Raw genomic sequence first — 72,089 nt, 5'->3', positions numbered from 1 at the left:
TTAACGTAGTTGTGTGATTGAAAAGTATTTTTTTAATTAAAGCTTTATTAATGAAGGGTCAATTTTTTATCAAAACATTATGATTGAAGGGAAAAATTTTAAACACAACGTTCCTTGACGGGTAACATAAAGAACCAAAACATAAAAAAAAAAAAAAATTGTTTGATGGGTAATGAAGAATCCAAATTCCAACCCTGGCGGCAAGGCTTCCAACGAAGGGTCATCTATAGAAAGAATTTCCAAATTGCTCAGATCTCCAATCGCGCTAGGCAATTCGTTTAACTCTGTACCTTCCAAAATTAGTTCTTCCAGTGACAGCTGATGTGTGACTTGGGGAGGCAATACTTCAATTCTGCGACACCCGGAAAGAATTAACGTTTCAAGAGTGCTAATATTCCCAAGTGTTTTGGGAGAGAGCCTCAAGTTGCGGCAGCCGCTTAAATCGAGACGTTTGAGTCGAATCAAGTTCATGAATGAGTCTGGCAGCATCTTCAACTTCACACAATCAGCCAGCTTAACCTGTCGGAGCCTACTTAAATTTCCAAAGGCAGGCGGCAGAGTTTTCAAATCCTTGCACCCAGACAAGTCAATATGTTGGAGATTTGTGAAGTTCCCCAAAGAGTCTGGCAACGACTTCATGCATGCAGTGAGTCTCAAGTGCTTCAATGAGCGGAGAAGAAAGAATTCTTCCGGCAATGTTCCTTTGAAGTTGTGCAGTTCAATCTCTTCCAGGTACTTCAACTGCCCTATGGACTTTGGTAAGTTCAAAAGGTCAAAATGAATATTCAACTCCCTCAACTGGAGAGGTGCCTGCATAATAAGTAAGAGATTAAAATTTTAATATGATTATTTAAAAGCTATACCATTACCTGATAGGACCAAATTTTTCTTTTTAAATTGGAAAAAAAACTTTACATATACCTCCACTGTCAATGTTCCACAAAGCTCCCAAGGTCGGAATCGGTTCTGGCGGGAAGGATTGTTGTACGAATAAGTGAAATAATGAAGAAAAAACAAAGAGACTCAACAGAATAACCAAGACAAGAAACTGAATTGGATTGGAATTTTGTTATTCAACAATGATTCTCTGCTCATTACATTTCATGGGTATTTGTTAGTTTTATATTGACCGTCGTTACATAACTAATATTTCGGTATAAAACTGTATAAAACTGTCTAGTTACATTTTACCCAAAGTTACTAATTCGTTGTCAAACTAACAAACTCCACTGTGACAACAATTTTCCTAATCTCTTGCCCATGCCCATTCATCATCTTTTCTGCAAATCAAGAGAAGCTAAACACCACCGCAGCTTCTCTATTGTAACTGGCTTTGTGAACATGTTTGCACAATTCTCTCGAGTATGGACCTTTTTAAGAGCTACTTTTCCGCCATCGATCACATGTGTCAGAAAATGATACCTTACATCAATGTGCTTGGTTCTGCTGTGATAAGCAGGATTTGTAGCCAAGTGAATAGCACTTTGACTGTCACAAAGTACATTCACTTTCTCTTGCGACCTTCCAATCTCATCGAGCAGACCCTTTAACCAGATTGCTTCTTTACTGGCATCTGAAGCAGCTATATATTCAGCTTCGGTAGTGGACAACGCAACTGTTTCTTGAAGCTTTGACATCCAACTAATTGCTCCACCTACAAGAGTAAATACATAACCTGTAGTAGATCTTCTTTTGTCCAAATCACCTGCATAGTCAGCATCTACATATACGCAGACTTCTCCTTCACTACCATTAAAGACGATGCAATGGTCACTTGTGCCTCTTAGATATCGAAGCACCCATTTCACTGCTTGCCAATGTTCTTTACCTGGATTTGCCATGAATCTGCTGACAACTCCAACTACATGTGAAATGTCAGGTCTTGTAGATACCATCGCATACATTAAGTTGCCTACAGGCATATGGTACATGAGACATATACTGCTTTTCTTCATCAGCTCTAGGACTAAAAACTGAAGAAAGCTTAAAATGGGAAGCTAGAGGAACATTAACAGTTTTCACATTATTCATAGAGAACTTTTCAAGTACCTTCTCCACATACTTCTGTTGTGATAACCAAAGCTTACATTTTTCCTGTCTCTGTGTATCTCCATGCCCAAGATATGTTTTGCTACTCCAAGATCCTTCATATCAAAACGTCCTAGAGAGTTGAGCCTTTAACCTGTTGATCTCTTCCATGCTTTTGCTTGCAATAAGCATATTGTCAACATACAAAGCTAAGATAATGAATATGCCATTGAAACTTTTGAAGTACACACAATGATCATACTCACTTCTTATAGAGTTCTGGCTCACCATGAAGTAATCAAACTTCTTGTACCATTGTCTGGGAGACTGCCTCAGACCATACAATGATTTCCTGAGCTTGCAAACTAATCTTCTGCTGCGACTTCGTACAAAACCTTCTGGTTGTTCCATATATATCTCTTCGTTCAAATCACCATGTAGAAAAGCTGTTTTAACATCTAACTGTTCTAACTCAATATTAAGCAACGCAGTTAGTGCCAACACAGTACGTATAGAAACAAGTTTTACAACTGGAGAAAAAATCTCATGAAAGTCTATACCTTCAACCTGAGAATACCCTTTTGCTACCAGTCGCGCCTTATACCTTTCGATACTTCCATCAACTTTCCGTTTCAGCTTGAAGACCCATTTACATCCAACACTTCTCCCTTCAGGAAGCTCTACAAGATCCCAGGTATTGTTCTTGGCTAAGGAGTCCATTTCTTCTTCCATAGCCATTTTCCATTTCTCGCTATCTGTATTATCTACTGCTTCCTGATAACAAGAAGGTTCCCCATCTTCAGTAATCAAAGCAAAAGATGAAGCAGAATCTTCATACCTTTTGGGAGTTTTCCTTTCCCTCGTAGACCTTCTCAGAGCAACTGGTTGCTGAACTGGTTCAGAAACTTGCACTGGTTCAGAAGCTTCAACGGCTTCCTTTGTGTCTTCAACGCCTTTTTCTCCAGAAGTCTCTCCTTCCTTTCGACTGTCACCGAAAGGTCTAGCCTCCAACTGAACTTGTTGATTCGGCGATACCTGTTCCTGTTCAATTCTTTCAACATTTGATTTTAACAAAGAGGATTCATCAAATGTTACATCTCTACTAATGACTATCTTCCGCAACGTAGGATCCCACAACCTATATCCTTTCACTGCATAGTCATACCCAACAAAGACATAACATTTCGAATTTGGATATAATTTTGAACGCTGATTTTTCGGAATAAGAGAATAAGCATCACAGCCAAATATCCTCAAATGTGAATAGTCACAAGACTGACCTGTCCAAACTTCTTCAGGAATTTTACAATCAATTGCTACTGAAGGTGATCTGTTAACTAAATAACAAGCAGTAGAAACTGTTTCTGCCCACAACTCCTTTTGCAAGTTAGCATTGTTGATCATGCTTCTGGCTCTTTCCATAAGAGTCTGATTCATACGCTAAGCAACACCATTTTGCTGAGGAGTATAAACAACAGTTTTGTGTCTAACAATGCCCTCATCCTTATAGTATTGTTCAAATTCAACAAAAGTGAACTCACCACCATTGTCAGTTCTTAGACATTTAATAGATTTGCCTGTTCTTTTCTCTACCATTACTTTAAATTGTTTAAAGACATTTAATACATCAGCTTTCCTTTTTAGCATATAGACCCAAACTTTACGGGAGTAATCATCAATGAACGTTAAAAAATACAATGCACCTCCATATGACACAACAGGGGAAGGCCCCCACAGATCAGAATGAATGTAGTCTAAAACATCTTTACTATTATGATTTCCAACTTTAAATCTCTGTTTACACTGTTTTCCATACACACAATGTTTACAGAAATCTAAATTCAAGGATTTCAGACCGGGAAGAGATTTATGTTTCATCAATATCTGAAGACCTTTCTCGCTCATATGACCCAATCGCTGATGCCATAGACGAGTACCTGCTTCTTCCTTTTCTGATGCAACCGCTGCTTCACTGACCTGAGTACTTCCTTTTAACCTGTAAAGATTTCCGACCTTTTCTGCCTTCATAACCACAAGGGCTCCTTTAAAGACTTATAACCATCTGAATCCAACACTCCCAAAGAAATCAAAATTTTCTTCAAATCAGGTACATGTCTAACACTGGTTAATGTCCTAACTATGTTATCATACATCTTAATCCTGATATCTCCCATCCCAACAGTCTGACATGACACATTGTTACGCATAAACACAGAACTACCTTTTACATTTTTATATGAAGTAAACCAATTTCTATGTGGGCACATGTGATGCGAAGCGCCAGAGTCTAACAGCCAGTTATCAAAAATCTGAGAGACATTACATTCAGGTGAAGTTTCATCTATCATACATAATTCTTCAGCAGATAAAACTTCGTCTATCATACCTAAATCGACCTGATTCGCTTTGTTCTTCGGGTTTTCGGATTCCTTTCGTTTCCAACAGTCCTTCTTCAAGTGTCCAACTTTACCGCAGTTCCAACATTTTGCCTTACACTTCTTTCCCTTCGATTTCGATCTGGAAGACCCCCTTGGTTTTTCTCCTCTTTCCTTTGAGCGTCCTCTAGCGACCATGGCTTCTGATGCAACTGTTTCAGTGCTGGATTTCCTTCGTACTTCTTCAGACAGGAGAGCTCCCACGACTGATTCAAACTTCAAAGAATCAACAAAGCTGAAGCTGATTGAAGTTACGAAGTGATCCCACGATTCAGGCAGAGAACACAACAAGGTTATGGCTTTATTTTCTTCCTGTATTTTGACTTCCATATCTATTAATTGACATATTAGTGTATTAAAAACATTCAAATGTTTTGCAACGTTTGAACCTTCTTTCATTCGAAGACTGTATAACTGCATTTTCAGATAAATTTTGTTGGTTAATGACTTTGTCATATAGAGATTTTCAAGTTTTTCCCACAATCGTGACGTCGTAGTCTCTTCAACAATATTGAAGAGAACTTCATCCGCTAGGCATAACCGGATGGTACTGAGAGCTCGGGCATCCAAGTCCTCCCAGTCTGAAGTAGTCATGGTTGCAGGTTTCTTAGTTGTCCCATCCAATGCCTTGTGCAACCCTTGTTGCACAAGCAGATCCCTAACCTTCAGTTTCCAAAGAGAAAAATTGCTCTTTCTGGTGAATTTCTCCACCTCGAATTTCGCATTCGACATCTTGGCCATTTTTCCCTTTCCTAGGGTTTTAGTCTTTCTAGGGTTTATATATATATTTTTGTTTGTCTTTCTAAAAAAAAAAATTCCCCAATTCAATTATTTCAAACCCTTTGTTTGTTTTTCTTCAAACTACATGAAATCTTTCCTTCAATTCACATAAAAAAAACCACCTTTTACAAATTTCTGGAAAACTTCTGAAAAACCACCACTTTACTCGTAATACTTCAGCATCCTTGCAGCAGATGGCTGATGGCAGATAACTCTACACGCAGGCAACAGGTCCACGGCTTCTTCCTCGGGCTGCAGTCAACGCTTCACGCTCTGCTCATGCAGTGGCCTTCCTACTCACACTGCCGCCAGACTCTTCACGCTCTGACCTCTGCATGCAGATGGCTCCTCCTCACGCTGTCACCGCAGAGAAGAAAGAACAGCAATCTGCGTGTTGTCACGCTCTGATCCAACGCAGGTGGCAAATTCACTTCCGCCAGACTCGGCTCCTCCTCACGCTGTCACCGCAGAGAAGAAAGAACAACAATCTGCGTGCTGTCACGCGCTGATCTAACGCAGGTGGAAAATTCACGCTTTGATCCAAATGCTCTAATCTCAGGCAGATTCACGCAGGTCTCAGCAGAAGTTTGAAACGCCTCACGCAAATACAGCTTCCACCACTCGCTCGGCCCTTTTTTTAATATGCAAGAATCTGGCTCTTCTGACTCTTCACGTAGGGCAGTCTCGCTCTTCTGGCTCTTCACGCAGGGTTTTGGTCACGCAGGGACAACACCAGCACTGGAACGACAACACTGGAACGGTATGAATAACTTGATGCAGAGCACATAGCCTTTCACGCCTCGCTCATCTTCACACAACAAAGAACAAGTCTTGGACTCACACCTTCAACGCACAACCGCTTTCTTTCACGCCCAGGCTCACCGCCCTCGGAGCTCTGATACCACTTGTTGTACGAATAACGGAAATAATGAAGAAAAACAAAGAAACTCAACAGAATAACCAAGACAAGAAACTGAATTGGATTGGAATTTGTTATTCAACAATGATTCTCCGCTCATTACATTTCATGGGCATTTGTTAGTTTTATATCATCGACCGTCGTTACATAACTAATATTTCGATATAAAACTGTATAAAACTGTCTAGTTACATTTTACCCAAAGTTACTAATTCGTTGTCAAACTAACAAGGATCTCCGCCGAACATGGTTTCCTAGTTCTACCAGTTCTAAGACTCTTAGATTCTTTAATGGAATCAACGAAGATAGAGAGTTGTTTGAATCCTGTATTGAAATCCACGAAGCTAAGGAGTCGTCATGTATCTCACAGCGAAGCCAGAGAAGTTCTGGATGTGTCATCACCTTGAATAAGCTTTCAAAACAATTATCTGGAGCTCTCAGTAGCTGCAACGTGCTCATGTCAACTATACGATTGGTAAACTCCGCAGGACTTTGAAACGATTCGCTGGGTGTTTGTTGAACGATGTTAATTCCTTGCACCTAAATTGTTACAGGAAAGTCGTTGGAAACAACATTGACATCTTTGCAAAGTAGTTGGAACGATACAATGTGTAGAGTTCAATCACTCACCGTGGATTGAGTAGGCACATTACGAAAAAGGTTGTCATTTGAGCGTCAAAGACGACGTGGACATCCACCAGGTTCTTTCTCCGCCAAATCTCTGCCCAAGTCACGGAGGTGATCAGGCATTCTTATACAGTTCTCACTGTCAATTGTTACAAGACACTTACTTTCTAGAGTCCTAAGACCAAGCGATCCTTCCCAATCAAATCCGTCCCATACTCTCGTGGCTGTATCCTTTTTTATTCCTATGAAGAAACAAGCGATATCTAAAAATATCTGTTTCTCATGTTCCTCGAGACTGTCGTAGCTAATTCTCAGCCTGTTTTTTATATCAGCCGGAACTACATTCTGTAGTTTACGTAACTGGGCTTCCCAATACTCCAGGTCAGGCCTTACCATGTAAAGCAACGCCCCAATCACTATGAGAAACAAGGGCAATCCTTGGCACGCATTTAAAAACTCTTCAACAAATCCTTCAAACCCTGTAGCATGATAAGGCTGGTGGAAGGCATGCGAGCAAAAGAGGTGTTCAGAATGTTCAAGATTCAGGCCTGTCATCTTGTAAATGGATGACTCCTCTAATCCTCCAGATATTCTAAGGTCCTTATTACGAGATGTAAGCAAAATTAAACTACCAGAAGGGAGGACGTCCTTCACGGGTGAAAATAATGCATCCAGTTGCTCAACATCATCCACGTCATCCAATATTATTAAAGCCTGAGAGTTGGAGAGATGTTTGAGCATGGGTATACCTTCATCAATGCTATGTATCAAATGATCTGATCCAGTCAAATATTTGTAAAGCTTACACTACCAGGAAGGTAAGAGGTGCCTAGCTGCAGCGTCTCTGACGTCAGGCAAAAAACAGGACCGCTCGTAATCTGATCCCTTCGTGTTGAAGAATAATTTTGCCAGGGTGGTTTTCCCCATACCACCCGGACCCACTACCCCCACAAGGTTGGGTCCTCCTCTGTTGTGCTGCTGCTTCGGTAACAACGTTGTTTCAAAGTCTAGCAGCTTTTCATCCAATCCAGTTGGATGCTTGGCCACATGAAATGCTGATCTTCTAACCTTTTTCTGCACCTGTCGTGATATGTCATTGACGAGCTCGCCTTCATCACTGGCAAAAGAATAGCACTGCATAACTATTTAAAGCTTTGTTTATCAATACAGTTAAGCTAATGCAGAGGAGGAGAGAATAGTACTAACCCACTACAGGCGTCCAGCTTGAAACCGCTTATATGTGAAACTTCATACAGTGCTTTTCTCCAAGCCGCGAGTTTTTCTTGGGTGTATCTTCCTTTCTTTTCAAGATTTAGAAGGGCTTCAACATACACTCTATCTCTGCCTATCCACCGGAGAAATCTTAGGGCTTGAGCATACACTCTAAACCTGCCCGTTGACCGCAAAAACCTCAGGGCTTGAGCATACACTCTAACCCTGCCCATCTAACGGAGAATTGCCAAGCCTTGCGCATACACTCCATCCGCGTCTTTGGGCTTGTCCGTCCATCGTAAATGAGAGGGCTTAACTTTGTAAAATACCGGAATAACAGTGGCACCCGACTTCAACATCAAGACCAGCTCGTCCAGACACCATCTTGATTCGGCGTATCCAGGTGAAAAAATAGCCACGTGAATGGAAGCGGTGGCTATAACTCCTTGAATTTTAGGGTCTATCCTTTCTCCGCGCTGCAATTCGGGCTGGTCGAGAAATACTTGTAGTCCATAGTAAAGAAGACGGCGGTACAGATGGCTTGCGAAAGTCTTTTTAACATCTGTCCCGCGATGATTTAAAAATACGTCGTACCTGTAATTGCTATGCGCAGATGCAGAAGTGGAGGTGGAGGCGGAGGCAGGAGCTGCTGTGAGAGCCATTGTTATGAATGCAGTGTAGTGATCCACAGAGAAATAATAAGATGATGATAAAGATCAAATGTCGGCGCAGATAAACAGATAACCTATGTTTCCCTCTCGTTGATATGATGAGCGATTACCTCCCAGTTTAGCAGTAACAGCTCTTCGACTGTTACATCTCTTTTGTATGTCTCTTTGTCTCGCCTGTTTTAAAGTGGGCACACCGCCGAGAGCTGTAACGAAGCCGGTAAGTGGGTAAGGAGTAGTCTAACCAGGCGGAGGAATTGTCCGGATAGTCTGCCGGCCGGCAAATTTCCGACTCTGGCTACCCGCCATTCCTCCGCCCCCTTCGAGGTCAATCTCTCCGTACTCAGATTTTGGCGATCCGATGTCTACTCACAACATATGCATCCTGTCACTGTAGTTCTACTTGATGCCCATCACATAAGCCATCCATCCATGGAACATCTCGCCGTGCATTCCCGCAAATTTGAATTTTGAATTTAAAATTTTGAAGTCACCAGATCGCGCCCATCGCGCCCTCCAGCAGGAGACCTCCTTAAGCCTGTAGTTGCCAGGAAGCACCTCTTCAAGCGAGGACAACAACGGTGGAAAATGCAGCTACACAAAACAGAGATCTCATCGCAAACGCTCATTTGATGACAGTGGAAACGTGGAAGAGGGGATGCCAAGGACTGCAATGGAAAGCAGAAAACCCATCCACAAGAGAATCAACTGAACAAGAAGTTACGACTTTCAGCAACTCCAACTCACTACACGGATCGATTCACATCAGCAACTCCAACTCACTACACGGATCGATTCAAATCATCAACTCTGATTTTGCTACAAATTATTGCCGCCACCTGCAATTTAACCTGTAAAACAAATAACTAAAGGCGTAATAGATTATCTTTTTCTGGTTTTACTACAAGCTATTGGGCCTTCTCTGATTTATCAATGAAATTTGCAAACTCTTGCAAGGAGTTTTGTGATTTGTCAGTAAATTAGATCATTTAGATTTACTGCAAAATATTGGTTCATTTGCACATTTCAATGTGATTTACCTGCGAAGAAGATATTGTCATCTTAAAAGGATTTTTATCTTGGATGGTTACATGTTTTCCATATAATTTATTCTTAAAATTATCTAAATGAAAATTAAAAGAAAACTTTACTATTTAAATTGTGATTTATTTGTAAATCGCTGATCTAAACCAGATCAAGGAAACCTTTGATATCCATACGCAAGTGTTTTCTCTGAATTTTCTCCGTGATTGGATCTCACCTTAATAAAACTTTGCTCGCTGCATTGATGCGAAATCGTTAAGAGAATGACTAATTCGGCGGGAAATTAGTGTGGTAAACTATTTTAGTCTGTGAAAGAAATATCGCTTTCATTTTATCCAGAGATATGTAAGTTATTGTAAATTAATGTGAGAAATATCAAAAGAATAATCTTCAGAATCTAGAATGTTGTAAGTTATTGTTTGAGAGTGAAATTATTTATAACTGGTTTCTACGTCAAATTTTTTATAACTTCTTGTCTTCTTTAATGAGCTTTAAAAAAATTTGAGTTTGCAGAAGTTTTCTCAATAATTATGTGAAAGATAAGCCCTAATTAGCTAAGACTATTAAGGAATGGTGAGCAAATATATCTCACTATTTTAGTAAATGGGTTTGAGGGAGAGGATGCATTTAATGCTTAGAACATGATGGAATCTAGATATGTGTGGGGTTGTAGAAATTAGTTGGTAGTAAAGTAAAGTTTATGATGTATAAGTGACTCCACCAAGGATATAAGCAATTGTGGGTAGTGAAGCAACACCATGAGGTTGAAAATTTTATAAGAGAATAAAAATAATGCATCTCCAAATACATGATATCTTAGTTATGATTGGATATTAGCCTAAGGAAAGCTAGTTCCAATAAAATAAATATAATAATTTGGCAAACTTTTCCTTTTGTTCACTGAGTATTCATATTTTAAAGTGAAAAAATAAATAAAGTGTTAACATAACACTTTTCTTGCCTAAGCATTACATTTGTTCGCTGAGTATTCATATTTTAAAGTGAAAAATTAAATAAAGTGTTAACAGAACACTTTTCTTGCCTAAGCATTACACTAACCTAATGTTGTAAGTAAGAAAAAAGAACTATCTATTGTAATATTATGCAGAAAGAAGCAATGATCTATCAAGAGAGTCACCAATGTTGACGTCTTAACAAATCTTAGAAAATTGATTGGAGTTACAAAGGTTGTGGGCACCACTTGAACAAATTTTTTCTTTGTTCTAAAGTTTACCTAGGATGTTAGTTGCTCATGAAGTAAAATTTCTTGAGGCCCTAACATTGATAATCCACTCATTTCACCTCAACAACCATTGTCTCACATGTTTACCATATGTTTCTCTTTTGAATATCTTTTCTCAGTCTATTAGAGATTCATTTTATTTCATTTGAACGGTCATTCATTTTGATAACCTATACCTTGATAAATCCAAAGTAAAAATAAATCTATACTAATATTTTTTTAGCTTATATAAACATATTAAAAATTATTTTATTAAATATAACATCACAGATATATATAAAATATGATTTTTTTAATAATATTATTTAAATCAAAATCAAATAAAATATATTTTCAAATAAAATATTGATTCATATTTTTATTTAATTATTTTAATCAATATTTTAAAAATTGTAAATTTAAAGATCTCAATTTTTCACAAATTAAACACGTGCAAATTTTTAAAATTAAATAAAATAAAAAAATAAAGATTTTCCAATTTAAAAATTATTAATATTCAAATTTCTTTTTGCAAATTTTTAAAATCAAATAAAATATAAATCCAAAATAAAATAAAATAAAATAAATAAAAAAATTTCAATTTAAAGATTAATAATATTCATTTCCATATTTGATTTTTTGATTAATATTTTTATTTAATTATTTTAGTCAATATTTTTAGTTACATATTTTAAAATTTCTGTATTCAATCTCAAATTTATACAATACATCTAGAAATCAATAATATGTAAAACATAAGACTTATCTATTTGTTAATAAGACTGAGCATGGTAGATTTAAAGATGTTTACCTAATTTAAGGAAGATCTGTTATCATAAAAATTTACTCTTTATATAACCGTTTCTTTGTTGCATAGCGATTTCAAATTTTCCCAGGAAATGGATCCGGATAAAATGCCCACTCCCTTTCACCAGAAGCTGTGGAGAAAATCAGTTAGAGGTCCAGTCTCACAGTGGCCGAACGTTTTAAACAATTATATATTGCAGGATCTGTATATATTGTAGGATTTATTAAATATTGGATGTTGGGAACTAAGATAAATAGTATAACTTTATGGTTTTGCGATTAACTAGTTCTGTTGATCTTCACTCTGAACCGGAAATATAATTATAATCTTATAATAATGAAAATTAATGATTTGATTCTTATATTCTATTAAGACTTTGTTGTTTAAAGATTATATTTGAGTTTTGGTTAAGAAATATACCAGAAAGATATATTGTTTTTTATTTTAGTAAAAAAAATTTGATTTTAAAATGTTTAAATAGACTTTATAGAGTTGTTTTGAAAAAATTAAATATTAAATTAATATTTTAAAAATAGAAAATAAATTTTGAAATTTTTTAAATTTGAATTTTTATTTTATGATTGGTTCATTTATATGAAATGACTAATTTCATGGTGTTCAAAATTGAATTGTCAAAAATATCTATATAAAAAATAAAAAATAAAACCTTATTATAGTTTATGAAAATGAAGTGACATTGTATAAAGTACCAAACCAAACCAAGTGTCATAACATTTTAATAAGGAATATACTTGTCAAATCTAAAATATTTATGCTCTCACTTTTTAAATATTTATTTGTACTATATATTTTACTAATAAAAATGTGCAAGAACCACATATTTTTTAGTTACAATATTCATTTAAATTAATTTATTTGCATAAACTATTTAAATTTCTTTTTTAAATATAATTTATTTAGACAATGTTTAACTTACGTATTTTTTTATATGAAAAATATTGATGTTGCATTTCAAAATTTAGATATTTTTATTTTTTAACACAATTTTTTACATAATAATAATTTAATTTTAAGAGATATGAATATGATATTATATGTAAGGCTAACTAAGTGTTTGCTGGAGTGAAAATGTTACTATCTTGAGGAGCAGCAGAACAAGAGGCTAGGGTTGGAGTTGAAGATAGGGTTTTGGACTTAGGGTACCATGGCGGGGAGCGCAGGGGGGAGTGTTGCTCCCTCCTACAGTCAAGCAGTCACAGAAGGAAGTAAGGACCCGAGAAAGAAGAATTTCAAAAAACCTCTGGAGAAGATTTTAGCAGCACGAAGCAAGGGGACATCTGGAAGAAACAGACATCAGGATCAGGAAGGGAATCAACAAGAAACAAGTAAAAAAAAGGAGAATGGAGGCAGTAGTGAAAGACCAGCTTCCATAAGGACAACTGGGGTTTGCAAACCCAAGTCAAGCATTATTCCCCAGGTCATATTGAGCGACCCAACGATACAAGCACATAGGGATCATATGGCAGAACATGCAATCAAATGCAAGCTCATGGGGTTATGACCGACGGAGAGGGCGTTACACGTCTGGATAAGGAGCCATTGGAAGCCAAAGGGAGAAATACATTTACATCTGGGTTCTAAGGGCTTTTTCACAGTAGTGTTCACAAGCCTAGAGGACAAAGACAGAGTGTCTGAACGGGGGCCTTATTTCTATGCTGCTGCAGGACTCTACATGCGGCCATGGATGATGAACTTTGTCCCAGAACGTGAAACATTCACATCAGTACTGGTTTGGATCAGACTATACTCCCTTCCTATAGATTATTGGCTACTAGAATCTTTGAAAACCATAGGCAACAAGCTGGGGCATTTTCTAAAGATCTCAGAGGCAACTCTGAAAGGAAAATACACCTCCTTTGCCCGAATATGTGTGGAAATGGATCTATCTGGAGCCCTTCCGGAAGCGATAATTTTAGAAGTATATGATGAAGAATGGGTGCAGACTACGGACTATGAGAACATACCATTTATGTGTCGCAAATTCCATGAACATGGGCATCTATATAGAGACTACCCCACAATCAATATGGAAGGTAACCAGAAAACCACTGTGGAGAGAGATCACGAGGGTTTCACCAAGGTCGGGAGCAAAGGGAAAGGGGGAAAACATCCACACAAGAAGATAAATGAGGACATACATACAAGACACAACAGCTTCAAGATCCTGGAGGAAGAAGAGGGGAACAAGGAGACAGTCCAGGACATGGAGAACATAACAAAGGAGCAGGATAAGGTAGCTGACATGGAGGATATCACAGTAAACAACCAGCAAAAGGATGATCTACCAAGCTTGATGGAGATCAGTAGGGACCAGGAGATGACTCCAAGTGAAGTGGGAACAAAGGACCATGAGCTACAGGAGATTCTGGATAGGGAAAATCTAGATCTAGAGAAATTTCTGGAACAAGGAAAAAACATAGGAGTGGACTCCCTGCCAAAAGAGGATTATGACAGAGTACAACAGCTCTTTCTATGGAGGTCACAAGCGAAGGGAGCTGGAGTCAAAAGAAATCATGAAAGCCAGGAGCCAAGTGGGGTCAAGATGATGGAGAATTCACAGGCACAATCTCCAAAGAACTCAGGTAGGAAAAGAGGAAGAAAAAGACAGAATGAGCTGTTGAACGAATGTGGAAAACTATTGATTAACTCAGGTAAGATGAAATATCTTACCAGTTATTCCTTTACTAACCTTTCTTAATGAAGCTCACAACTTGGAACATTAGAGGCATAGGGAATAGAAGGAAACAAAGAAATCTTAGTAACAGAATGAAAGAAGAAAAACTAGACATGGTTTTTATTCAGGAGACAAAATGTTCGATGGATAAGATAAGAGATATTCATAATAAGTGGTTAATCAAGTATGAGTATTTAGAGGTTAAGGCAAATAACTCGACGGGGGGGATTCTCACGTTGTGGGATCCACAGAAATTTGGAATCTTGGATGCTGAAGCATCCAGGAACTATCTCTCCTTGATATGTCAACCTATAGGGGATAAGGAGATATACATGATTACAAATGTTTATGGACCTCAAAAGCAAGCAGACAAACTCAAGCTTCTCACCTCCCTGGAGGATCTATGCAGGAGATTTCAATATGATAAGATCTCTTTTAGAAAAAAAGGAGGCACTAGAAAGCTAGGTAGAGACTCCATGGCCTTCCAAAACTTCATTATGAACATGGGACTAGTGGACACTGAAACAATTAATGGAACCTTCACTTGGAACAACAAAAGGGGAGGGGCTTCTCAAGTTGCTTCCAAACTTGATAGATTTATTATTTCAGAGGACCTCCTTCTCACAGGACCCGCCATGACAGCCTCCATTCTGCCCTTTGGAGGATCAGATCACTGGCCTGTACAGCTGGAAGCCACCTTTATGGGCACACTGAGAAACAGACCTTTCAGGTTTGAAAATGCCTGGCTCTCACACCCTAAATTCACTAGTAACATTGATAAATGGTGGAGAGAGGAGTTGAATATTCAGGGCACAAAAATGTTCATGCTCCAGCAGAAACTTAAACATATCAAATCCCATCTTAAAGCTTGGAACAAAAAGGAATTTGGAGATATCTTCAAAGCCAAAAGAGAAACTGAGCAGAAGCTCCAGGAGATCAATCAGATCAACATCACAGATGGCTTCACCGAAGAGTGGCAAAAACTAACTGACTCTCTGCAGGAAGAATGGGAGGATCGATGCTTACAAGAGGAAATTTTCTGGAGGCAGAAATCAAGGATACAATGGATTAGAGAGGGAGAAAGAAATACAAAATTCTTCCATAAATCCACTATGGCTCACAGGGCACACAATAGAATCACAAAGATCAAAGATTCTCAAGGTATTGAGCTTGTATCTCACAATGATATGGAATCGGTCCTTGTACAACACTTCTGCAATATTGCAAAGGAGCCACTGGAGGACAGATCCAGGTTCATTGACCATTTCACTCAGTATATCCCTCAGCTGGTTACCAGAGAGGACAACCACAATCTCAACAGGCCAGTATCGAAAGAGGAGGTCAGTGAAGTGATTAATGAAATGCAGAATGGAAAAGCACCAGGCCCAGATGGATTCAATGTAGACTTCTTCAAAGCCTGCTGGGAAACTATCAAACATGATATCCTCAAGGTTGTGGAAGACTCAAGAAGATCCAAAAAGGTATTGAAGGCTCTGAATGCATCCTTCATAGCTCTTATCCCAAAGCAGGAAAATGCCATGACTCCGGATGGTTTTCGGCCCATAGCCTTATGTAATGTGGTGTATAAAATTATTTCCAAAGTAATAACCAATCGACTCAAACCCCTTCTACCCTCTCTCATCTCGGAGGAGCAAACAGGCTATGTGGAGGGAAGACAAATACTCAACAATATCATCCAAGCTCATGAGGTGGTACACTCTCTCAAAAGCAAAAAACAAGCTAGTATGATCATTCAATTGGACCTAGCGAAAGCCTATGACAAACTAAGCTTGTCTTACATAAGAGCAATTCTAAAAGCCTATGGTTTTGACCATAATCGGATAAGATGGGTTATGGCATTAGTTACCACGACCAATTTTTCCATATTGCTTAATGGAGCTCCATCAACAACCTTCACACCCTCCAGAGGGCTCAGACAAGGAGATCCGCCCTCACCGTTCCTCTTCGTCCTCATGATGGAAGGGCTAGGTAGAGCGATCAAAATGGAAAATGCTAAAGGACGAATTCAGGGTATCAAACTCACCGCGGATGGAGAGGCAAACACTCATCAACAATTTGTGGATGATACAATGTTGCAGGGCATACACACAGTTAGGGAAGCTAGAGCTATCAAAAACATCTTAAATGACTTTGCTATGGCAACATGCATAGAGGTAAGCCTCAACAAGTCCAAAGTTTTTTTCTTTAACACTAATATTGCTATTCAAAGAAACATTACCAGAATTCTTGGATTTCAAAGGGAACAACTACCTTCCAAATATCTTGGCATTCCTCTTACTGACAAACCTCTAATCAAGAAAGTGTGGGAGCCAATATTAAATAAACTTCAGGACAAGGTCATAAAATGGACATGCAGGTCACTAAATTTGGCAGGGCGCCTTGTGCTCACACAAGCGGTCTTGCAGGCCATTCCTATTTTCATGTTTTCAGCTCTTCCTTCTCCTCAAGGTATTAAGCAACAGATAAGAAGCATACAAAGGGACTTTCTGTGGGGAAAAGGGGAAGATAAAAAGAAGTGGGCTTTAGTAGCCTGGGAAAAGCTCTGTAAGCCCAAGAGCCATGGTGGCTTGGGGCTTCATGATCCTGAGACCCTCAATAGAGTTTCGGGAGCTAAGCTTTGGTGGAGATGGATTAAGGAACCAAATGCCCCCTGGGCTAAGCTTTGGAAACAAAAGTATGCCAAGTATTGGCAGGAGAAGGATCACATTAGAATGTCAGGGAAAATCAGGGGCTCCCATATTTGGAACCTTGCCTGGGATAATAAAAGTATTGTTCAGCAACATTGTTTTTTGGAAATTCGAGTAGGGGACCTTGCTTGATTTTGGGAGGACAACTGGAAACAGGAACCCAACCTTTATAGGGATGAACTTGCAGCTCTCAAAAGTGACATAGATAGCAAAGGTATGGTTTTGGTAAAAGACTTCTGGGACCAAGGAAGGAATAATGGAAAATGGAGGAAGTGGAAGGATCTAGGATACAGTGATGAAAACCCGCTGAAGACCAAGGCAAAAGCTCTCACCCAGGATCTAGAGCATAGAAGGATTCTGGTTTCTTCCTCACCGGACCAATTAAGATGGGGAAAGAACATTGAAGGTAACTTTAACCTCAAAGAGGCTAAACAGGAAGTCACAGGATTTAACTTTGTGAATCCTGATCAAGTCTGGAAGAAACTTTGGCAAAGTCCACATTGGATGAAAATAAAGTTATTCATTTGGCTAGTGCATCAAAGGAAGATCTTAACTTGGGAGAATCTCCTTAAGAAAGGCTTCATTGGTCCTTCCAAATGTTACCTATGTGGCGCTCATGAGGAGACGATTGAACACCTTCTCAACCTCTGTCCTTTCACTTCAAAGGTGTGGGACTGGGTGGCCTCCATTTTTAGACAAACTGATAGGGATAGTCTCAACATATCCAACACTCTGAAGAATTGGAGGAAAAACTTCTCAGGGAATGAGATTGTTAATAAAGCCTGGATTCTGGTTCCAAGCTTTGTCATTTGGAATGTTTGGAAAGAGCGCAATAGTCAGATCTTCAAAAACAAAACAAGCATGCCCCAACACATAATTGATCAAATGCTAAGGTAGCCCAAAGACACAGTAAGAAGCTTGTTGAGGACCCTTCCTAAAGATCCTCCTCTGCCCCAAGAGGAGAGAATTATACTTCACTTGGGTCTCCAGTCTATCAGTCCTCTGGGAATAATAAAGGAAGTGAGCCTAATAAATAAAGGTGTTAACATTTGGAAGCCCCCTCCTTATGGTTTCTTAAAGGTTAATATTGATGGAGCAGCTAAGGGCAACCCAAGATTAGCGGGCTTTGGGGGTGCCATAAGAGATGATCAGGGACAAATACAGAAAATCTTCCATGGCCACTTGGGGAAGGCCACTAATAACATGGCTGAGCTCATGGCATTAGACCAATGCTTGGAAATCTTGGTGAATTCACGTTCACACAGTGTTATAATTGAAGTGGATTCAGAATTAATTATTATAGAAGCTAAGAAAATTTGCAATGGAACCTCTCCAAATAAAGTGTCGAAGCACTGGAAGCTTTTGCAGGTTTTTCACCGCATCTACTCTCACCTGCAAACCCTTAAAATTGTTAGATTTTTTCATGTGAAAAGGAAAGCTAATATGTTAGCGGATCGATTGGCGAATGAAGGAGTCACCAATAGGGACAGGGATTCTAGGTATGCTTGGGATTCATTACCTCCAGGAAAATTGTGGGAGGACTGTCTCTGTCAGGCAACCCAGGATATGGAACTATGGACTAACAGGATGGATCAAAGGGACTCAGAAGACTGGTGGGAGGATGGAGAACCCCATACAGTCTAACCTGCCTTGGTTCGGCTATTTTCCAAAGTCTGGAATTCTTTTGATTGAATGATGAAAGGATTGACTCGGATAGCACCACAGGATGAGGTGTCCATTTTCATATTGCTTAGTTGGTGTTTGACAGAGAATCTAGGTGGACTGGATTGGCTCAAGAACTGCCCGCTGGACGGAATTGAAGGACATCAAGTGGCGAAAGGACGTGTTTGTTCTGTCCGCGAAACAATTGTTTCAAAACCACAAGTGGTATATCAGGCGGGGTCCAAATGGTTTCTAGTTTTTTTGAGATTGGCTCCGATTCCACTCCTTGTGCGACACATTGCGGAGCGAGGTGAGAGAAAACCACCATCATCGGGCGGTTAACTCTCACGCTTCTCATCCTCCTGATATTCACGAAGACTGTTGGATCTTATTCAGTTGATCAATGGTGGCGATTTGTTTGGGCTAGTTGGTCGGACCTCAAAAAAGATTAGAGTGTTATGCTTTTAATTTTCATCGAGTCTGTTTGATAGTTTTAAGTGTGGCTTGTGGTGGGACCTCTTATGGACCTACGGTGGGTCATTTGTGGCCTTTTGTGGCCTCTAGTTTGATGGACTCATCCTCCAAGGAATTCTAGGTTCATTTGATGCACGACATCACTACCAGATGGCCTTGTGCCTTAATTGTTTGGCGGTTCTCCCCGATTTTCTTGTTTAGGTTTCTCTTGGTTTTGGGTGAATGGTTTGGTTCTTCCTGCCCTGCTGACTGTTGAACTCTCACAGAGCGGGTGTGGCTTCATGTAAATTATGTATATTTGGCTAGCGTAATACAAGGTCCTACTCTAACTTGATTTAAAAAAAAAAAGATATTATATGTAAGGCTATTTTAAATTGGGGTTTATGATATATACATGGTTTAAGAGAGGTTTTTAAATGTTTTTAACTCTAAACATTTAAATTAATCTAAAATAAGTATCAATTACTTTTTACATAAGAAGCATGTATTAAGCAAGAACTCTGCTTATTACACTTGTTAAAATTGGAAACTGAGATGGATATTTAAGTAGAGTGTTATTATGATATAATTAATTAAATTTATTAATAGTTTATCTTTAATCATTTTTATTTAAGTATGCAATTTAGAAAAACTACACTTATAGATTGGTTGAGAGATATCTACTCATAATTGAATAACGAAATGGAAGGATATTTAGATAGGACTATGATATTATTAAAAAACATTTTAAATGAAAGTCCATTCAGATAACAAATATAAATCAGTAAAATTTAAAGAAAAATGTATTTCATTAAATAATAAATCGACAAAAAATTGTAGATAAATAAATAAATAACATTATCATCTAAAAATGTTAATAATGTTGATATATAGTAAATATTTAATATTGAAAGTGCTAAATATATAATTATTTGAGATATTATAAAATTTATGTTATGTTGTGATTTTATTTTATTCTTAATGGATGGCATATAAAGATATAAATTCAATATTTATTTTCTAAAAAAGACTATTAAAAAAAACAGATATTAAATAACATTATTATTTGAAATTATTACAAAATATATTAATATGTAACAATTACTTGATATTTAAGGTATAAAAATATGTAATAGTTATTTTAAATATTATGAAATTTTTACAAATTAAAGACGTATATATATGATCTCTCCCATTCATGAGATATCTCGTGCTTCATGGAAGCTTCCTTATATTTAGGTTTCCTCGTGTACACATTAATCTCCCCCCTGGAAGGTTTCATCAAGTTTTAGTTTGACGGAGCCTCCAAAGGCAATCCGTGTTTAGCTCGATATGGAGGTATTATAAGGGATTGAAGGCATAATGTACTATGGATCTATGTAGCAGACTATGGTATAGAAAGAAATAATGAAGTTGAATTTCTAGCTCTTGAAAGGGGTCTCAAGTTGGAAATAATGACGAGTTTTTCCAAGCTTCTTATACACAAGCATTCTTAATTAGTTATTACAAAATTCCAAAAATTAATTCAAGGAGCCCCTGTCCAAAAACTATCCAAGAGTTGGAGATTGATTTATATGATTTCTCGAATTCAACAACTATTGTTATCCATCAATTATGTTATCTTGTATCATACAAGGAGGAAAAGTAACCAAGCTGCAGACTTTTCGGCTAATATGGGTTTTCTTCAAAGAGGAATATCTTTGGCAATAGGTTGGCCTTGATCCAAATCTCTTCAGCTACCAAAATTAACCAATATCTCTTACTTCTGTGATGTTAGAAGAATTTCATATGAAAGAGTATGAAAAGCCACATGTGCATACTGTAAAGAAGAGGAAACATAAAGATTACCATCAATTCGAGAACACAAACACATTGATAAAGAAGTTCACCCAGGGTGGGTTGCGTCTCCAGGCCCGGTGTCAATAGTGGGGAGACCGCTTCATTGAATGTTGCAAGATGATGATGAGTACATAGTGCATGCTTTATCATTACAAAGATAAATTCCCTCAACCATAGTGACATGTCTCTCCACGAGATGTTCTCCCTATAGGAACTCTCACTCAAATGGTCCCTCCTTCAGCATGACAAGCTAATAAATTCTCACATCACGTGGCATACAAGTATCCCTCAACATAATGGTAACAAGGATCTCAACAATAAAAACATCACCTCAGCAAATCAGAAGAAAGACATGACATCACTATCTCATTTACCTCCACTTTCGAGGATGGCCTAAAAATGCATAGCTCTGCTGATGAAATGGAATGCATCGTTAAATTCGTGGCACAAAATATTGTAAAACGACTATAAACTTGGCCCCTTTTTTACACTATCAAAATATGGACCCACAGGAATCTCGAAGATTCCCCCAAAGATTCCTTCCTAGGGATGGTCAAAAAATCTACTACCCAAATGAAAAATATGAGCACACCATTGCACTCCTTGTGAAATTCTGTGAAAAATGACTATAAAGTCAACATCATTCTGCCTCTGTAAAAAATCATCTTCCAAGGGAATCTTTTACATTCCACAAGATTCTGTAAAGATTCCTTGCTGTTGGCTGCCTGAATTTTTGCTGCTCAGACGGGGAAACGAACCACACCATCACATTTCCTGCAAAATTCTTGTCCGTTTGAGTATAAACTTGGCATGATTCTATCACTGTGAAAAATCACCCTCTAGGGAATCTTTTAGCTTCATCTAAGATTCTGCATGGAATATTCTAGAAAAGATTCTCTGTCTCGGAATTCGTGCCCCACCTGGGTTGGGTTTCGTGTTGTTCCCCCCCTATCAGTCGAATGGAAAAGGTTTAAATAAAAATTGTAGGGCAGATTTAACAAAGTACTCACTTGTGGGCCAATGGAATTTGTCTTGGTTATTACGGGACCTACCCAACATCAAACCCTGCTGGCTCCTGAATTGGTGCCTTGATTTCTTTTATGGTGGCAGTTTTGGTAATCGCTTGAACGGGTGGGGTCGCTCGTTTGGTGGGTCGACCAAATGACCGAGCAAGTACAATCCCCGTGGACCCTAGCATATGTTAAGTGAATAGGCTCTGACCATTGGGGGGTTGGCAGGGTTGATGGCTCGCCACCCCAAAATAATATATTTAATATATATGTGGCGGTTGGGGCCCCACTGGCCCATCCAATTTTTATTTTTATTTTTTATATATAATAAGACATTGGTTAAAAAATTTCCGCCGAAATTTTAGGGTCACCTGGAAAAATTAATGAGGCAACAAATTCATCTATTTTGGCGGCCGGATTTCATGTGTCAGTACTTTTCCAAATCGCTGCCTCGTTAGTCACTCCCACTTGGCCTAGTTTGACCAGAACTTTGACCGCGGATATATTGAGCATACGAACTCGAATTTGAGTGTCGTTCGCACCATTGGAATCAGGATGACGAGCACTACGATTCTGCTCTATTTTCACTTCAATATGAGGACTTTGATTTTTGAGCTATTTTGAGCCACTTCTGAATTCTGAGCATTCCTAAACCCACCTGGATAATTCATCCCCACTGAGGAGCTTGTTAGAAAATTATATATTACAGAGCAATGGAACACATAAAATATATTGCGGAAATATAAACATAAAAAACACATAAAACAAGAGAGACATAGATATACGTGGTTCACCCAATTTGGGCTACGTCCATAGAGAAATAATCAGTCCTTCCTTTTATATTATCTAGCAAAATGAAGAGATACAACCTACAGCAGATCCGTTGTAATTCCCTCTTTGCTCTCACATAATCTCCTCTCTCTTTGTTGCTCAGAATATAGATCTACGTAGACGCAATAAAATTCCCTAAATTAAACATAACTTCTATCGTCAGATCTCCGCCTAATAAACGGACCAGATTGACTACGAAATTACAACATTTTACAAGGCAATTTTACATCTATTTTTAGCTTCGTGGGTGCTGCCTCCGATCCCCCGCCAGGGGGGTGCTCCAAATAATTGTTGTCACCCACCCCTGGACCCCCCTAGCAGCGTACATTTTACGGGCGGCATTGCCACCACATTACGGACTTGGGTCCAATGTGATGATACCTTTGAATAAAGAAGATAATCAGGCTCCACACCCAACAAAGCTTTTGGTCCTCCAAAAGCATGAACATAATATGCAATTGTTTCTTTACATTTTATGCACCACAAGTGTCTTTACAGGTCACACTTCCTTCTCCTTCACCCTTGTTCTTTAGAGCCATAAGTGATGAGTTGACACCTGCATCCTCTACAAATTTGTAGTACAATCTTTGCAAACTACATGTTCAATTACATGACCAATCATGACCCAAGCATCCCCATACTTTCCAAGAGTTTATAAGACACATTCTTTGGTCAAGTTTACATCAGAATAGAAACCAATACCCCAACTATCAATAAAAGGCCAAAAAACATCATCGTTGCTTTAACAAGCGATGAAAAACACATCATCACTTTTACATTTATATCACAACACATGATTTACAAAATGCGGCCATGACAAGCTACCATATCTAGTAAAACCATCTCTCACTCATCAAAGTGAATGGGTCATCATCTTGGATTTGATTCGCTTGTTGTACAAATTTTCCGATTGTTTCCTACATGGGTGATTTGCCCTTGAGCTACTGCTTTGGATGGAGCCTCCAGCATGTGGTTCTTTGATGTCCACCTCTATTGCAATGATTGCAAAAAATCTTCTTCCTCCAGAACTGCTTTCCCTTCTTCTTTCGTTGTTGTGGAGAATGTTTTTCATGTCTCATCCTTTTTCCTGTTGTCATTCTCTTGCGGCGCTCGGAAACCACATGGTTATGCAAACCACAAAAAACTACATAGTTTTCTATGCCATGATTTATGTTCATCATTAAAATGCTTGTAATCAAAATGAACTTTAGAATACTGAGACTGTTTATACCTCTCTTGTTTGTCTCTGGTGTGATCCTGATGATGAGAGCCTTCCTTAGATCTTCCTCTGCAATGTGAATTTTCATGGGAGGATTGTGATGTGTTGCAATCATCCTCTTTCTTCGATGGCTTTGAAAATTCCTTGGAAACTTCTGATACCTTTGCACTGTCTCCTTTAGTGTATTCCAAACATGCAAATCGAGGTCTTTGTACAACCTCCAATGATTGAGTCATTCTTTGGTCATTAACACCAAGTCCTCCTCATTTATACCCCATCCTTGTAAGATGTCTCATGCCAGTTGCTGAAATGGGTACCTCCATGTTTCTAACAAAAATACTATCATGTGAAAATGAAACTGAAGAATTATCAACATTGTTTACCTCAGTTGTCGATTCTGAAACAGGTGATGATGGCTTTTCTAAGCCTTCGTTGCACTTCAACTCTTCCAAGTCCTTTTTCGTGACTTGTAGTTGAAGTTGTAATCTCTATTTATCCTCTTTCTCTTCTCTTAGAAGTCTCCTCAATTCAACATTCTTTGTTTAAAGACTTTGATCGATCTCCTCATCTGAATGATGAGAAGACAATGAAGAAGGTGAAGAATCACTGGAAGATGGAGATGGAGTATCGTCATCTGCTCTTTCTTTCTTCCATTCCTCTCTTGCCATATTCTCCTCATAATCCACATACATTATTTCCACCATGTGTGCCATCCTAAGGAGGTCCTCATATAGATATTTGTTTTTCTCAATTTCCCTTATTGTTGCATGTTCAATCATTCACACTTGCAATTCACATCAGTGATAAGATCACTCTGATACCAAACTTGATCCGGATCTCTTCAGCTACAAGAATTAACAAAGATCTTTTACTTTTGTGATGTTATCATAATGTTATGAAACCAGCTCACAAAAAGATAGAAAAGATAGAAATCACATTGTTGAGGAGAAGGCATTGGGTGTTTGTCGGGTGTAGAAATTGAGCCGAAGTGCGTATGGAATAAAGACGAAGGTACAAGCCAAGGATTGATGAAAGGATAAGTATCAACATTTTATTTCAGTTTTATTATGCATGTGATTTATGACTATGTTATATGATGATTATATCTAATATATGATTTTGGTTGATTTATGATTTTGATCTATGATGGTTGTATTTGAGATAAATTGATGTGATATCTTTATATATGTTGATTTGGTCAAATATGCTAGTTTGACTTGTTGTGACATGAAGCGAACAAGATTGTAAATGTACCTTATTGACGAGCTACCAATGAGGTATGATGTGAATTTATTTCAATTTATTTTAAATCTAATGGAAGTTATGTGCTTGGTACAGGAATGCATGAAATGCTCGATTGGGTGGTTGAAATCGACTGCAAGAATTAGCAGCAGCAACAAAGGAATTGAAACATGCAACAGTATGTTGGTAAAGCACTTCAAGAGTAGGGCCATTGTGGGACACTGGTACCCAATAGTGTCCATTGATTTCCATGAGCATGCTATGACCAGTTTGGTAGTTTTGAGGTAGGTATATGCCTTGGTATTTGAATCTTTTGATGCGAGGAAGCCTTGCCAAGGGATGGACTTCCCAGGATGGGGGTGTCAATGGAACTTAGAAGGTGAGTGACTGCACGGAAGGGGTGACCGGATTCCCGAGGGACTGTGTAGTAGAGAAGGGAAGGTCACAGATGGATTTGTTTTGGTCACTAGCATTGCCATATGGAATCAAATGCACATTGGGAGTGTTCCCTAGTGAAAATTCCATGTAAAGATATATAAATACCATGGATGGTGGGAAGGACATCTTAGGGGGTGTTCATTTGGTTGTTTATGGCTAAGGAAATTGGCAAAGGCAATGGCTAAGGCATTAAAGAGGCAAAAAGGTATTTTGGCACATTTATTTATGAAAATAATGGAAATAGGAGAAAAGGAAGGTGAAAGGTCACATTTTGCATGTGAGGAGGAAATTGAAGGAAAATAATGGAAAATGAAGAAAATAGAGGCCTCATTAATAAAAAGGCTTATGAGGATCAATTGGAAAGCTTCTTCCTTTCAGTGTGAAGCTTTTGTCAGTTCAATTTTGGAGCTCTCTCATTATTCTCTCTCTCTCTCATACTCTTGGTTACTTAGAGTTTTCTTGGAGCACTCTTGGAGGGTGTGGCATACTTGGATTCTTGGAGAAAGAAGGAAAAGAAGAGTAGGAAAGCGAAAGAAGGCATCGGCATAAGTAGCTACATCATATTTTCTTGCAGGTATCGAGTTGCATGTATGATTTCTTCACTAGTTTTGGCATGCATGTCACATGCATGTGGCTTCTTGGTTATGATTTGTCATTGGCATGGAGGATGGCCGGGATTGATAGTAGATTGCCTAGCCTTGCCATTTCCTGGATAGCCATGGTGATTGTGGGTTTACTTTCATTGCTTTGTTTTGGTTGGTTCTCATTTTTCCATAGCTTGGGTTGAGTTACTAGTCCTGGAAGCCTTGGTTGAACAAATGCTCTAGAAGCCCTGTAACAGCTTGGGTTGAGTTACTAGTCTTGGAAGCCCTGGCTGGACAAACGCTCTAGAAGTCCTTGGTGGGTTGATTTACTAGTCATGGAAGCCTTGGTTTGACAAACGCTCTGGAAGCCCTTGGTGGGTTGAGTTACTGGTCCTCGAAGCCTTGGTTGGACAAACGCTATGGAAGCCCTATATAAGCTGTGGATTGAGTTACTAGTTCTGGAAACCTTGGTTGGACAAATGCTCTGGAAGCCTTGGAAGGCTTGGATGGAGACCAATCTGATGATGGTTTTTGGTGATGTCCGACCGTGCGGTGGAATCACTATTTTATGGGTTGAGGTGGGTGGCCTCTAGAAGCCCTAGATGAGTTTTGATTGACGTGTTTTATGAGATCCCACGTTCATGCTTGGAATATGGCACGAGGGTGATTGGCTGAAGAGAGACTTGGCTCAAACAATCTATGGTCAGGTGGAACATGGTAGTCCCATCTCCGGTTGGTTCATTGAATTTATTAAGAACAAAAAATCATTCCCTTGATTTTCATGTGCAAATGTACTGAGGTATATATGGATTTTGATGGCTGATATGTTTATTGTATTTCTGTTTCTATTATGTTTTTTTTATATGGACATTTAACTCGGAGGTTGTTACAACAATCTAATAAATTCTCACATGACGTGGCATACAAGTATCCCTCAAGGTAATGGTAACAAGGATCTAAACGATAAAAACATCATCTCAGAAAATCAAAAGAAAGACATGACATCACTACATCATTTACATCCACTTTCAGAGATTGCCTAAAAATGCATATCTCTATTGATGAAATGGACTGCATTGTTGAATTTGTGGTGTGAAATCGTGTCAAATGACTATAAACTTGGCCCCTTTTTGACAGCGTCAAAATATTGACCCACAAGAATCTCGAAGATTCCCCCAAAGATTCCTTCCTGGAGGTAGCTGAAAAATCAACTGTCCGAATGAAAAACAACCTCTAAGGGAATCTTTTAAATTCCACAAGATTCTGCAAGATTCCTTTGATGCTAGCTGCCTGAGTTTATGCTACTCAGATGGGGAAAAATACCACACCATCACGTTCCATATGAAATTCTAGTTTGTTTGAGTGTAAACTTGGCATGATTCTATCACTGTGAAAAATCACCCTCTAGGGAATCTTTTAGATTCCTCCAAGATTTTGCATGGAATATTCTAGAAAAGATTCATTGCCTCGAAATTCATGCCCCCCGTGGGATGGGTTCTGCCCTGGTCCTCCCCCCCTCGTTGGTCAAATGGAAAAGGTTCAAATAAAAATTATAGGGTAGATTTAACAAAGTACTGGCTCGTGGGCCAATGGAAATCATCTCGACTGTTACGGGACCCACCCAAGGTCAAACCGTGGTCAAACCCCGTAGGCTCCTAAATTGGCGCATTGCATTCTTTTTATGGTGGCAGTTTTGGTAACCGTTTGAACGAGAGATGTTCACATATGGCATGGTAGTTAGCGTTTATTAATATGGCACATTTTTTTAAGTGGGCCCCCCTGTTTGGCGGGCTGGACAAATAGTCTGGTGGGTTCGATCCCCACTGGCGCTGACATATGTTATGTTAATAGGCTCTGACCATTGGGGGGTTGGTGGAATGCCACACCAAAATAATATATTTAATATATATGTGACAGTTGGGGCCCAATTGGCCTGGTTTGACCGCCGACCAACTGGCCCATTCATTTTATTTTTATTTTTTTATATATAATAAGACATTGGTTGAAATTTTTCCATCGAAATTTAGGATCACGAACAAAATTAATGAGGTGACAAATTCACGCGTTTCGGTAGCCATATTCTATGTGTCGGTACTTTGCCAAATTGTTGCCTCGTTAGTGACTGCGACTTGGCCTAGTTTGACCAGAAATTTGACTATGAATGTCTTGAGCATACAAACCTAGATTTGAGTGTCGTTCACACCATTAGAATCAGGACGACGAGCACTACAATCTAGTCTTGGTTTTACTTCAATTTGAGGACTTTAATTTTTGAGCTATTTTGAGCCACTTCTAAATTTTGAGCGTTCTTGGAGCCACCTAGATCAGGCCTCTAAAATCACACTAATTCTCATTTGGAAGATGAAAAATCTAATTCTCATGAAACAGTGGATTTTAATGGCCTTGCCTCCCCGATGGGGGTGCAATTTGAGGAAAATGGTGGTATGGAGGATTGTGCCCACCACGCTGGGGATGTGATGACAAGAAATAGAGGGGGTGTCATGGCCACCCTATGCATGCAAGAGAATGTGAACTCTAAGCTCTAGCTAATTATGGGGAGGGTAATTTGTAGGAGACAAGGAGGATGGCAAGCCTGCCTCTAGTGCACTTTGATAGGGAAAAATCTAGTCACCTGTGGATATGAGGTTTGGGTTATCTAGTGAGAATTTTTAGGGATAGAAGGGGGGAAAATGTTCCAACTATTTTTAGAGATAATATTTCTTGGATCCTACAAGATAATTACATGTTGGAAAGAGGGTTAAAGCGAATTCAAACATCAAGTGGGTGAACGAATTCTCAGTGTTGGATCCCAGTGGCTTGATACTCGGGGGGATTACATGTGAGGTGGATTATCTACATGTTGTCTCTTGTTACTGTCTGATTGATATTATTGTTACAAAATTTCTGAGGCAAATTGAGGTCACCTGATCTCATTATGAAGTGGTTATTCTATTCCATGTAATTCTAAAGCTCCCTTGCACTTGCCATTTCTTTACTAGTAATATATTTTGTTGGTGTTATTTGCACCCAAAGTCAACAACTGGCTCTATTTTTTGGTCTTATTTTCCTTCTTAATAATGGTCACAATTATGTTTATACAGTGGCAATTAGTTTATCACTATTCATTTGGTACCGGTGACAACTCTAGGCACCTATATAAGGTTCTGGATTCTTGCTTGGGGATGGTTTTTGTTTTGGTTAATTAGAGGTAGATTGGGGTTCAATTATCTATGTCATAGAAATTTCTTGGCAATTTTAGCTAGATTTTGTAAGTATCAATCATTTTGGTTTGGTTGTTATTGGCTTCTCACTACTAGGAACATGTCCATGATCCTTTGGGCTTTATTACTCCAGGTCTATTCTTGTTTTTTCTTTATGCCTATAAATTGTCTACGATTCCCTCTGTTTGGTTAGCTTTGCATTATTACTTGGTGGAGATTCATGTAGTGTCAAAAAATGCACAATAGGCATGGGGGTTTGGGGGACATTGAGGGCCACATGGTTGCAGTTGAGCCCAACAGTGGGCCTACGAGGCTATTGAATCTTTTCACTCAATCATCCCCCTAGAAACCAGGAATGGAATTCATCATCTAGAAACCTTTATAGATGGAGATAGGAAAGCCTTCTTAGACTTCTAGATTATGGAGGATATGTTAATTTCTCTAAGGGCTATATTGTTCTTTGTTTTTTATAATTGCATAAACCAAATTTTCATCGCTTATATTACATTCACCCCATAACATCATAATGTTATTAGCAATTATGTAGAAAGAACAATATCATCAACAATGCAACAGAAAAATAAAAGGAACATCAGAAGAAAAACATGAACAAATAGAGACACCAGGATTTGGTTGGAGACCAAGGCAAAACCCCACTAGGGGGAAGACAAGAAATTCAATTCTTCTTCTATTAGATTGTTATTGAAAGTTCAACAGAGAGGTACAAGGTTCAAATATCATCCAACTTCTAAGACCATATACATGATTTGTTCACAACTTTGTTTGTGAACAATTATTATTGTATGCTGCTACACAATAATGTCATCGGTAGCCTACTATATTGTCACATAAATCTACCACTTCTTTGCTATACACATATCAATGATGCCTAACATACAAATTTGATGAATCGTTCAACCCTACTCCGACAGAACCAATCATAATGCCAAGACCGACCATACTGTCAAAGTGTGTTGCATATATATATATATATATATATATATCCAAGACGGTGTGATTAGTCATACCAATATTGTCTCATCTCTTCATATATCTTGGAGATGCCACATAAGATCATATCTGTGACATATTGTCCTATGTACCATACCATACATAATTCGTCATACATAAGGTGATGCCAATACATAATTGGATTGTAAAGTAGCAATATACTATGGTGGAACACTATAAAGGAGAAATACCATAACTAACACAACTTTGGAGAAAGACTATACAACTTTAGTGATTCATACATCGCAGAGCCTGTAGAGACCATAGATCATTGTAGAACTGCGACAATATGTCAAGAGTAGTGGGACCCTATCCATACCACTAAGCCATTTAGAACATGTCCATAATATTGAACCATCTAAAACCCTATTCATAATACACTGTGTAATGTGCATACATTGTAGTGCCTATAATGATTCGAATATGTATAAATCAATCACTGTGTAATGTGCATACTTCGAACGTGTCTAGCGTGGCCTAGTCACCACGATGTCACTGCAATATTAATCTTGTTACATCCATTAATGCAATCATGTGTATGAATGCAAAGCCCATATAAAATAACACAATGATGCATAGAGAATGATTACAGTGAGAGCAAGAGTCATAGAAAAATGTCCACAATTTGCAAAGATAGATATTAGGAGTGCCAAGTGAGAAACATAAAAAAAATGGATGAGTCACATATTCAAGCTGAATCCTATGCCATGTGAGAGAGCGAGAGCATTGTACCAAGAGCAAGAGCATTAGGGATGCAATAGTTGTGTGAGACTGATTACATTGAGCAAGATCTTATGACATAAAGAGTTGCAATCCAAACTATATCACCCGAAGAGCAGGAGAAAATTGAGCCTTAGAACAAAACAACGAGCCTTAGGCAGATGTTTGTTATCAAATCTCGTTTTGGAGACCAACTCAATAACATATTTATAGTTGTTTGATATTTATGAAGGTTCACGTCCCTTGGGTGAGTCGACCTTGAAACTGGCCTTCAATTTTAGATTTGAATTTCAAATATAAATGATTTCCCTTCAATGATTCGGGCCAACTTGGAGATCACAAATAGATTCATTTCAATACTATTTCGAAGACATGTGAGGACTAGGGAATTTCTCCCTAGCTACCAAAAATTAACACTCCCTCTCAGCTAGGGAGGAATTTCCATCAACATTATGCACCTCATATAGGATGTCTCATCATAGAAACATCATGATGTAGGTCGAATGAATATATCTCAATTATAAGAAGATGTTGACGATGATGGACCCGCCAACATTATGGGGATCTCCCCTATATTAAGTCCCAATCATACCTCACATCGTTTGGTGTAGGAGTCCCATCCGGTATAAAGGCCCAATTTATCAAATCCTTAAACATTTGCTTTGGCTCTAGTTGTCATCACAAGAGAGTGATGCAATGGTTTCTTTGAAAATCAAGGGGAGTGTTCCTGGTGAGTGTGCAGTGCAACTGTGTCGAGGTTCTTCTATGGCAAAGTGCGAGAGAAAAGTGAGCCTCTAAATGAAAGGTAATATTGCCACCCAGGAAGAGACACACATGAACTAGAAGGACCCGTCTAACATCCAATAGAATAGTCCATAGCAGGTGCGACAGTCGTTACAACCAAAAAACAAGGAAAGATTTGTCTAATATCTCATGGAATAGTCCACAAGGATGGGACAGTGATAACAACCATTACAACACATTCTCAGTAAGATAAGCACTAAAATAACCGAAGTAGTTCAACTATCTTAGTACATGTGAAAGCAAACATGAAATACAAATGTCCATATAATAGTCTTACAAAAATTCATAATCCATTCATGAAGAATGTGTTGGCCTTAAAAGGATTTTGTTATTAAGAAAATTTTCCAAGACACATGTTTACAATGTACATCACTAGTCCCAGTAGTGGGACATTGGAGCCACTCCTTGCTCCTCAAAGAACTAGTTGATCTCTCTAATGCCTTATGGGAGGATCCAAGGTGAAAATTCCTTTGCTCATACAATGAAAGAGCATATATAACAAAGAGTTGATGCTTCCCCCTTGTGACTCTTTGACTACCCTCATGAATGTTCAACTTCCTATGACTTTTCAACTTACATGACTCTTCATATTCATGTGTGTCCTTTGGAATTCCACTTTACAATACATTTGATTACAATATACATGGTCCACACTAGTGATGTGGCATATGAAAACTCATGACACAACTTGACATGACACTGCTGACATGGATTGGCTTGATGATGTGGAAATGTCAAGTCATTGTTGTCGCTGAGTGCTAGATGTCTTCTTGGATATGCTTTCTCTTCTCCTCTGCATATCTTGGTGATGTGGGGTCTTCAATGATCTTAAGTCTTGGTCAGTAGTTGCAAACTTGTGTCCCTTTTCTTCTTCCCGATAGATCCACTTGTAAGTTCAACTGCAAGAGAGTCTTAAGTCATGCTTCCCTCATCCTTATCCTTCTTCATCATCTCACCATGACTTTTCCTGCAATTCACTCAGCAAGGGATGACATCAATATGAAAACTCCCTAGTCTATGATATTATCCATGAAATGAGCCTAGGACAAGTGACAGACTGGGAGAAAGGGCCTAGTGACTGCGCATTGCATAGTTCCAGCAGACAGGGGGAGAGCTTGATCACTGAGACTGTCCAGAGCACAAGCAAGGCTTAACTGAGGAAGTTTTCTGCATAGTAATCACTGACGAGAAAAATTGCACAGTCCCCAATGAGGGACATAATTGTGCAGTTCAAGCAGGTAGTGGATATTGCGGGATTGAGCCCTAGGAGGATAGACTGCATAGTTTTAAGAGGGAAGGGGCGTTGTGCAGTAGAGAGGCCTAAAGGGAAGATCTGTGTAGTTTCTGAAGGCAATGAGTTTCAACTGAGGGAAGGGCACTGGAGGAAGCAACTGTGCAGTTTTGGAGGCAAAGGGAGGTTGGGATCTCTGTGAATTACACAATTCCATCAGGCAAGGGAAAATCTTGAGGGTTGAAGGTACAAAGTGCGTAGTTCAAGGAAAACTGGGAGGCACAACTGCACGATTATGGAGGTCAAGGGAAGTTGTTCGACTCCGGAATTGTGCAAAACAACAACCTTGAAGGATAGTGATTGTGCACTGCACAGTTCCAGGCACTAGGGTCACATCCAAGAGGGTTGAGACTGCGTAGTGTGTAGCTTAATCAGGGCTCGGTGAAGCTAAGATATTTTTGTGTTTTAATTGAAATTATAACAAGCAAAGCAAAGAACACAAGGGATCTAAAAACAAGATCCAACCTTATTTATATTATTAACTGAAGAATATAGTACATGCCCATACATAATTTCGGAGCCCCTGCAATGGCATGCACAACTGCTTATTAAATGAGAAATCAAGACACTGAAGCATAATCATGGACCCTGGATGGATCCATCAGACAAATAGAACCCACAGGGTTTTTGTTTTTGGGATCAAACTGGAACTAGCCACACCCAGTTCTCAAGAAAAACACAATAAGATATATAAAATCAAGATGATCCAAAGGCGTAGCTTCTATCCCCTGTTATAGACTACATGGATTCTCTAGAAATCTTATTTTATTATTTTCCCTCGAAAAATGAAGGAAAATACCATGAGCAGATCCAAAAAATACGCAAAACCTATGGGAAAATATCATGGGTAAATTCCATCCATTTTTACCATATAGAGAAAAGAGAATATTACAAGATATATATATATATATATATATATATATATATATATATATATATATATATATATATATATATATATATATTTTTTCATAAATATTTATTATTCGTTGAACTAATAAACATATAAACATTGGAAAAAATATTTGTATATATAAATTATAAAATAATAATAATTTATAATTATAACTATCATACTTTTCAGAATCTTCATATTTAAATTTATTTAAATTGTATTTTTGAGAATCTTTATAATGATGTAGCGTTGGTGAGGTTACATTATGGTCATGTCCAAGAATAATACTAGAATAGGACAAGGAATTGAACTGGTGACTTAGCATCTAGGATGTGTCTTAGCAACTCACCCGACCTTGTCTTAACAACTCATTGATCAGGTAGAATTCATATTTAAATTCATTAATAAACATATAAAAACTTTATTTTATATTTACATACCATGCATATTCAGGCCACAGGTAAACCAGAGGGGGTAGAGTATGTATGCCTTCGTAGGTTTAGCAGTCAAATTGATGTGGGAAGGTGGATCCCTTGTCCCACAAACAAGGGAGTCTCATACACCGAGTGTTTGGCCGTGACCTTAAAATTGGATATATATATATATATATATATATATATATATATATATATATATATATATATATATATATATATATAATATTATAAAATATATTAAAAAAAATCTAAAACATGTATTATCAAGATTTTAAAATTAAAAAAAGAGTGTTTCTATATAGATGTGAAATTTATATAAATATAAATAATTATATGAAGAACTAATATAAATCTATTTTAATTTAATATTTACAATAATAAAGTTTATCGATGTGTAAATCTTTCTTCAAATTATTTTCTTTTTGAGAGATTTAATCTGTCTCGGCTATTGGTAGATTCAAAATTAAAATTGATCCATAATCCATGTTGATTTTTAATAATATTTTTTTTGTCAATATTATTATTGCCACTAGAACAAAAATAGATATATTCGATAAAGATGAGAATAGTGGTTAAAGAAAGTACAAAAGTGATCAGTATTAGAGTTAGACATGATAGTAATAGCCGTAAGTTTTGTCCAATTCAAAACATTTTAATAAAATTATTGTTATGATTGTATCTAAATAATCATAAAATTATTGATTTTTTTTTTATAAGAGTAAGGATATTAAATTTCAAATTTAAGTGGCTTATTAAAGTGTTTTTATTCTATATACTATGATAATGATACATATGAAGTATGATAATGATACATATGAAGTGTTGTTATTGAAAAATTTCAAGATTTTTAATAACAATAATTTAATACCAACAATTCTTAACAAACACAAACTCAAATAATAACATTACAAACAGTGTATATACTCCCAAATGGAAATGGAGAATCTGAATATACATGTTATGAACGTGGAAACAAATATCTTAATTTTAGATCCTGATTTTTAAGTAATATCACATTGCATAGTCACCACATAGAATAGGAAAATTAGATGCTAAGGTATCTTCACATGACTATAGAACATGCCAAAGGGTAAGGACTCCCAAATAGAAATAGAGAATATGAATATACATATTATGACCATGGAAACAAATATCTTTATTTTACACCCAATGTTTAGTATCTAAGATCGTATATATATGTCAAATAGCCACCACATAGAATAAGCAAATTAGATGCTAAGGTACAAGAAAATGATTGGAAAAACAAATTTACATGCAATATCCACCTTTCATACTTGGTAAAGGAAGGAAAAATAAAAGTTCTCAAGATGTAAATCTCTAACACACGCAAGCCCCAAGCCCTAAAAAAAGCATTAGAATACACATTATTAACTACAAATGTTTGAATATACTTGGTTACTATAATTTGTTTGACCAAAAAAGTAAACATTTGGCTACAAAGAAAACTCATTCACATTTTTATAGCTAGTTGTGACAGATTTGGCGCCTTCGGCCATTCCAACAATTAAAGACTATAAAGAAACGTCTTGGCATATATAATGGAAATTTTTTGAACATAAAAATTGTTATTAAAAACCATTCACAAAAAAAGCTCAAATTAGTTCAAGATTTCTACAATATAGATCATTATCATGATGATATAAATTAAAATCTTCCACATAATAAAAATGTATTAAAAATAAGATAGGCACAAGACTTATAAAAATACATCCAAGTACATGTAACATAACTATTATTATATATCTAGTTATCATTTCAATTTTAATAAGGATTCAACAAAATTAGCAATATCTACATATCTATTTCACATTTCAAATTGATTTATGCTATCCGTTTATCTTTCAAATATGGGATGATTTGCAATAATTCAGATTTATAAAAATTGAATTTTCCATCTTCTAAGGATGTAATTCTAGCATCCAATAAACAAAACATATTGATACAAAAGAAAGCTAAAAAACATTACATGACAAGATATTGAAAATAGAATCTTAAATTTCCCAAGATAGTTTGATATACAAGCCAATGAACCAAAGAAAAATAGTGAAATAAAAACTAAAACCAAGTATGTTGGCCAATGAACCAAAGGAAAATAGTGAAATAAAAACTAAAACCAAGTATGTTTGTCTTGGGAAAAAACCTAGCTAGTGAAGAATGTACAGAAGATCCATTTATTTGAGAGAACATGTAGAAAAATCAAACAAAGACCCATTGAGAAAATGTACAAAAATATTAAATAAAGCAAAGGTTGGAAATGGTCAAATGTACATAATGCAATTTAAACAAAAATAACAACAATTATAATCTTGGACACCATAGGATGGATAACAAATGAATTAGGATAAAATCTGATGCAGGAGCATGAGGCTTTAAGACAAAAGGCTTCAACTTATTCCAAAAAGCCAAAAACAGTTTACAAGCAAAGGAGTGGGGTCCTTTAGCTGTCAATTTATGAAGCTTTCTAGTTAGGATTTGAACTAGAATCCAAGATTTGGATTATCATGTAATAAATTTTAGAAGTTAGATGTAGTGGAGATTCTCGAGAAGAATATTATGCAGATTAGGTAGGATTAATTAATTCTATCCTTTGATTTAGGATCTGGTTGTTAATAAACTAGTACTTATGTAAGTTTCGAATCACTGTAAGGGGATTTTTACTAATTCGACTTGTTTTGCCGTATAAGATTTAGTTGCAGAAAATATCTCTCTGTGTCTTTCTGTGTAGATTTGGTCAATCCCAGAGGTGTTGCATCCCTCCGTAATATCACTGTGTTTATTTCAATTTCGAGTTTAGTTTTGAAACTTCGAGTATTGTGTGATCGAGTTTAGTCACTTTTCGTGTGTATTAACAATTGTAGGGGTTGGAAGTGTACGAGTTCCTTGATCGGGTTTGAAGTGTCACATTCATCCTTAGTCGTTGATTTCATTTTCAACGCCTTATTATCAGTCAACTGCGGGGGTTAGCCTGGTGGTAAGTCGTAGTCTAATTAGAAGTCCCGCGAGCCGAAGGATTTCATGTCCCCCGTTATCTGGTGGATATCGGGCGTAAAAATGAGTGGATGTTAACTCAAGTATTAGAACCAACATCAATTGAATTATATTCATAAATTCCATCGGATCCGTCCAAAAGAGTTTAGCACGTGAGGAAAGCCGGACCCGAACTTAATTAAATTGAGGATTTATAAATCTCATCAAGTCCGTGAGGTTGGATGAACGTCATTCAGATCTCCGAGCGATGTCACGGTAACTGTCGGATCACTGTGGATGTTGTCCGTTGGATCATTGGGTAACATCGCATCGCAAGGTTCAAGAGTGGAAGACCTTGGCCTGGTGGGTTGTGAAATGCGACATGCGATTGAAGCGTGCCGATAAATATTGCATCACAACATTTCCAAATAAAGAACCTTCCGGTGAGCATGATTGCGATATGCGATAGTTAGAAGGTTTGGTGGATATTTGGCGATTCGACTAAATTAGCGGTTCTGCTAATTTAGCAGAGTTTATAATTCTAGAGATAGATGAGTGATACTCCGAGAGAATTTGAAGAAGAGATTCAGCCTGAACTAGAGGAAATTGTTTCCGGTATTGAATGGTTGTCCCTATCGCCTGCACCCCGGCCACCATTTGTGGTATCAGTGCAGTGTATTAACATTGCATAGGGTCTTAAGGATCAAAGAAAGAAATCCACCATGGCTTTTAGAGTTGGAATAGGACATGGTAGAAGAGGAAGACCTGTTGCAAATGTTGAAGTGATGGAAGCTGTGCAACAAATGCAATCCAGATTAGAAGCAATGGATACAGGGAGAGATGCAGATGTTGGTGATGTCAGTGAACCTGAAGCTGAAGCTGCAAAAGAGGAGGAACCTGTAGAAGTTACTCCTGAGATGAGGTTCTTGAGGTCAGTGTTGAAATCCACATCTAGACCCAGAACTGAGGTTTCAACTTATGCAGGAGGATTAAATCCTAAGGAGCTGATAGACTAGATAAATGACATGGAGAAATCCTTCGATTATGAAGAAATAGAGGATGAAAAGAAGGTGAAGTTTGTTGTCACGAAGTTGAAAGGACATGCAGCACTTTGGTGGGATGGAGTGCAGGAAGAAAGAAGAAGACTTGGCAAACAACCAATTAAGAATTGGAATAGGATGGTGGAAAAACTGAAAGGTAAGTTTCTGCCAAGTGATTACCAACAAACATTATTTAGACAGATGCAGAATCTTAGACAGAGGTCTATGACAGTAAAGGAATACACAGAGGAATTCTACAAGGTGAGCATAAGAGCTGGGAAAATCCAAGATACAGATGAGAAAGTTTCCAGATATGTGAATGGTCTTAGAATGGACATTCAAGATGAGATAAGTGTACTATCTCCTAAAACAATAGAAGAGGCTTATCATATGGTACTGAAAGCTGAAGAAAAACTCATGAGGAAGCAGTCTGCCAGAAATAGAGGTACTTTCCGAGGAAGGGGAAGACAAGGTGGTAGAGGAAGATCTATAGCACCTGGTGATGGAGCTAGCAGTAGCTCAAGTCAGCATGCACCCACAGGAGGTGATGCAAGTGGAAGAGGGATTTTTTCCAGAGGAAGAGGAGGCAGAGGTAGAGGAAGAGAAGTTAGATGTTATAGATGTAACAAGTTGGGACACAAAGCCTATGAGTGCCCAGAAAATGCAGGAACATCTCAAAGAAATGCAATTGTTGCTTAGACTGAAGAGGAAGCAGCAACGATGACAAAAGAAGAAAATATACCAGAGAGAGGAGAATCTTTGGTAGTTAACAAAGTATTGCTAAAGCTAGCAAAGGAAGTTGTTGAACCAGCACAAAGGAAGGCCTTGTTCAGGACTGTGTGCAAGGTTCAAGGAAAATGTTGTCAGATGATAATTGATAGTGGTAGCATTGATAATTTGGTCTCTACAGAAGTGGTGGAGAAATTGAAATTGAAGACAAAGAAACATCCAACACCTTACAAGGTGTCATGGCTACAAAAGGGACATCAGTTGTTAGTAAATGAACAATGTGAAGTGGAGTTGCAGTTGGGCAAGTATAAAGATAAAATTTTGTGTGATGTGATGCCTATGGATGTATGTCATATATTGTTGGGTAGAACATGGTTGTATGATAGAGGAGTTATGCATGATGTAAAGAAGAACACCTACAAATTCAACAAGGATGTTACCAATCATACATTGTTGCCAATAAAAGAAGAAGATACATCGAAGAAACCTGAACCAAAGACCCTTTTGTTGAGTGGAAAGGAGTAATTACAATAGATAGAAGAAAATGAGGTAAGTTTTGTGTTGGTTTGCAAACCCAAGGTAATAATTACTTCCACAAAAGTTTTTGATTTACCAACTGAAATTCAAGAGATGCTGGACAATTATTGTGATATCATTGGAGATGATTTTCCTGATGAGTTACCACCCATTAGAAAAATCAGTCAGGAGCAAATCTACCTAATAAAGTAGCTTACAGGATGACTCCCACAGAGAATGAAGAGATCAGGAAACAAGTTTAGGAATTGTTAGACAAGGGACTGGTTAGAGAAAGTTTGAGTCATTTTGCAATGCCAACAGTGTTGAGCCCAAAGAAGGATGGAGGTTGGAGAATGTGCACTGACTCAAGAGCAATCAATAAGATAACAATCAGGTACAGATTTCCTTTACCTAGAATCAAAGATTTGATGGATTGTTTGAGTGGAGCTAGGTATTTTACAAAGTTAGATTTAAAAAGTGGTTATCATCAAATCAAAATTAGAGAGGGAGATGAGTGGAAAACTGCTTTTAAAACCAATGAAGGATTATATGAGTGGATGGTAATGCCTTTTGGATTGTCGAATGCCCCTAGTACATTTATGAGACTTATGAATGAAGTTCTGAAGGAATTTATGGGTAAGTTTGTAATAGTATATCTGGACGATATATTAGTTTACAGTAGGTCTAAGGAGGAACACATAAGACATCTGAATTATGTCTTACAAAGGTTGCAACAAGAGAAGTTACTGCTAAATTTAAAGAAGTGTTCATTCATGAAGGAAGAATTGGTGTATTTGGGTTTTGTTGTTTCTGCTGATGGGTTAAAGATGGATCCAGAGAAGATCAAAGCTATCATGGAGTGGCCTTCACCAAAAAGTGTCTTTGAGATAAGAAGTTTTCACGATCTTGCTAGTTTTTATAGAAAATTCATAAGGAACTTTAGTAAGATCAATGCTTCTATTATGGACACAATTTATAAGGACAAACAACCATTTAGATGGACTGCTAAAGCAGAAAGGAACTTTCAGCTGTTGAAAAGAAGATTACTGAAAAACCTAATTTGGTTTTGCCTGATGTTAATAAACCTTTCCAAGTGAAGTGTGATGCTAGTGGAGCTATTTTGAGTCAGGAGGACAGGCTTGTAGCTTATTTTAGGGAAAAGATGAACGAGACCAAGAAGAAGTATTCTTCTTGTGACAAGGAGTTTTATGCAGTGGTGCAATCTTTGAAGAAATGGAGACATTACTTGATGTCCAAGGAGTTTATACTGTATTCAGATAACCATGCATTGCAGGACATTATGCAATAGCCAAAACTTAATCGGAAATATGCCAAATGGGTAGAGTATCTTCAAGGTTTTAATTTTGTCTTGAAGCATATAAATGGCCAATCAAATAAAGTAGTAGATGCCTTAAGTAGAAGAAACATACTACTACAAGAAAGTCAAATCCAAGTGTTGGGTTTTGATTTTCCTAAGGAATTGTATGAAAAAGACTTAGATTTTAAAGAGGCATTTGAAGCTTGTAAAAATCTTGTTTTGTTAGATAGAAGTGGCTTGATTATTTCTTACAAGATGGGTTGTTGTTTAAAAGAAATCAGCTGTGCATACCAAATTGTTTTATGAGGGAAAATTTAATCAAGGAGAAACATAGTGGTGGACTTGCAGGACATTTTGGTGCAGACAAGACTTATGAGCAGTTGAACAGGTTTTATTTCTGGCCGAATATGAGGACTGAAGTGGAGAAGTATGTGAAAAATTGCAAAGTTTGTTAGTATGCAAAAGGAAGAAGCCAAAACACCGGTTTGTATGCTCCATTACCTATTCCAAATAGACCTTGGGATATGGTAAGCATGGATTTTGTTTTGGGCTTACCAAAAACTCAAAGAGGAAATGATTCAATATATGTTGTAGTTGACAGATTTTCAAAAATGGCACATTTATTCCATGTTATAAAACCAGTGATGCTACTCACATTGCTAATTTGTTTTTCAAAGAGATTGTAAGATTGCATGGGTTACTTAAGAGTATTGTCTCAGACAGAGACTCCAAATTTGTTGGACATTTTTGGAGAACATTGTGGAAGAATCTTGGAACTAAACTAAGTTTCAGTTCTACTTATCATCCTCAGACAGATGGACAAACTGAAGTTGTAAACAGAAGCTTAGGTAATCTTCTGAGAGGTCTTACAGGTGAACATGCAAAACAATGGGATCAAGTATTGGCACAGGCTGAATATGCATATAATGACTCTCTTAACAGGAGCACAACACAGAGTCCATTCCATATAGTTTATGGAATGCACCCAAGGGGAGTGTCTGAATTAAGAAATTTTGGAAAATCTAAGATGAGAAGTGCTGAAGGGGAATATTTTGCTTCAGAGATGCAAGCAATCCATGAACAGGTAAAACAACAACTACAGGACAACAACATCAAATACAAGGGCGGAGCAAATTTGAAGAGAAGAGAAGTTATCTTTGAAGTTGGATATTTGGTTTTAGCACACCTAGGGAAGGAAAGATTTCCAAAAAGGGAGTATAATAAACTAAAGTCTAAGAAAATTGGACCATGCATAGTCTTGACACAATTTTCTACAAATGCATATGAAATTGAATTACCCACTGATATTGGAATATCTCCAATTTTTAATGTTGCTGACTTATATAGGTATGAAAAGGACCAGGCAGACGACACAACAGAGGATCGAGAAGAACAAGAGATTGATTGGGTAAAACAATTACCTACAACAAAAGAATTGCAACCAGAGAGGATTCTGGACAAGAAATTGTTAAAGAAGACAAGGGGATAGGAGTATTTTCAATATTTTGTCAAGTGGAAAGATCAACCAATTGCTGATGTTACCTAGGTAACAGATGACATGCTACAGAGATTGGGCAATTCTGAAAAAGAGCTCATGGATAGGAGCCCATGAAGAATTTTGTCCTCAGCAGTCTGATGCAGGAGCATGAGGCTTTAAGACAAAAGGCTTCAACTTATTCCAAAAATCCAAAAATAGTTTACAAGCAAAGGAGTGGGGTCCTTTAGTTGTCAATTTATGAAGCTTTCTAGTTAGGATTTGAACTAGAATCCATGATTTGGATTATCATGTAATAAATTCTAGTAGTTAGATGTAGTGGAGATTCTCGAGGAGAATATTATGCAGATTAGATAGGATTAGTTAATTCTATCCTTCGATTTAGGATCTGGTTGTTAATGAACTAGTACTTATGTAAGTTTTGAATCATTGTAAGGGGATTTTGACTGATTCGTCTTGTTTTGACATACAAGATTTAGTTGCAGAAAATATCTCTCTGTGGCTTTCTGTGTAGATTTGGTCAATCTCGAAGGTGTTGCATCCCTCCGTAATATCACTGTGTTTATTTGAATTTCCAGTTTAGTTTTGAAACTTTGGGTATTGTATGATTGAGTTTAGTCACTTTTCGCGTGTATTAAAAGTTGTGGGGGTTGGAAGTGTACGAGTTCCTTGATCGGGTTTGAAGTGCTGCATTCATCCTTAGCCGTTGATTTCATTTTCAACACCTTATTATCAGTCAACTACGGGGGTTAGCCTAGTGGTAAGTCGTAGTCTAATTAGAAGTCCCCTGAGCTGAAGGATTTCATGTCCCCCGTTATCTGGTGGATATCGGGCGTAAAAACAAGTGGACGTTAACTCAAGGATCGGAACTGACATCAATTAAATTACAATTCATAGATTACATCGGCTCCGTCCAAAAGAGTTTAGCACGTGAGGAAAGCCGGACCTGAACTTAATTAAATTAAGGATTTATAAATCTCATCGGGTCTGTGAGGTCGGATGAACGTCATTCAGATCTCTGAGCGATGTTAGGGTAACTGTCGAATCACTGTGGATGTTGTCCGTTGGATCATTGGGTAACATCGCATTGCAAGGTTCAAGAGTGGAAGACCTTGGCCTGGCGGGTTGAGAAATGTGACATGCGATTGAAGCGCGCCAATAAATATTGCATCGCAACATTTCCAAATAAATAACTTGCCGGTGAGCGCGATTGCGATATGCGATAGTTAGAAGGTTTGGTGGATATAAGCTAGGCTAATATAGAGTAGACTAAGGTAAGTTAGAGTATCCTAGCATGGGCTACTAAAGAATAGGCTAGGCTAGGCTAGGTTAGGCTAGGCTAGGCAAGGCTAGGTTAGGTTAGGTTAGGCTAGGCTAGGAAAGGTTAGGCTAGGTTAGGTTAGGTAAGGTTAGGTTTGGATAGGTTAGGTTAGGTTAGGTTAGGTTATGCTAGGATAGGGTAGGCTAGGTTAGGTTAGGTTAGGCTAGGTTGGGCTAGGGTAGCTTAGGTTAGGCTAAGCTAACTTAGATTAGGTTAGGTTAGGTTAGGTTAGGCTAGGCTAGAGTAGGCTAGGGTAGGCTATAGTAGGCTAGAGTAGGGTAGGTTAGTTTAGGTAGCTAGGTTAGTCTAGGCTAGAGTAGGTTAGGCTAGATAAGGCTACGTTAAACAATAGAAGAGGCTTATCAGATGGTACTGAAAGCTGAGGAAAAACTCATGAGGAAGCAGTCTTCCAGAAATAGAGGTACTTTCCGAGGAAGGGGAAGACAAGGTGGTAGAGGAAGATCTATAGCACCTGGTGATGGAGCTAGCAGCAGCTCAAGTCAGCATGCACCCACAGGAGGTGATGCAAGTGGAAGAGGGAGTTTTTCCAGAGGAAGAGGAGGCAGAGGTAGAGGAAGAGAAGTTAGATGTTACAGATGTAACAAGATGGGACACAAAGCCTATGAGTGCCCAGAAAATGCAGGAACATCTCAGAGAAATGCAATTGTTGCTCAGACTGAAGAGGAAGCAACAACGATGACAGAAGAAGAAAATATACTAGAGAGAGGAGAATCTTTGGTAGTTAATAAAGTATTGCTAAAGCCAACAAAGGAAGTTGTTGAACCAGCACAAAGGAAGGCCTTGTTCATGACTGTTTGCAAGGTTCAAGGAAAATGCTGTCAAATGATAATTGATAGTGGTAGCACTGATAATTTGGTCTCTACAGAAGTGGTGGAGAAATTGAAATTGAAGACAAAGAAACATCCAAAACCTTACAAGGTGTCATGGCTACAAAAGGGACATCAGTTGTTAGTAAATGAACAATGTGAAGTGGAGTTGCAGTTGGGCAAGTATAAAGATAAAATTTTGTGTGATGTGATGCCTATGGATGTGTGTCATATATTGTTGGGTAGACCATGGTAGTATGATAGAGGAGCTATGCATGATGGAAAGAAGAACACCTACAAATTCAACAAGGATGTTACCAATCATACATTGCTGCCAATAGAAGAAGAAGATACATCGAAGAAACCTAAACCAAAGACCCTTTTGTTGAGTGGAAAGGAGTACTTACAATAGATAGAAGAAAATGAGGTAAATTTTGTGTTGGTTTTCAAACCCAAGGTAATAACTACTTCCACAAAAGTTTTTGATTTACCAACTGAAATTCAAGAGATGCTGGACAATTATTGTGATATCATTGTAGATGATTTTCCTGATGAGTTACCACCCATTAGAAAAATCAGTCATCACATAGATTTGATTCCAGGAGCAAATCTACCTAATAAAGTAGCTTACAGGATGACTCCCACAGAGAATGAAGAGATCAAGAAACAGGTTCAGGAATTGTTAGACAAGGGACTGGTTAGAGAAAGTTTGAGTCCTTGTGCAATGCCAACAGTGTTGAGCCCAAAGAAGGATGGAGGCTGGAGAATGTGCACTGACTCAAGAGCAATCAATAAGATAACAATCAGGTACAGATTTCCTTTACCTAGAATCGAAGATTTGATGGATTGTTTGAGTGGAGCTAGGTATTTTACAAAGTTAGATTTAAAAAGTGGTTATCATCAAATCAAAATTAGAGAGGGAGATGAGTGGAAAACTGCTTTTAAAACCAATGAAGGATTATATGAGTGGATGGTAATGCCTTTTGGAGTGTCGAATGCCCCTAATACATTTATGAGACTTATGAATGAAGTTATGAAGGAATTTATGGGTAAGTTTGTAATAGTATATCTGAACGATATATTAGTTTACTGTAGGTCTAAGGAGGAACACATAAGACATCTAAATTATGTCTTGCAAAGGTTGTAGCAAGAGAAGTTACTGCTAAATTTAAAGAAGTGTTCATTCATGAAGGAAGAATTGGTGTATTTGGGTTTTGTTGTTTCTGCTGATGGGTTAAAGATGGATCTAGAGAATATCAAAGCTATCATGGAGTGGCCTTCACCAAAAAGTGTCTTTGAGGTAAGAAGTTTTCACGGTCTTGCTAGTTTTTATAGAAAATTCATAAGGAACTTTAGTAAGATCAATGCTTCTATTATTGACACAATTTGGAAGGATAAACAACCATTTAGATGGACTGCTAAAGGAGAAAGGAACTTTCAGCTGTTGAAAAAGAAGATTACTGAAAAACCTAATTTGGTTTTTCCTGATTTTAATAAACCTTTCCAAGTGAAGTGTGATGCTAGTGGAGCTATTTTGAGTCAGGAGGACAGGCCTGTAGCTTATTTTAGGGAGAAGCTGAACGAGATGAAGAAGAAGTATTCTTCTTATGACAAGGAGTTTTATGCAGTGGTGCAATCTTTGAAGAAGTGGAGACATTACTTGATGTCCAAGGAATTTATACTGTATTCAGATAACCATGCATTGTAGTACATTATGCAACAACCAAAGCTTAATCAGAAACATGCCAAATGGGTAGAGTATCTTCAAGGTTTTAATTTTGTCTTGAAGCATATAAATGGCCAATCAAATAAAGTAGCAGATGCCTTAAGTAGAAGAAACATACTACTTCAAGAAAGTCAAATTCAAGTGTTGGGTTTTGATTTTCTTAAGGAATTGTATGAAAAAGACTTAGATTTTAAAGAGGCATTTGAAGCTTGTAAAAATCTTGTTTTGTTAGACAGAAGTAAGTGGCTTGATTATTTCTTGCAAGATGGGTTGTTGTTTAAAAGAAATCAGCTGTGCATACCAAATTGTTCTATGAGGGAAAATTTAATCAAGGAGAAACATAGTGGTGGACTTGCAGGACATTTTGGTGCAGACAAGACTTATGAGCAGTTGAACAGGTTTTATTTCTAGCCGAAGATGAGGACTGAAGTGGAGAAGTATGTGAAAAATTGCAAAGTTTGTCAGTATGCAAAAGGAAGAAGCCAAAACACAGGGTTGTATGCTCCATTACCTATTCCAGATAGACCTTGGGATATGGTAAGCATGGATTTTGTTTTGGGCTTACCAAAAACTCAAAGAGGAAATGATTCAATATATGTTGTGGTTGACAGATTTTCAAAAATGGCACATTTTATTCCATGTTATAAAACCAGTGATGCTACTAACATTGCTAATTTGTTTTTCAAAGAGATTGTAAGATTGCATGGGTTACCTAAGAGTATTGTCTCAGTCAGAGACTCCAAATTTGTTGGACATTTTTGGAGAACATTGTGGAAGAATCTTGGAACTAAACTAAGTTTCTGTTCTGCTTATCATCCTTAGACAGATGGACAAACTAAAGTTGTAAACAAAATCTTAGGTAATCTTCTGAGAGGTCTTACAGGTGAACATCCAAAACAATGGGATTAAGTATTGGCACAGGCTGAATATGCATATAATGACTCTCCTAATAGGAGCACAAGGCAGAGTCCATTCCATATAGTTTATGGAATGCACCCAAGGGGAGTGTCTGAATTAAGAAATTTGGGAAAAGCTGAGATGAGAAGTGCTGAAGGGGAAGATTTTGCTTCAGAGATGCAAGCAATACATGAACAGGTAAAACAACAACTACAGGACAACAACATCAAATACAAGGGTAGAGCAGATTTGAAGAGAAGAGAAGTTAACTTTGAAGTTGGAGATTTGGTTTTAGCACACCTGAGGAAGGAAAGATTTCCAAAAAGGGAGTATAATAAACTAAAGTTTAAGAAAATTGGACCATGCAGAGTCTTGAGAAAATTTTCTGCAAATGCATATGAAATTGAATTACCCCATGATATTGGAATATCTCCAATTTTTAATGTTGCTGACTTATACAAGTATGAAAAGGAACAGGCAGATGACACAACAGAGGATCGAGAAGAACAAGAGATTGATTGGGTAAAACAGTTACCTACAACAAAATAATTGCAACCAGAGAGGATTCTGGACAAGAAATTGTTAAAGAAGACAAGGGGATAGGAGTATTTTCAATATTTGGTCAAGTGGAAAGATCAACCAATTGCTGATGCTACCTAGGTAACAGATGACATGCTACAGAAATTGGGCAGTTCTGTAGAAGAGCTCATGGACAGGAGCCCATGAAGAATTTTGTCCTCAGGAGTCTGATGCAGGAGCATGAGGCTTTAAGACAAAAGGCTTCAACTTATTCCAAAAATCCAAAAACAGTTTACAAGCAAAGGAGTGGGGTCCTTTAGCTGTCAATTTACAAAGCTTTCTAGTTAGGATTTGAACTAGAATCCAGGATTTGGATTATCATGTAATAAATTCTAGTAGTTAGATGTAGTGGAGATTCTCGAGGAGAATATTATGCAGATTAGATAGGATTAGTTAATTCTATCCTTTGATTTAGGATCTAGTTGTTAATGAACTAGTACTTATGTAAGTTCTGAATCATTGTAAGGGGATTTTGACTGATTCGGCTTGTTTTTCCATACAAGATTTAGTTTCATAAAATATCTCTCTGTGTCTTTCTGTGTAGATTTGGTCAATCTTGAAGGTGTTGCATCCCTCCGTAATATCACTGTGCTTATTTGAATTTCCAGTTTAGTTTTGAAACTTCGAGTATTGTATGATTGAGTTTAGTCACTTTTTGCGTGTATTAATAGTTGCGGGGGTTGGAAGTATACAAGTTCGTTGATCGAGTTTGAAGTGTTGCATTCATCCTTAGCCGTTGATTTCATTTTCAACGCCTTATTATCAGTCAACTGTCGGGGTTAGCCTGGTGGTAAGTCATAGTCTAATTAGAAGTCCCGTGAGTCAAAGGATATCATGTCCCCTGTTATCTGGTGGATATCGAGCGTAAAAACAAGTAGACGTTAACTCAAGGATCGGAACTGACATCAATTAAATTACAGTTCATAAATTACATCGGCTCCGTCCAAAAGAGTCTAGCACGTGAGGAAAGCCAGACCTGAACTTAATTATATTAAGGATTTATAAATCTCATCGGGTCCGTGAGGTCGGATGAACGTCATTCAGATCTCTGAGCGATGTCAAGGTAACCGTCGAATCACTATGGATGTTGTCCGTTGGATCATTGGGTGACATCGCATCGCAAGGTTCAAGAGTGGAAGACCTTGGACTGGCAGGTTGTGAAATGCGACATGCGATTGAAGCGTGCCGATAAATATTGCATCGCAACATTTCCAAATAAAGAACCTGCCGATGAGCGCGATTGCGATATGCGATAGTTAGAAGGTTTGGTGGATATTTGGCAGTTTGGCTAAATTAGCGGTTCTGCTAATTTAGCAGAGTTTCTAATTCTAGAGATAGATGAGTGATACTCTGAGAGAATTTGAAGAAGAGATTCAGCCTAAACTAGAGGAAATTATTTCCGGTATTGAACGGTTGTCCCTCTCACCTGCACCTCTGCCACCATTAACAACACCAAAACTAGGAAGGGCAATGGTTGAACACGCGTTATAACTCTAATGGTGATAGCCATATTCCCTACAACCACTCTCATGCTTCAATGTCCATAATCCCTTTTGGCTTGTCACTTAGCACACCACGCCTTCTACATTATCTGCCATTAACATGGTATTTGCCTTAGCACACTAAACTTATTCAATGTTTAAATGTCCATCCTAGATATGCACTAAAACCTAACATGACGAGAATTTTGTAACACCACGAACAACTTGCCACAATGGTTGCTATACAAGTGCACATGACACAAATAAAACTTTTATGCACATGTGGCCTCAAGACTTGAAATTTTTAAAGGCAATAGAAAGAAAGATAAACAAGGGAGAAGTGAGGGAGCTATTCTACGTACTCTACAAAAAAAGGGAATGAGAATAGGTATCCACTAAACATCTACAAAAATTAACATCTACAAGGAACAAATAACTCAAGAAACCGTATATATTATAAAAATATACAAAATAATAATAATAATTATTATTATTATGATGTTTAACTATATATCATTAAATTAAATTACACAATACATTTAACAAAACCATAATTATATAGATATTCATAACTATAAAAAGCGAACCATAATGTCCTCAAAATACACTTCTAAAATACAACCAAAATTCAATAAAAGAAAAAATTCTAACCACTCTCTTTTTTTTTCAAACTCCCAAATACCTAAACAATTAAAATAAATTATTACAAAACTTTGTTTCCCACATTAAACAACATGAAAATATAAACTATATTAAAATAAAAGCCAATCATAAAAAATTCTGCACACCATCATGTTGAATTAATAGTTGCATATGTCTAAATAGCTGTTAAAAAGTTTATAATAAATAATTTCCACAACAATATTCAATATTCTATAATTATATGGTTTTGAAATTATAAACAAAATTTCATTTAAAATATTTAATATTTATATTGAATAATTTAAACTTAAAATTATAATCAAAACCCCATTTAAATTTTTCAACTTTAAGATGTTAACTCCCACTTCCTAAATTAAATATTGACTCCCATCACTGAGTGTTTACATTTCCATCTCCATTTCATAGATTAAATAAAACATGACTAAGTATAACATTAACCATAAACCAAACCAAACCAAACTAAACCGTGACATGGTAAATACGTTTACCTTGTGCCGTTGAGCCTGCATTGCATTAGTCTCAGAGTCAATACATCTCTACTTTTCGTATGGTTGATATAACCCTTTTTAAAACATAGCTTTGGGGATTCGCCGCCTCAGCCAACACCACTATTCTCCTCATATTCGCACATTCAGATATCAAGAACGTCTGCAATGATACCAACGTTTCTAGACCTGGAAGCTCCTCAACGGCGTAACACCCATCCAAGCACAGGTCTGTAAGCTTTGCAAGGCCACGAAGCCCCTTTACTTTCTTTAATGCACTACAAGAAAACAAGTCCAGACTTTCCAGTGATGTCGGCAATGCTCCAACATCCACTAGATTCTTACAATCACTGAGATCGAGCTGTTCAAGGGCTGGGCAAACGCCTTCGCCAAATGAGATTTCAGTTATTTTCGCCTGGTTCAGATTTAAATATTTGAGTCGAAGCATGCGGTTGTCAATAGAAGAGTCCAACAATCTGCGGCCTCCTTGAACCTTTTCCACACTGGCAAATGGCACTACTAGACTAAGCGGGCATTCCTGTAAATTCAAACTTGCAAGAGTGTTCAGCTCAGCCAGACCTGGCAACTCCTCTATTACTTTACATCCTTCCATGGCCAGATATTGAAGCTTTAAGTGTTGGGGATTTTTAATGGAAAAATCCCAAAAACAAAAAAATTTTGACACCACAGAGGCAATGCTCTGTTTCCTCTGTCCAGGATCTTTTGTGCACAGGGAAGCTTTAAAAATTTTTTTTTACTGAAGAGCAGAGTATTGCACCACCATAAAAATGATTTCTATTCAAAAATATATTGCCTCATATATATTCATCCTCTTTTACTGAGAGGGATTTACCAAAAACAACATTCAACCAACAAAAAAAAAAACTCTGTCTCTTCCTGAGAATTTACACTGCTGGTGTGTAAAAACTCATTCACATTTACTGCTGTGAAAAGACTTAACATAGACTGCTGTAAAAATCCTTTTTACTTACTGGTGTAAAACTCTTCTTTTACATACTCCTGAAAAAGACATGCGCTCCACCATTTTCTTTATGCACTGCTGTGCATTAATACATGGTTTTCTTTTTGCTGCACCTTTGTTTTACAATGCCCAACAAAACATTACAACCCACGAGCTCTTTTCATTTGGCTCGCTCTATTCAAAAATGAACACACGCACCTGTGTTCTTCACTTCATTACAAAAATGGTCAACTCTTAAAAAAATATAAAAAAATTACCAAGTACCCATACCCCATACAAAACTTACGTAATGAGCATATGCGCCCATACCCCCGATATAAAAAAAACATTAAAATTTAAACTTACACCAACCTATCACATATCACAATAACTATGAAATAATTACTATCACGGCGGTCAAACAAATTTTTACACCACGCAATGCTTTTAATGTTGGTTTGTATGCAGGTTTCAAACGATCAACGGCGGAGAACATTCAATCGAATCAGACGGTGGACAACAATATCGGAAACCATTACATGACTGAACAATACGTTCCAAAATTTTACGTATGCTGACGTATGGGGAGAGCCACGCGTCAACTCTAAATTTTATCGGGCCCTTGTGTACGGAAACCACTCCATACCAAAGAGCGGTCCGATATGCCTCAAGCGGGTTTGTGGTTTTGCTGCGGTGGTTTTGGGTGACTGCGTCTGCGTTGAAATTAGATTTCAACACTCCCCTTTAATTTCAACTGCTGGGCATTCGGTCATACCCAGACACTTTCTCAAAAATTCAAATCTTTTCTGATCCAATGGCTTTGTCAAGATGTCTGCAACCTGTTCTTGAGTCCTGCAATGTTCTAGGACAATTTCTCCATTGTTCACCAATTCTCTGATGTAGTGAAACCTTGTATCAATGTGTTTCGTTCTCCTATGAAACACTGAATTCTTTGACAATGCAATAGCTGAGCTATTGTCACAAAAAATCATTGTCGCTTTTTCCTGCTCTTGGCCTAAGCTCCTCAACATTCTTCTCATCCAAACTGCTTGACATGCTGTTGCTGTAGCTGCCACATATTCAGCCTCTGCTGTAGACAATGCTACAATGGACTGCTTCTTAGAAGCCCATGAAATGGCTCCTGAACCCATATGAAAAACATAACCGGAAGTGCTTTTCCGATCATCTACACTTCCAGCCCAATCACTATCTGTGTATCCAACCAAATCTGAATGTTCTGAGACATTATATAAAATTCCAAACATTTTGGTACCTTTCACATACCTCAAAATTCTTTTTGCTGCCTGCTAATGTGCCTCCTTTGGCCTCTCCATGAATCTGGAAATTAAACTAACAGCATACATAATGTCAGGCCTAGTAGCTGTTAAATACATTAGGCTGCCTACAATACTCTTGTACAAACTAGGATCAAAGTCCTTGCTGCTGTCCTCTCTGCTGAGTTTTAATCCCATTACTGTGGGAGTGATCGCTGCCTTGCATTCTTGCATGTTAAATCTGCTCAATACTTGATTTACATATCTAGCTTGTGAGATAAAAATTCCTTTTTCACTTTGATCTACTTCTATGCCTAAGAAGTATCTCAAGAAACCCATGTCAGTCATTTCAAATTCATCCTTCATGATTGATTTAAAATTCTCAATGAGTTGATCATCATTACCTGTGAAAATAACATCATCAACATATAAGACAACAATCAAAATTTTACCATCTTTTTCTTTGATGTAGACGGTGGGTTCTCCTTCACACTTGTCGTATTCATTATCCAATAGATAAGAATCTATCCTGCTGTACCATGCTCTTGGCGCTTGCTTCAGCCCATAAAGAGCCTTCTTCAATTTGCACACTTTGTGCTCTTCACCTTTCTTCTCATAGCTGAGAGGTTGTTCAATATACACATCTTCTTTTAACACTCCATTTAGGAATGCTGACTTCACGTCCATTTGGTAGACTTTCCATTTGTTTTGAGCTGCTATGGACAGCACTGCTCTCACGGTTTCCATTCTTGCAACCGGTGCGAAAGTCTCCTCATAATCTCTCCCATACTGCTGCTTGTACCCTTTGACAACCAGCCTTGCCTTGTGCCTTTCTATCTTTCCTTCAGCATTGCTCTTGGTCTTGTAGACCCATTTCACTCCAATGACTTCTTTGCCTTTTGGTAGCTCAACCAAATCCCATGTTTTGTTTCTCTCTATGGCATTCATCTCTTCATCCATAGCTTCTATCCATTTCCTATCTTTAATTGCATCTTCGAAATGAATAGGATCATCAACATGACAATACAAGGCAAATAAGGAATTCATTCCTTCATCATAAATGTCTCTTAGATTTCTAAACTTCTTACCTCTTTCACTTGGTGTGCAAGTGCTTGAAGATGCACTTGAATTTCCTCCTTGTGGTGTGCTTGGAGAAGCACTCTCATTTATCCTCAATGGTGTCCCTTGCTGTCCTTGTGTTGGCGCTGCTGTTTGGGGATGTATTTCAGCCACCTCCTCATCATCTTCATCATGAGATAAACAGTTTTTGACATTCACTGTTTTCTCTATGCTTCCATCCCAAGCTTCCTCTTCAATGAATTGAACATCTCTGCTGACAAAAAACTTCTTGGTGGATGGGATATACAACCTGTAGGCTTTGGATTCCTCACTGTATCCAATGAAGATACATTTCTCCCCTTTGCTGTCCAACTTCCTCCTTAGCTGATCTGGAATGTGTGCATAGGCTACACATCCAAAAACTCTCATGTGGGTGACTCCTTGCTTTCTCCCACTCCATGCTTCTTCTGGCACCTTGTTCAACACTGCTTTTGTAGGACACCTGTTCAAAATATACACTGCACAATTTACAGCTTCAGCCCAATAATCATTTGGCAAATTCTTTGCCTTCAACATGCTCCTCGCCATATCCATGATGGTCCTATTCTTCCTTTCAGCTACTCCATTCTGTTGTGGGGTGTACCTAGCTGTAAACTGTTTGTGAATTCCATTTTCTCTGCAAAATCTTAGGAATTCCTTGGAGATATACTCACCTCCTCTATCAGTTCTCAAAACTTTAATGTGCAGCCCGCTTTGGTTTTCCACAAACGCCTTGAAATTTTGGAATTTCTCAAACACTTCACTTTTGTTTTTAAGGAAATATATCCAAGTCTTTCTTGTAAAATCATCAATGAATGTTAGGAAATATTGGCTGCCTGCTAATGATGGAGCTTGCATCGGTCCACATAAATATGAGTGGATGATCTCTAAGGGTGCTTTTGCCCTTATGCTTTTACCTGATGGAAAACTTTCTCTGTGTTGTTTTCCCAATATGCAACCTTCACATAGGCTGTCTGGTTTCTCTATCAGCGGTAATCCTTTTACCATTCCTTTCCTACTCAACAAATTTAGACCTCCAAAATTGAGATGTCCAAATCTCAAGTGCCACAACCAATTTTCATCCTTTGGCACGCTTTGGAAAGCCTCTTGGGTAACTGCTGCAATTTCTCCTTTGTTTTTCAAATCTGCTCTTATCCTGAGAGGGAACATCCTGTTCCTTGTCATCTTTACTTCAGCAATGCATCTTTTGCTGGGTGCTATATCCATGATGGTGCATACATCATTTTTAAAGAAAACATTGTACCCCTTATGGACAAGCTGTCCAATACTCAAGAGGTTACATCTCATTTCGGGGACATAATAGACATCTGCTATGGTTTTCCTTTCTCCTTGCTTTGTAAATATTTTTACCTCCCCTTTTCCCATAACAGAGATTTTACTATCAGTTCCTAGTGTAACTTCTGATTTCACATTTTTATCTAGGGCAGAAAAGAAGGCTATGTTGCCTGTCATATGGTTGTTGCAACCTGAGTCTAAAAACCATATGTCTTCACTGTTTGTTTCAGCCATGTTACAAGCTAACAACACATTATTTTGGTTGATGTTTTCTCTAGTGACGTTTGCATTTTGTCTATCACTCATATCATGCTGCTTCTTCCTACATTCACTGGCATAATGCCCATACTTTTTACAGTAATAACATTGGACATTGGATTTTTCATACCTTTGTCCTTGAGCATGATGTTGTCCTCCTTGTTGGCTGCTGCCTTGGCCTTGGTTCTGATTTGGATTGCTGCCTCTTCCTTGTGCATTTGCTGGGCTGTTCCTTCCACCTCTGTTCTGACTTCTGCCTCTTCCTCTCTTGTTTCCTCTGCCTTGACCTCTTCCTCTTCCAAAGGACATCTGGGTCTTGAAGGCTTGCTCTAGAGATGAGTTTTCATTCCTACTCAACCTCTGCTCATGTGTTATCAGTGATGCATGTAGCTCATCAACTGAAAATTTTGAGAGATCCTTTGTCTCTTCAATGGTGGTGACAATCGCATCAAACTTTGAGGGTAAGACCCTCAATATTTTCTCCACAATCCTCCTATCTTCAAGGGTTTCTCCATGAGTCCTTATCTGTGTGACCAAACCAATTACATGTGTGAAAAATGAGTCAATGTTGTCTGACTCCTTCATGTTCAGATTCTCAAAATCCTTCCTCAGCAATTGTAGTTTTGCTGTCTTCACTCTCTCCATGCCCTGATAGGCTGTCTTAAGGGTTTTCCATGCTTCATTGGATGTTTTAGCTGCTGCTAACCTTGGAAACACACTTCCATGCACTGCTTGATACAAGAAGAAAAGGGCTTTTGAATCCTTCTTCTTGCAGCTCTTTAATAGATCCTTCTCTCCTTGAGTTAATGCATTAAACTCATTTTCATCTGCTGGTTGTTCAAAACCTTCCTCAACTATTTCCCATAAGTCTTGGGAAGCAAACAAGGCTTTCATTGTTATTGCCCAATAGTCATAGTTTTTACCATCAAATAATGGGAGCTGCATACCCATGCTATTACTGGTGCTTGTGCCAGCCATTCTTGCAGCCTCAACTATGCTTCAATTTCTTGACTGTGTATTTTAAAACAACTGACTGCTTCTTCAGCAACACAAAAAAAACTTTTGAAATACCTGAATCCTTTGCCTGAGACTTTACTTTGCTGGAGAAGATCTACTACTGCAACAAAAGACTCCTCCCTTCAGCTTCTTTGTCACCTTCAAAGAGCTTAAACCTGCTCCGATACCATTGTTGGGGATTTTTAATGGGAAAATCCCAAAAACAAAAAAAAATTGACACCACAGAGGCAATGCTCTGTTTCCTCTGTCCAGGATCTTTTGTGCACAGGGAAGCTTTAAAATTTTTTTTACTGAAGAGCAGAGTATTGCACCACCATAAAAATGATTTCTATTCAAAAATATATTGCCTCATACATATTCATCCTCTTTTACTGAGAGGGATTTACCAAAAACAACATTCAACCAACAAAAAAAAACTCTGTCTCCCCCTGAAAATTTACACTGCTGGTGTGTAAAAACTCATTCACATTTACTGCTGTGAAAAGATTTAACATAGACTGCTGTAAAAATCCTTTTTACTTACTGGTGTAAAACTCTTCTTTTACATACTCCTGAAAAAGACATGCGCTCCACCATTTTCTTTATGCACTGCTGTGCATTAATACATGGTTTTTTTTTTGCTGCACCTTCGTTTTACAATGCTCAACAAAACATTACAATCCACGAGCTCTTTTCATTTGGCTCGCTCTATTCAAAAATGAACACACGCACCTGTGTTCTTCACTTCATTACAAAAATGGTCAACTCCTAAAAAAATATAAAAAAATTACCAAGTACCCATACCCCATACAAAACTTACGTAATGAGCATATGCCCCCATACCCCTGATATAAAAAAAACATTAAAATTTAAACTTACACCAACCTATCACATATCACAATAACTATGAAATAATTACTATCACGACGGTCAAACAAATTTTTACACCACGCAATGCTTTTAATGTTGGTTTGTATGCAGGTTTCAAACGATCAACCGCGGAGAACATTCAATCGAATCGGACGGTGGACAACAATATCGGAAACCATTACATGACTGAACAATACGTTCCGAAATTTTACGTATGCTGACGTATGGGGAAAGCCACGCGTCAACTCTAAATTTTCGGGCCCTTGTGTACGGAAACCACTCCATACCAAAGAGCCGTCCGATATGCCTCAAGCGGGTTTGTGGTTTTGCTGCGGTGGTTTTGGGTGACTGCGTCTGCGTTGAAATTAGATTTCAACATTAAGAGGCCACGAAACCCCGTTATTTTCTTTAATCCACAACAATGCCTCAAAGCCAGACTTATTAGTGTTGGTGGCAATGCTCCAACCTCCACCAGGTCATTACAATCACTGAGATTGAGACATTTAAGGACTGGACAAACACCTTCACCAAATGATATTTCAGTGATTCTCGCTTTCGACAGGACTAAGGTTTGGAGTCGAACCATGCACCTGTCAATAGAAGAGTTCAACAATCTGCTGCCTTGAACCTTTTCCACACTGGCAAATGGCACTACTGCACTAAGTGGGCATTCAGGAAAATACAAGAGTTCAAGACTGTTCAGCTCAGCTAGACCTGGCAACTCCTCTATTGCTTTACAACCTTGCATGAACAGCTGTTTAAGCTTTGCAAGGCCACGAAGCCCTGTTATTTTCTTCAATGCATGACAATCCCCCAAGTTCAAATGTATTAGTGTTGTCGGCAATGCTCCAACCTCCGCTAAATCACCACAAGAAGTGAGATCGAGATGTTTAAGGACTGGACAAACACCTTCACCGAATGATATTTCTGTGATTCTCGTCTTCCACAGATTTAAGTCAATGAGTTTAGGCATGCACTTGTCAATAGAAGAGTCCAACAATCCTTGGACATTTTCCACACTGGCAAATGGTACTTGACAAATCGGAGAAGAAACTATTGACAAGTATGTCAACTGTTTCAAATCGCCAGACAATTCGGGAAAATATTTCAATTTTTCCCAAGCAGATTTCCAACGAAGGGTCATCTATAGACAGAATATCCAAATTGCTCAGATCTCCAATCGCACTAGGCAATTCGTTTAACTCTGTACCTTCCAAAATTAGTCGTTCCAGTGACAGCTGATGTGTGACTTGGGGAGGCAATACTTCAATTCTGCGACACCCGGAAAAAATTAACGTTTCAAGAGTGAAAATATTCCCAAGTGTTTTGGGAGAGAGCCTCAAGTTGCAGCAGCCGGTCAAATCGAGATGTTTGAGTCGAATCAAGTTCATGAATGAGTTTGGCAGCATCTTCAACTCCACACACTTCGCCAGCTTAACCTGTCGGAGCCTAGTTAAATTTCCAAAGGCAGGCGGCAGAGTTTTCAAATCCTTGCACCCAGACAAGTCAATATGTTGGAGATTTGTAAAGTTCCCCAAAGAGTCTGGCAACGACTTCATGCCTGCGGTGAGTCTCAAGTGCTTCAATGAGCGGAGAAGAAAGAATTCTTCCGGCAATGTTCCTTTGAAGTTGTGCAGTTCAATCTCTTCCAGGTACTTCAACTGCCCTATGGACTTCGGTAAGTGCAAAAGGTCAACATGAATATTCAACTCCCTCAACTGGATAGGTGCCTGCATAATAAGAGATTAAAATTTTAATATGATTATTTAAAAGCTATACCACTTCGGGCACTCCCTACTAGGACCAAATACTTTTTATTAAATTGGAATTTTTTTTTACATATACCTCACTGTCAGTGTTCCACAAAGCTCCCAAGGTCGGAATCGGTTCTGGCGAGAAGTAGCTCCGCCGAACACGGCTTCCCAGTTCTGCAGTTCTAAGACTCTTAGATTCTTTAATGGAATCAATGAAGATAGGGAGGAGTTTGAATCCTGTATTGAAATCCACGAAGCTAGGGCGTCGTCATATATCTCACAGCGAAGCCACAGAAGTTCTGGATTTCTCATCACCTTGAATAAGCTTTCAAAACAATTATCTGAAGCTCTCAGTAGCTGCAAGGTGCTCATGTCTACGATACGATTGGTAAACTCCGCAGGACTCTGAAACGATTCGCCGGGTTTTTGTTGAACCGTGCTAATTCCTCGCACCTAAATTGTTACAGGAAAGTGGTTGGAAACAACATTGACATCTTTGCAAATTTCAAGAAATCACAAGTTGAACGATACAATTCTCTAAGCGTAAATTGGACAACACAACATAATGTGTAGAGTTCAAACGCTAACCATGGATTGAGTAGGCACATCACGAAAAAGGTTGTCATTTGAGCGCCAAAGACTACGTGGACATCCACCAGGTTCTTTCTCCGCCAAATCTCTGCCCAGGCGGTGATCATGCATTCTTATACAGTTCTCATTGTTGATTGTTACAAGACACTTACTTTCTAGAGTCCTAAGACCAAGCGATCCCAATCAGATCCGACCCAGACTCTTGTGGCTGTATCCTTTTTATTCCTATGAAGAAACAAGCGATATCTAAAAATATCTGTTTCTCATGTTCCTCGAGACTGTCGTAGCTAATTCTAAGCCTGTTTTTTATATCAGCCGGAAGTACATTCTGGAGTTTACATAACTGGGCTTCCCAATACTCCAGGTCAGGCCTTCCCAGGTAAAGCAGCGCCCCAATCACTATGAGAGACAAGGGCAATCCCTGGCACGCATTTAAAAACTCTTCAACAAAACCTTCAAACCCTGCAGCAGGATAAGGCTGGTGGAAGGCATGCGAGCAAAACAGCTGTTCAGAATGTTCAAGATTCAGGCCTGTCATCTTGTAAATGGATGACTCCTCTAACCCTCCAGATATTCTAAGAATGTCCTTATTACGAGATGTAAGCAAAATTAAACTACCAGAAGGGAGGACGTCCTTCATGGGTGAAAATAATGCATCCAGATGCTCCACATCGTCCACGTCATCCAATATTATTAAAGCCTGAGAGCTGGAGAGATGTTTGAGCATGGGTATACCTTCATCAATGCTATGTATCAAACGATCTGATCCAGTCAAATCTTTGTAGAGCTTACTCTGCCAGGAAGGTAAGAGGTGCCTAGCTGCAGCGTCCCTGACGTCAGGCAGAAAACAGGACCACTCGTAATCTGATCCCTTCGTGTTGAAGAATAATTTTGCCATGGTGGTTTTCCCCATTCCGCGGGGACCCACTATCCCCACTATCCCCACAAGATTGGGTTCTCCTCCGTTGTGCTGCTGCTCCGATAACAGCAGCGTTGTTTCAAAGTCTAGCAGCTTTTCATCCAATCCAGTTGGATGCTTGGCCACATGCAATGCTGCTCTTCTAACCTTTTTCTGCACCTGTCGTGATACCTCGTCGACGAGCTCGCCTTCACTGGTTATTGGCAAAAGAATAGCACTGCATAACTATTTAAAGCTTTATTAGATATCATTTTTGGGATTCAACTGCGTTAAGTAAGTCATTCAAACGTATGACCCTTTCCATGAGAGGTAGTCGTAACTGACTAATTTCTCATGATTTTTGAATAGTTCACTTAGCACTCATTGCATCGGGTGATGCTCACAGGGGTGAAGAAGTGGGATTGAAACTAGTGAAATGTGGAGAACGAATCACATAGCATCAATCATCACTTCCGGGGCTTGCCGGGTGCAAGCCCCAGAAGTGATGATTGATGCTATGTGATTCGTTCTCCACATTTCACTAGTTTCAATCCCACTTCTTCACCCCTGTGAGCATCACCCGATGCAATGAGTGCTAAGTGAACTATTCAAAAATCATGAGAAATTAGTCAGTTACGACTACCTCTCATGGAAAGGGTCATACGTTTGAATGACTTACTTAACGCAGTTGAATCCCAAAAATGATATCTAATATAATGCACTGCGTAAATCCCCCATACTTATATTTAAAGCTTTGTTTATCAATACAGTTAAGCTAATACAGAGGAGGGAGAATAGTACTAACCCATTATAGGCGTCCAGCTCGAAACCGCTTATATGTGAAACTTCATACAGTGCTTTTCTCCAAGCCGCGAGTTTTTCTTGGGTGTATCTTCCTTTCTTTTCAAGATTTAGAAGGGCTTCAGCGTACACTCTATCTCTGCCTATCCGCCGGAGAAATCTTAGGGCTTGAGCATACACTCCAACCCTGCCCCTCGACCGCAGAAACCTCAGGGCTGCTGATTATATATAGATGCTCCTCATGATTACCGTTGGATGACGCTAATAAAAATGACTTGTTTTGCCATTGAGGGTGGGAAGACGGATTCTAATAGTGAAACACCCTTATCAAACCGTTGTGAGGAAGGAAATCATAGGAAAATTCTTTGAAGACGTAATTGTTTTAATTTGGATTTGGATAGGGTTGAAATGTATTAAAGGGGATTCCTCATGTCGATGACGACAACTTCATACATTAAACTACGTTGTGGTTTTGGTAACTATTATTTATTTATTAATCATTGCCATATGCAGTTTTAAAAATTGAAAACTATGGTTTGATGGATGGTGAGACGTAAGGATATGTAGTATAGCTTTATGGTTGTGCGATATATTTGAGTTTTAGTTAAGAGATAATTTTAAAATTGGAAAATGAGAACCATATTTAGGTAGAGTGTTATTATGGTGTAACTAATCAATTTTATTAGTAGTTTATTTTTAAAAGTAAAATGCTCATGTAATTTTATAATAATTGTTATAATTTTTAGGGTTAACTGTTTTGGAAAATTCTTTGGTTAATATACATATAGGTCTATAATTTAGAGATCTATACTTATAGATTGGTTGAGATCTCTATTTATAATTGAATAATAAAAATTGAGGATATTTAGATAAGATTTTATTATGATATTATTAAAAAATATTTTAAATAAAAATCTATTTAGATGACATGTATAAATAAGTAAAATTTAAAGAAGAATATATTTTATGGAATAAAATAATAACAATATTATCATTTAAAAATATTGATATGTAGTAAATATTTGATATTGGAAGTACTAAATATATAATTATTTGGGATATTATAAAATTTATGTTATGTTGTGATTTTATTGTTAAAATATATGGAGGTACTTTTTGCGGATTTGAATATATGATCATATGCATATTGTAACCACTCTCCTCCCACATTTACCCAAGTTAACGGTCCATTGGGGTAAACATGTGACGAGAGGATACTATGATCCGATTCAACTCCCAATGTACATTTAAAGAAGTGGAACCGACACAACACAACACAACCAATCCGACCTTTTGCACATGTTACAGAGCCTCCATGAGCCAACCAACCTTTCCAGGTGATCAATTCCTGAGACAACTTGACATTTCATTGCCCTAGAGCCTCAGTCGCTCCCATAACATGGGCATGCATGTCACTGGGACCCTCTAGCTGCTCTCACAACAAGGGCATGGAAACAATTGGGGACTTTTTTAGCTAGTTCAAAGCTAGTGACCCCAGATTCTGTGCCACTTTTTAGGGTCAGGATTCAAGCCACTGCCCAAAACTTTATGAAACTTCCATAAATGAAAAGAAACATTGAAACAGTGATACTAATGCAAATACTTGACTAGACCCTTACTAACCATGACAAACATTTCGTCAAACATGTCACAAATATGCATTCTACAAATCATAACAACATATCTGAGCATAGGGGTCTCATTCTTATATGAGAATCGCTAAGAAGCATTGATGCCTTATCATATTAGTTGTATTATCATCTATTAGGTCATATATTCATTATTCATTTATTTACAAATCAATACATGATGAGAGCCATACATCATCATTGTCATAAAACATGCTCATAACCAACAGAAATAATGAGGATATAACAGCCATAAAAACCACATATAAACAAGTACATTTACCCATCAAATACAAGAGGAAAGAAGCTCTTATTAACATATGCGAAATGCAACCAAGTCTGGACTTCCATGAACCACCCAACCTTAGACTAGGATGAACCAAATCTCTCTTTCATCCAGTCACCCCGGTGCCATATTCCAAACATGAATGTGGGATCTCATAAAACAACTCAAGCAAAACCACACTAGGGCTTCAAGAGGCCAAACCACCTCAACCCTCAACCAGTGATTCCACCTCACGGTCGAAAATCACAAACCATCACCATATTGGTCTCTACCCAAGCTGTCTAGGGGTCTAGAGCATTTGTTCCAACTAGGGCTTCCAGGACTAGTAACTCAACCCACAACTGTTGTCGGGCTTCTAGAGCATTTGTCCAACCAAGGATTCTAGGACTAATAACTCAACCCACCAAGGGCTTCCAGATCATTTGTGCAACCAAGGCTTCCATGATTAGTAATTTAAACTAAGCTGTTAGAGGGCTTCAAGAGCGTTTTCCCAACCAAGGCTTCTAGGAACTAGTAACTCAACCCACAACCAAAGGAACATGAGAACCAACCAAAAAACAAAAGGAAAGAGACCCAGGACACCATGGCTATCCAGGAAATGGAAAGGCTAAGCAAATACACATCAATCCAGGCATTCCTCCATGCCAATGACAAATCATAACCCAAAAACCACATGCATATGTCATGCATGTCAAAACTAGCAAGGAAATCATACATGCAACTCGGTACCTGCAAGAAAAACCCATTGTAGCTATTGAATCTAATGTCCTCTTGCGTTTTCCTACTCTTCCTTTGCTTTCTTGCTCCAAAACTCCAACTATGCCACACTCCTTCAAGAGTGCTCCAAGAAAACTCTAAGTGTCCAAGACTATGAGAGAGAGAGAATAAAGAGAGCCCTCCAAACTAAAACTCACAAAAGGTTACAAATTGATCCTTAAAAGCCCTTTTATTAATGAGGCCTCTATTTTCTTCAATTTTCCATTTTTTCCATTATTTTCCTTCATTTTCCTCCTCACATGCAACCTATGACCTTTCACCTTCGTTTTCTCCTAAGTTCCATTATTTTCATAAATAAATTCTAATAAATGCCACTTTTCCTTTGCCAATTTCCTTAGCCATTAAATAATCACAAGTGATCCATATCACTATGTTTTTTCCCAACATTCAGCTTGGAATACATGTCTCATTACCATGCTTATTATTTTTCCTTTATTGACTTTATTACATGGATTTTTGACCAGGGATGTTATAGAACCCTCCCCCTTGGGGAACACCGTCCTGGCTATTCAATGACACCTATAACCAACAAGACAACTGAAAGCAAAACATACTTCCTTTGGATATTTATAACTTAGCTTGTTGTAGTATTTACAATTATCAACCTGCTGAGAAGAAAACCAACATGAGAAACATAAAAACATACCAACCATAATGACATGACACCCATACCACTTATTGGAGCTCTATAACACAATTCATGGTGGTATTTACATCCACATACATATGTACATATACCAAAACATATACCAAAAACATTAGCTCAGCTAGCAAATAGATAAGGACACATAGCTCACATCCGATCATCCATCTCCCATGTAGCTTCATCAGGCTCAAATTGTTTCCATTACACTTTAACCTGCTCGATTGCTCAGTTCTAGAGGATGAACATCTTTCTCTGCAAAATTCTCTAAGGTTCCTGTGGGAATTCTCCTTATGGCTCCACCTGCAATACAGATCAGTCAATCACATGATCAACATCTTTAACATACTTCTTAAGCAATGACACATGGAAAAAATCACGGACTTTCACTGCCAGAGGAAGTGCAAGTCGATAGGATACTAGTCCAATCCTTTCAAGAATATTTAAAGATCTACAAAACTGAGGTGTCATCTTGGCACACGATTCAATCCTCAAGGAGCTCTTCTTGGGATTGATGTGCAAGTATACTTGTTCCCCAACCTGAAACTCCTTAAACAACCTATTTTGATTTGCATAACTCTTCTGTCTACCTTGTGTTGCCTTTCAATTATTCTTGATTACCTGCATTTTCTTTTCCATTTCTACCAACATGTCCTGTCCTATCAATACCCTGTTTACTAGATCACTTTAATTAATGGGAGTATTACAACTATACCCATACAATGCCTCAAACGAACTCATCCTCAAAGATTCTTGGTACCCATTGTTTTAAGTGAACTCAACCAGTGGAAGATAGTCTTCCCACTTCCGCTGCTGATGTATCACATACATCCCCAACATATCCTCCAATATCTTGTTGACCCTCTTATTTTTTCCATATCTCTATGGATGATAAGTTGTGTTGAAGGCCAACTCTGTACTCAAACCTGCAATTAACACTTTCCAAAACCTAGAAGTGAACTTGGCATTCTTCTTTGATACGATCTTCTTTGGTACACCATGTAACCTCACTATATCTCTGATGAATACTTGTGCCACATCATTAGTTGAATATGTAGACTTCACTAGAATGAAGTGCTCTACCTTAGTCAACATGTCCACAACATACTTGATAGAATCATACTATCTAGATGTCATCGGCAAACCTATAAGGAAATCCATGGAAATGACTTCCCAATTCCACTCTAGAATTAGAATAGACTGAAGTAATCCACCTGGATGCTTACACTTTTCTTTTACCTATTGAAAGTCCAAACATCTAGCCACAAACTCTGTCATGTCCTTCTTTAGATTCAGCCAATAATATAACCTATTCACCACTGTCAATGTCTTCTAATATCCTGGGTGATATGAATATGACTTAGCATGAAATTCCCTCAAGATAAGATTCTTGAGCTCACTATTGTCCAACACATATATCCTATCCCTAAATCGGACCAAACCATCCATTGTGAGACAATAGCCTACATCCTGATCACTTGTACACTATTGTAACTTGTGCATATGCTCCCTATACTTGTCATCCTAATGTGTTTCCCACAAGATTCTTTCTTGTATATCTGTTCCATAGGAACTCATAATTGCTATGTGATTTACCTGTATCCGCTTGCTAAGAGCATCTATAACCTTGTTTTCTTTACCTTTAATGTATCTGACCTCAAAGTCAAACTCAGATTCAGTTAGTCAAATAGATACCTCAATCCACTCTGATCACTCATCAAGGTGAATCACCTACCAAGAAGATAGTTCCTCCACATATTGAAAGCATGGATGATCGCTTCCAACTCAAGATCATGTGTTGGATAATTTTGCTCATGCTCATTCAATTTCCTTGATTCATAGCATACTACTTGTCCTTCCTGCATAAGAACTCCACTAAATCCTCTCTTGCAAAGATCTGTATATACCACAAATTATTTGTCTGGATCTGCAATCTTTAACACTTGAGAATTCTTTAACAACTGCTTTAATTGCTCAAAACTTGTTGCACATTCCTCTTTCCATTCAAATTTCTTACCTTTCCTTTGCAACGATGTACTCCGATAAGCAATGCGAGAGAAGTTATTGATGAACCTCCAATAATAACCTACTAACCCCATGAATGATCTTACCTCATCCACATTTCTAGGAGCTTCCCACTCCATGATAACCCTTATATTTACCAGATCCACTATTATGCCTCCTTGGAAATGACATGCCCTAGGTTGTGTACCTCTATTTGAAAGAAATTGCATTTACTGAGCTTAGCATACAACTTATGCTTTCTCAGTAATCTCAATACTACTGCTAAATGTTCAAGTTGTTCTTCCTCATTTTTATAATATACCAATATATCATCAATGAATACAATCACAAACTTGTCCACGTAAGGATGCAACACACTATTCATCAAGCACATAAAAGTAGTTGGAGCATTAGTCAAACCAAATGGAACTACAAAAAACTCATAATTCCCATACCTGGTCCGGAAAGCAGTCTTATAAATATCCTCTTCTTTGATGCATACCTTATGATATCCTGATCTCAAATCAATCTTCTAGAACATTGCTGCTCCCTTCATCTGATCAAACAAATCATCAATCCTTGGAAATGGATACATGTTCTTGATGGTCACCTTTTTCAATTGCCTATAGTCAATGCATAACTTGAGAGTACCATCCTTCTTCTTCACAAAAAACACCGGTGAACCCCAAGGCAATACACTTGGTCTAATGTATCCCTTGACAAGCATTTCCTTCAACTGTAACTTCATCTCTACCAACTACAGTGTGCTCATCATGTAGGGTTCCTTTGATCCTGGTGTTGCCCTTGGTACCAACTCAATAGAAAAGTCTACTTCTCTGTGAGGCGGCAACTCCGAAATCTCTACCAAAAAACATCATGAAATTGTTGTAGATCTGGCTACCTGCTCTAGACATCCGGATCCTCAACTTCCTTACCTTTTTCACTGAAAATATGCACTGCAAATAACACACACCCTTTCTTGCAATTGTGCTTCACCTGCATAGCTATAACCATTCTGACTGATGTTACCTTCTTCTTACCCTGTAAGACTCTATGTTCTCCATTGTCATCCAAGCAGTCAATGGATTGTCATAACAATCCACTTTATTCCTATGAAGATACAACCAGTCCATGCCCAACAACATACTATATGATCCCAATGACAATACATTCAAATGTGCTGATGTAGGCATACCATTCAACTCAAATGCACAAACTCTTACCCAGTGATGAACTCTCTTCTTTATACCTGTAGCCAATTGCACTAACCAAGATTCTGCATTCACTTATTTATTCAAACCACACTTATCCACCAAGTCATGGTTAACATAACTATAATTAGATCTAGGTTGAATCAAATTAGAAACAACTTGATCACAAAGTTTACCGTCCATCTCAATAATAGATGTCTACTAATCCGCCTACCTATTCTCTAATGATGCATAGATCCATGGAATATTTTGTCCAACATCCCCCACTTTTTGTGCCTCCTGCGCATTGTAGATCTGCAGTATACCACGCCGATGTTGTGGACAATCCCTCCTATGATGTTCTCCTCCAAAAGTCCAACACTGTAAGGGATTCCAACCATCACCCTTGTTCTGCTCCTCAGACCAAAATCCCTGTGCTCTATAGGATGCATTGAACTTCTTATGTGGGGTAGAATTCTCTTTGTTACTTGTATCTTGAGGTCTTGTTCACTTCTTGTTCCATTTTCCTCTATTCTTATCATTATATTTCTAGTCTGGCTTAGTCTGAGATTTGCACTTTGATTGCTCAAAATAATGCCTTAGCTTCTAGCTGGCCTCGTCCAATGATCTACACTCATCAAAACCAATTTTTCCCTTGAATGACACCGACAACCCCCTGATGAATCACTGGATCTTGGCCTTCTCCTCCTTGAGGTAAGGCACATACCTCAATAACTCCAAGAATCTGCTAGTGTAGTTCTCATTGGTCATAGATCCCATCTTCAACTCATAGAATTTCTTTGCCCTGTCGTCATAATATCTCTCCAATAGATACCTCTTCCTGAATAGTCTCTCGAACTCACTCCATAAATGCCTCTAATATTCTATACATCTTCCCACCAGATATCTACTTTAACTTTAAGACCGAATGCCACTATTATGGCCTTCATGTTTTCTAAGTAATCATGCAACCTAAAGAACTTATTCATACCAAGAAACCATGCTTCTACATCTTGTGACTTCTTTATTTTCCCATCAAATGTAGGTGGCTTTGCTTTCTTGAACTCATTCGGTAAATATCCTCTATCACTGCTCTTGTAAGGATGATAACGATGACGATCATAGTCTATGATAGAACCAGGACTAGAATAGTACCTATGTCCATCACCTCTCCTATCTGGGGTATCAAAGAGCCTGTCATCTCTAATCATTTCATCCCTATCCGACCTATGCCCATCATGATACCTACTACCATATGGCCCATTACTTTTGTCCTCCTTCCCATGGCTGATCCGAGGTGGTCCTTGCCTCTACAACTCTAAAAAACTCTAAAGGATTGCTGCATTAACTTGTGCTTGTTTCTCATGTGCCTAAATGATTTTTTCATTATCTGTTTTACAACTTCTTATTTTTTCCTTCAAATTTCTCAATGTATCTGCTAAGTCGAAAGAATTCCCAACACCACGATGCTCATCTGATCCATAAGGAGAGTCTCAAGAACTATAGTCTACCATCTTGCTAGTCATCTTTATTGTTTTATTCCTGCAAGGTATATCATGTTAGCTAAACCAAATCATAAACAAACCAACATACCTCAGTTAATTCAGGGGAGGATATCGCATCTGCAAGATCAACCAGATTAGCGCAATACATATATATAAACATAATCATATCAACATTTAACCATTATTTCAATCATTATCCAATCATCATTGCATGACCATACCAACCACATACCATGACCTCATGCATGAAACTACAACCATATCCATGTATGCAACATAACCAACATACACTCATGACAACCACATCCAAAAACAACACCATTAACTTTTCACATGAAAACACCAATGAAAATATGACCAATTCCATGCATATGCAACAAGCACATAGACCATAAGCATAAGGAACACATATGTAATTGACATGAATTTATGAAAAACACACCACCCATCCAATCCAAGCAATGAACCTTGCTCTGATACCACTTTCTAACCACCCTCCTCCCACATTTACCCAAGTTAACCGGTTTGTTGGGATAAACATGTGACGAGAGGATACTATGATCTTATTCATCTCCCCATGTACAGTTAAGAAAGTGGAACTGACACAAAACAATCAATCTGACCTTCTATACATGTCAAAGAACCTCCAAGAGCCAACCAACCTTTACAGGTGATCCACCCCTGAGACAAATTGAAATTTCACTTCCCTACAACCTCAGTCGATCCCATGACATGGGCATGTGTGCGAATGGGACCCTCCAATCACTCTCACAACAAGGGCATGCAAGAGACTGGGAAATTTCTCAACTAGTTCAAAGACAATGACCTTAGGTTCTATGCCACTTTTTCAAGGCCAAGACTCAGGCCACTTCCCAAAAATTCATGAAACTTCCAGAAATGAAAAGTAACATCAAAAAAATGATACTAATGCAAATACTTGATTGGAACCCTACTTTCCATGACACACATTTCATCAAACATATCACAAATATGCATTCTACAACTCATAATAATAGATCTGAGCATAGGGGTCTCATACTTATCTAAGAATCACTAAGAAGCATTGATTCCTTATCACATAAGTTGCATTATCATATATTAGGTCATATATTCATTATTCATTTATTTACAGATCCATAAATGATGAGAGCCATACATCATCACTGTCATAAAACATGCTCATAACCATCATATAACAAACATAAATAAGAAGGAAACAACAACCATAAAAATAACATATAAACAAGTATATTTACCCATCAAATACAAGAGAAAAGAATCTCTTATTAGCATATGGAAAATTAAGCCAGGTCTAGGACTTCCATGAACCACTCGACCATAGACTAGGTTGAACCAAATCTCTCTTTCAGCTAGTCACCATTGTCCCATATTCCAAGCATGAATGTAGGATCTCATAAAACAACTCAATCAAAACCACACCAGGGATTCTAGAGGCCAATCAACCTCAACCCTTAACCATTGATTCCACCCCACGATCATACATCACTAACGATCACCATATTCATCTCTACCCAAGTTGTTTAGGGCTCCAGAGAATTTGATCTAACAAGGGCTTCCATGACTAGTAACTCAACCCACAGTTATTGTCGGGCTTCTAAAGAGTTAGTCCAACCAGGGCTTCTAGGACTAGTAACTCAACCCACTAAGGTCTTCTAGAGTGTTTTTTCAACCAAGGCTTCCAGGACTAGTAACTCAACCCAAGCTATTATAAGGCTTCCAGAGCATTTGTCCAATCAAGGCTTCTAGGAACTAGTAACTCAACCCACAACCAAAGGAGCATGAGAACCAATTGGAAAATAAAAGGAAATAAACCCATAACACCATGGCTATCCAGGAAATGTTAAGGCTAAGAAAATCCACTATCAATCTAGGCATTCCTCCATGTCAATGATAAATCATAACCCAGAAACCACATGCATATGCCATGCATGCCAAAACTAGCAAGGAAATCATACATGCAACTCGATACCTACAAAAAAACCCATTGTAGTTGTTGATCCTGATGTCCTCTTATGCTTTCCTAATCTTCATTTTCCTTCCTGCTCCAAAAATCCAAGTATGACACACTCCTCCAAGAGTTCTCCAAGAAAAATCTAAGTGTCCAAGAGTATGAGAGAGAGAGTACGAGACTAGTAACTCAACAGAAGCTATTACAGGAACTAGTAACTCAACCCACAACCATAATAAAAATGAGCACCAAAAAAAAGATGCAACCTACAACACCATGGATATCCAGGAGATGGCAAGGCTAGACAAATCCACTGCCAATCCATGCAATCCCCCATTCCAATGACAAATCATAATCAAGAAACCACATGCATATGCCATGCATACCAAAAGTAGTAAGTAAATAATACATGCAACTCAATA

The 72,089-nt window shown here is 38.0% G+C and overlaps 3 protein-coding genes and 1 pseudogene across 3 annotated transcripts; all 4 read right to left on the bottom strand.

Annotated features, from left to right (window-relative positions):
• Window positions 1–6,837: 6,837 nt before the first annotated feature.
• On the bottom strand, window positions 6,838–8,234 carry LOC149214429 (disease resistance protein RUN1-like). The gene is made up of 3 exons (XM_089389388.1): window positions 7,996–8,234; window positions 7,658–7,906; window positions 6,838–7,549 (listed from the first exon to the last, which is right to left on the bottom strand). The coding sequence occupies exons 1-3, from the start codon at window positions 8,232–8,234 to the stop codon at window positions 6,838–6,840; spliced, it is 1,200 nt and encodes a 399-aa protein (XP_089245514.1).
• Window positions 8,235–8,663, bottom strand: LOC149214428 (putative 2' cyclic ADP-D-ribose synthase BdTIR pseudogene; annotated as a pseudogene).
• Window positions 8,664–50,892: 42,229 nt separating this feature from the next.
• On the bottom strand, window positions 50,893–51,497 carry LOC149214427 (disease resistance protein RPS4-like). Its single transcript, XM_089390905.1, has one exon. The coding sequence runs from the start codon at window positions 51,479–51,481 to the stop codon at window positions 50,909–50,911; it is 573 nt and encodes a 190-aa protein (XP_089247031.1). The 5' UTR covers window positions 51,482–51,497; the 3' UTR covers window positions 50,893–50,908.
• Window positions 51,498–57,868: 6,371 nt separating this feature from the next.
• LOC149214426 (uncharacterized) lies at window positions 57,869–58,594 on the bottom strand. Its single transcript, XM_089389387.1, has one exon. It carries the CDS (start codon window positions 58,592–58,594, stop codon window positions 57,869–57,871), a length of 726 nt encoding a protein of 241 aa, XP_089245513.1.
• Window positions 58,595–72,089: the final 13,495 nt, after the last annotated feature.

Source organism: Pinus tabuliformis, chromosome 1_1, assembly GCF_031772625.1.
Source record: "Pinus tabuliformis cultivar Carrire ecotype Pingquan chromosome 1_1, CPIR1, whole genome shotgun sequence".
In the NCBI taxonomy this organism is placed as follows: domain Eukaryota; kingdom Viridiplantae; phylum Streptophyta; class Pinopsida; order Pinales; family Pinaceae; genus Pinus; species Pinus tabuliformis.
The sequence above is the reverse complement of the archived record's forward strand: the minus strand, read 5'-3'. Positions and strand labels throughout refer to the sequence as shown.

Coding starts and splice junctions, on each gene's coding strand:
- LOC149214429 (XM_089389388.1), bottom strand. CDS start 8,234: ATGGGCAGGGTTAGAGTGTATGCTCAAGCCCTGAGGTTTTTGCGGTCA. Junction 7,907..7,995: donor AAGCTGGACGCCTGTAGTGG/GTTAGTACTATT, acceptor TTCTTTTGCCAG/TGATGAAGGCGAGCTCGTCA. Junction 7,550..7,657: donor AAGGGATCAGATTACGAGCG/GTCCTGTTTTTT, acceptor TTTGATACATAG/CATTGATGAAGGTATACCCA.
- LOC149214427 (XM_089390905.1), bottom strand. CDS start 51,481: ATGGAAGGATGTAAAGTAATAGAGGAGTTGCCAGGTCTGGCTGAGCTG.
- LOC149214426 (XM_089389387.1), bottom strand. CDS start 58,594: ATGCCTAAACTCATTGACTTAAATCTGTGGAAGACGAGAATCACAGAA.